At 51.6% G+C, this 71,684-nt stretch overlaps 1 protein-coding gene across 1 annotated transcript; it reads left to right on the top strand.

Moving 5' to 3' along the window:
* Positions 1-33,626: 33,626 nt before the first annotated feature.
* LOC138368324 (uncharacterized) lies at positions 33,627-52,108 on the top strand. Its single transcript, XM_069330849.1, has 3 exons — positions 33,627-33,637; positions 33,981-34,850; positions 50,845-52,108. The coding sequence occupies exons 1-3, from the start codon at positions 33,627-33,629 to the stop codon at positions 52,106-52,108; spliced, it is 2,145 nt and encodes a 714-aa protein (XP_069186950.1).
* The last annotated feature ends 19,576 nt before the right edge of the window (positions 52,109-71,684 follow it).

Below are 71,684 nucleotides of genomic sequence, written 5' to 3'. Positions count from 1 at the left end.
TTGGGTTTTTTTAGTCAGGAAATTGTAGATCCATCCCTTATTTTCCTGGTAACTTTTGAACGCATTTTGTGTGGAATAACATCATGGTCACATTTGTCGAAGGCTTTTGCAAAATCTGTGTAAATTACATCAGCGTTTTGCTTGTCTTCCATGGCATCTAAGGTCATGTAATAGTGGTCCAGCAACTGTGACAGGCAAGAGCTCCCTGTTCTGAAACCATGTTGTCCAGGGTTATGTAGATGCCGTGATTCCATGTGTTTTGTGAATTTTCTAATTATCACTCAAAGATATGTATGATGTGTCATGTTAGTGCTATTAGCCTATAGATTTTTGCCTCTGCCTTATTCCCTCTTTCTTTGGAGCGGTGCTACCTGTGCAGTTTTTAATGTCAGGGATAACACCAGAACTTAAGCTCCACCTCGAACATTTTTTTTAGGGCCTGCGATAGTTTTTTTTTTTTTAACAATTCTTGATGAATATGGAGTTCCATGAATAATAGTTCCAGGATGGTAGAACAGCTTTAAATAATGTAAATATGTAAATATTTACTGTAAATATGTAGCTCTTGTAATAGCACTTTCTCTGTAACTAGCTGATATTGTATCTATAAGGTGTGAAGGATTGAAGAAATTGTTTATGTAATAATCTAAGATGAGGTCTGATAAAGACCTTTTGTGCCCTCTGTAATGCTTTTGCGCTACCGCTCACAGGATGAGTATGGGGTGCACAATAAACTAGCCGCCTTCGGCGGCAACAATCAAATCAAATCTTTAAATAATTATCAAAGATTGAAAATCGTAACAAAATCAGAGATATAAATATAGTCATAATGTACAGCAGTTAAACTCGGAAAGTGAATAATCACTCTATTCAGCAGCAAACAATGAACATAATGTACAGCATGAGGTTGACACTCATTGGGTCGTAACGAGGCAGTGTAGGCTGCTCACAATACGCCTTCACCACGATTCAGCACGCAGCCCGTCCTCCAAACAAAGACCCAAAAGTGATAACATGTACCCGCCAAACCCCCTGTTTATGAATGATAAACAGTTTACACACGACTCACAACTGATGACGTTCGAACACTTTCGGAACAAGTGCTTCACTGACGAATTTTGTTTGAACCACAACGCTGTAAATGCTTCACCCACGTACTACAAATATAAATAATCGCCAACAGAACCTAAACACCTAACCTAACCTATGCCTATATATGCACAATATGCTAATATATTATTATATTAATTTATATTTGAAAAAATTCCAGTTTTGAATGAACAGCATGTTAAAATTAATGAATGCGTCTGTGGGGTCGACCGATGGTCGGAATGGACTTGAGTCGAGGACGGGTTGCTCGATTATAGCGGCTTAGTACGTACTTAATACCCATTTGGGCGAGCTTGGAAACTTGCACCAACCAAACGTCTTGTTAAAGAGGTGAAGCGTTTGACACTTGTACAGTAAATGCAGACTAACCGCCATAATTGAAAGATGAACAGGTTCTTTGAATTCCTTGTAAATTCTATGAACCATCTGGTTCAAAACTCTCCAGTCGGACTGGCTGCTTTATTGCTGACTGAAGAGTTACTAAGTGTCCTTCTTTATTATGTAATTTGACAGGAACTGTTTCATGCAGCCTGAAGTTGCTGCCATGAGTGAAGAGTGGTTGTGTGGCGTGGACAAGCCACCCACAAGATGTACTGCATTGTTGATACCAGTGTGACGGTGGACGTGTAGGAGTCTTGGGGTACCAGAGACAGTCACAGTCAGCACATATATGGCACAGATCAAACAATACACTATACACATGAAATATTCCCACCTCTGTCAACTGTCATACAACACTATAAATTGTGTATTGTGCTTTAAATGGCAAAAATCACTATACAATATGACTAGATAAAAAGTCAACAAAATCCCCAACCGTAGCCAGGAAGACTGAGAGTGGGTGACCTCCTCCCCCCATTGCACTGTTCACCACTAACATCAGTTGCTCACTACTGAAGGCATTTTCCCTCCATATATTTCCATGCAGCATATTAGTATTGTATCGTCTTCAGGTTATCCTTAGATGATTTCGGGGCTTTTAGTGTCCCCGCGGCCCGATCCTCGACCAGGCCTCCACCCCCAGGAAGCAGCCCGTGACAGCTGACTAACACCCAGGTACCTATTTTACTGCTAGGTAACAGGGGCATAGGGTGAAAGAAACTCTGCCCATTGTTTTTCGTCGGCGCCCGGGATCGAACCCGGGACCACAGGATCACAAGTCCAGTGTGCTGTCCGCTCGGCCGACCGGCTCCCCAACCGGCTTGTAGAGCCCCACGGCCGCACGGCACAAAGGTCATATTGGCCTATGGGTAGTTAGTGCTGGAAACTGGTCCCACTCTCGCCCACTACACGATAAACACATTTAGTAATGAGCAAATATTCATATATTATTTATCATTTTGTTTAAATTTAATATTTTTCTATTTAAATATTTTTTTTTCTAAAGCCAGTGTTTACGGTGCGATGGTACACCTGTGAACACTTGCTACCATGGTACACCTGTGAACACTTGCTACCATGGTACACCTGTGAACACTTGCTACCATGGTACACCTGTGAACACTTGCTACCATGGTACACCTGTGAACACTTGCTACCATGGTACACCTGTGAACACTTGCTACCATGGTACACCTGTGAACACTTGCTACCATGGTACACCTGTGAACACTTGCTACCATGGTACACCTGTGAACACTTGCTACCATGGTACACCTGTGAACACTTGCTACCATGGTACACCTGTGAACACTTGCTCCCATGGTACACCTGTGAACACTTGCTGCCATGGTACACCTGTGAACACTTGCTACCATGGTACTCCTGTGAACACTTGCTGCCATGGTACACCTGTAAACACTTGCTGCCATGGTACACCTGTGAACACTTGCTACCATGGTACACCTGTGAACACTTGCTACCATGGTACACCTGTGAACACTTGCTACCATGGTACTCCTGTGAACACTTGCTACCATGGTACACCTGTGAACACTTGCTACACCTGTGAACACTTGCTACCATGGTACACCTGTGAACACTTGCTACACCTGTGAACACTTGCTACCATGGTACTCCTGTGAACACTTGCTGCCATGGTACACCTGTGAACACTTGCTACCGTGGTACACCTGTGAACACTTGCTACCATGGTACACCTGTGAACACTTGCTACACCTGTGAACACTTGCTACCATGGTACACCTGTGAACACTTGCTACACATGTGAACACTTGCTACCATGGTACTCCTGTGAACACTTGCTGCCATGGTACACCTGTGAACACTTGCTACCGTGGTACACCTGTGAACACTTGCTACCATGGTACACCTGTGAACACTTGCTACCATGGTACACCTGTGAACACTTGCTACCATGGTACACCTGTGAACACTTGCTACCATGGTACACCTGTGAACACTTGCTACCATGGTACACCTGTGAACACTTGCTACCATGGTACACCTGTGAACACTTGCTACCATGGTACACCTGTGAACACTTGCTACCATGGTACACCTGTGAACACTTGCTACCATGGTACACCTGTGAACACTTGCTACCATGGTACACCTGTGAACACTTGCTACCATGGTACACCTGTGAACACTTGCTACCATGGTACACCTGTGAACACTTGCTACCATGGTTCACCTGTGAACACTTGCTACCATGGTTCACCTGTGAACACTTGCTACCATGGTACACCTGTGAACACTTGCTACCATGGTACACCTGTGAACACTTGCTACCATGGTACACCTGTGAACACTTGCTACCATGGTACACCTGTGAACACTTGCTACCATGGTACACCTGTGAACACTTGCTACCATGGTACACCTGTGAACACTTGCTACCATGGTACACCTGTGAACACTTGCTACCATGGTACACCTGTGAACACTTGCTACCATGATACACCTGTGAACACTTGCTACCATGGTACACCTGTGAACACTTGCTGCCATGGTACACCTGTGAACACTTGCTACCATGGTACACCTGTGAACACTTGCTACCATGATACACCAGTCATGTTGCTGCATAAACATGCAGCAACATGACAGCCATCCTCTCCCACAGCACCACCTACACCACGACACCCAGCCACCCACTCCTCCCCCACCACGACACCCAGCCACCCACTCCCCCACCACGACACCCAGCCACCCACTCCCCCTCCACGACACCCAGCCACCCACTCCCCCCTCCACGACACCCAGCCACCCACTCCCCCCACCACCACCTACACCACGACACCCAGCCACCCACTCCTCCCCCACAACGACACCCAGCCACCCACTCCTCCCCCACCACGACACCCAGCCACCCACTCCCCCCTCCACGACACCCAGCCACCCACTCCCCCCCACCACGACACCCAGCCACCCACTCCTCCCCCACCACGACACCCAGCCACCCACTCCTCCCCCACCACGACACCCAGCCACCCACTCCTCCCCCACCACGACACCCAGCCACCCACTCCTCCCCCACCACGACACCCAGCCACCCACTACCCCCACCACGACACCCAGCCACCCACTACCCCCACCACGACACCCAGCCACCCACTCCCCCCACCACGACACCCAGCCACCCACTCCTCCCCCCACGACACCCAGCCACCCACTCCTCCCCCCACGACACCCAGCCACCCACTCCCCCCACCACGACACCCAGCCACCCACTCCTCCCCCCACGACACCCAGCCACCCACTCCTCCCAGCCACCCACTCCTCCCCCCACGACACCCAGCCACCCACTCCTCCCACCACGACACCCAGCCACCCACTCCTTCCACCACGACACCCAGCCACCCACTCCTTCCCCCACGACACCCAGCCACCCACTCCCCCCACCACGACACCCAGCCACCCACTCCTCCCACCCTCCTGGGTTCTCCTCCCCAATTTCCAGGATCGATCAGTTGGGCCAGGCGCGCCCCCTCCCACCCGCCTGGCTCCAGTCTACGCCTCGCTCTCACAGCGGTGCCCGGCCCGGCTACCTCTCTCTCGCTCTCCTAGGGTATAGTGCCCCTCTCCCAGGGTATAGTTCCACGGACGGTGGGCCCAGTGCCACGGATGGTGGGCCCAGTGCCACGGACGGTGGAACCAGTGCCACGGACGGTGGAACCAGTGCCACGGACTATGGGACCAGTGTCTCAGACATTGTGCCCAGTGCCACGGACGGTGGGCCTAGTGCCACGGACTAAGGGACCAGTGTCTCAGACATTGTGCCCAGTGCCATGGATATGGGCCCAGTGCCATAGTGTGGGACCAGAGCTACGGACAGTCGGCCCAGTGCCCTAGATTATGGGACCAGTGCCACGGTGGACCCTGTGCCATGGACGGTGGACCCAGTGCCATGGACGGTGGACCCAGTGCCACGGACGGTGGACCCAGTGCCACGGACGGTGTACCCAGTGCCACGGACGGTGGACCCAGTGCCACGGACGGTGGACCCAGTGCCACGGACGGTGGACCCAGTGCCACGGACGGTGGACCCAGTGCCACGGACGGTGGATGTAGTGCCACTGGTGGTAGGCTCAGTGCCACGGGTGGTAGGGTCAGTGCCACTGGTGGTAGGATGAGTGCCACTGGTGATAGGCTCAGTGCCACGGGTGGTAGGGTCAGTGCCACGGGTGGTAGGCTCAGTGCCACGGGTGGTAAGCTCAGTGCCACTGGTGGTAGGGTCAGTGCCACGGGTGGTAGGGTCAGTGCCACGGGTGGTAGGCCCAGTGCCACGGGTGGTAGGCCCAGTGCCACGGGTGGTAGGCCCAGTGCCACGGGTGGTAGGCCCAGTGCCACGGGTGGTAGGCTCAGTGCCACGGGTGGTAGGCTCAGTGCCACTGGTGGTAGGGTCAGTGCCACTGGTGGTAGGGTCAGTGCCACTGGTGGTAGGGTCAGTGCCACGGGTGGTAGGGTCAGTGCCACGGGTGGTAGGGTCAGTGCCACGGGTGGTAGGGTCAGTGCCACGGGTGGTAGGGTCAGTGCCACGGGTGGTAGGGTCAGTGCCACTGGGGGTAGGGTCAGTGCCACTGGGGGTAGGGTCAGTGCCACTGGTGGTAGGGTCAGTGCCACGGGTGGCAGGCTCAATGCCACGGGTGGTAGGGTCAGTGCCACGGGTGGTAGGGTCAGTGCCACGGGTGGTAGGGTCAGTGCCACGGGTGGTAGAGTCAGTGCCACGGGTGGTAGAGTCAGTGCCACGGGTGGTAGAGTCAGTGCCACGGGTGGTAGAGTCAGTGCCACGGGTGGTAGAGTCAGTGCCACGGGTGGTAGAATCAGTGCCACGGGTGGTAGAGTCAGTGCCACGGGTGGTAGAGTCAGTGCCACGGGTGGTAGAGTCAGTGCCACGGGTGGTAGAGTCAGTGCCACGGGTGGTAGAGTCAGTGCCACGGGTGGTAGACTCAGTGCCACGGGTGGTAGACTCAGTGCCACGGGTGGTACTCAGTGCCACGGGTGGTACTCAGTGCCACGGGTGGTAGGGTCAGTGCCACGGGTGGTAGGGTCAGTGCCACGGGTGGTAGGGTCAGTGCCACGGGTGGTAGGGTCAGTGCCACGGGTGGTAGGGTCAGTGCCACGGGTGGTAGGGTCAGTGCCACGGGTGGTAGGGTCAGTGCCACGGGTGGTAGGCCCAGTGCCACGGGTGGTAGGCCCAGTGCCACGAGTGGTAGGCCCAGTGCCACGGGTAGTAGGCCCAGTGCCACGGGTGGTAGGGTCAGTGCCACGGGTGGTAGGGTCAGTGCCACGGGTGGTAGGGTCAGTGCCATTGGTGGTAGGGTCAGTGCCACGGGTGGTAGGGTCAGTGGCACTGGTGGTAGGGTCAGTGTCACGGGTGGTAGGGTCAGTGCCACGGGTGGTAGTGTCAGTGCCACTGGTGGTAGGGTCAGTGCCACTGGTTTTTTTTTTTTTTTTTTTTTTTTTTATTATTTTCTACCACAGACGTGGCCACACATTTACAATGCTAACCAGCATATATACATTTTCTTCTGTCCTCCATGGACAGGGTTAGAGAAGTGTTAAACATACAGTTCAAGGGTTTATTGAACACTCAACCACAGAAGGTGATTCGGTGCTTTTAAAATGCTAAGCTAACCTACATACGTAAATACATAGATACACAGATTTACGTACGCCCTACATAAAGTATTAGATGTGTCTTTTACATAGTGTCATTAATGTACATTCACAAAGGTGAAATGTAATTCTGATCAGCTTCCATATTTGCTTTATACCCATACATATACATACACACACACACATACACATACATATATACACACATACATGCATTCACATACATTTGTCTCATTTACCCTGACAGGGTGAGGTAGCTGATAAAGAAACTAGTGTGCAATTAAGCACTTAATCACTGAAGGTGATGAAGGTGCTTTTACAAGCTCAGGTTATATAGTTACATCACATACATACATTGTATGATTGATACATTACATGGTCAATTTTGGATACAAGTCCAATATATCATCAAGTGTTCCAGTACTCATATAGTAACTACAGAGTTCAGCATACCTTAGCCCAGGAGGGCGAAAGTCAGTCAGTATGGGACATTCTACAATATAATGTTCAAGAGAGTGCATGTTTTCTCTTTCACAACTGGTGGTAGGGTCAGTGCCACGGGTCTAGGCTCAGTGCCACGGGTCTAGGGTCAGTGTTAAATAGTTAGGTTGGTGGCGTGGAGTTGATCAACACTGTGAGGGGTCGGCCAGTTATGCCCCTTATGTGTAGTGGAAACGTGTTGAACAGTCTCGGGCCTCTGATGTTGATAGTTCTCTTTCAGCGTACCTATTGCACCTCTGCTCGTCACCGGGGGTATTCTGCACATCCTGCCATGCCTTCTGGTCTCATGTACTCACCTCGTTGCACTCAATAGTTGTGCTTGCGGGGGATGAGCTGCGACTCTTTGGTCCCGCCTCTTAACTGTCATTGTTGAAAGGATGTTGTCAATCAACTGGTGTACAGATTCCTGAGCCTACTGGGCTCTATCATATCTACATTTGAAACTGTGTATGGAGTCAGCCTCCACCACATCACTTCCTAATGCATTCCATTTACTAACTACTCTGACACTGAAAAAATTCTTTCTAATGTCTCAATGTCTCTGTGGCTCATTTGGGTACTCAGCTTCCACATGTGTTCCCTTGTGCGTGTAGCATCCGAGTGAAATAACCCATCTTAATCTACCCCTGTCAATTTCCCTGAGAATTTTGTATGTGGTGATCATGTCTCCCCGAACTCTTCTGACTTAGCGACGTGAGGTGCAGTTCACGCAGTTTTTTCCTCGCAACTCATGCCTCTTAGTTCTGAGACTAGTCTAGTGGCATACCTCTGAACTTTCTCCAGCTTCGTCTTGTGCTTGACAAGGTACGGGCTCCATGCTGGGGCTGCATACTCCAGGATTGGTCTTACGTATGTGGTATGAAAGCTTCTGAATGATTCCTTACACAGGTTTCTGAAGCCTGTTCTGATGATTGCCAGGCTTACATACGCCGCTGATTATATTCTTTGATGTGGGCTTCAGGAGACAGGTTTGGCGTGATTTCAAATCCTAGATCTTCCTTTCTGCCCGTTTCATGAAGGACTTAATCTCCCGTTCGGTATCCTGTGTCTGGCTTCCTGTTTCCACCGCCAAGTTTCATAACCTTACATTTACTTGGGTTGAATTTTAGTAGCCATTTGTTGGATGGCTACCATTCCTTCAGTTTGTCAAGGTCATCTTGTAGTCATCTTATGATGCTGTGTCCGTGTCCAAGTTTGGGACAGGCGCCAAACATTTCCGGTTAGATTAGTATACTTATCTCTCGCCTGCGCTCTAGAGAATGTAGATTTAAACATTTGTGTAGGTCTTTAAGATGGTGTGTGTGTGTTGTTGTAGTGTGGATGGTGTGTGTGTTGTTGTAGTGTGGACGGTGTGTGTGTGTTGTTGTAGTGTGGACGGTGTGTGTGTGTTGTTGTAGTGTGGATGGTGTGTGTGTTGTTGTAGTGTGGATAGTGTGTATGTTGTTGTAGTGTGGATGGTGTGTGTTGTTGTAGTGTGGATAGTGTGTGTGTTGTTGTAGTGTGGATGGTGTGTGTGTTGTTGTAGTGTGGATGGTGTGTGTGTTGTTGTAGTGTGGATGGGGCGTGTGTTGTTGTAGTGTGGATAGTGTGTGTGTTGTTGTAGTGTGGATGGTGTGTGTGTTGTTGTAGTGTGGATAGTGTGTGTGTTGTTGTAGTGTGGATAGTGTGTGTGTTGTTGTAGTGTGGATGGGGCGTGTGTTGTTGTAGTGTGGATAGTGTGTGTGTTGTTGTAGTGTGGATGGTGTGTGTGTTGTTGTAGTGTGGATAGTGTGTGTGTTGTTGTAGTGTGGATAGTGTGTGTGTTGTTGTAGTGTGGATGGTGTGTGTGTTGTTGTAGTGTGGATAGTGGGTGTGTTGTTGTAGTGTGGATGGTGTGTGTGTTGTTGTAGTGTGGATAGTGTGTGTGTTGTTGTAGTGTGGATAGTGTGTGTGTTGTTGTAGTGTGGATGGTGTGTGTGTTGTTGTAGTGTGGATGGTGCGTGTGTTGTTGTAGTGTGGACGGTGTGTTGTTGTAGTGTGGACGGTGTGTGTGTGTTGTTGTAGTGTGGACGGTGTGTGTGTGTTGTTGTAGTGTGGATGGTGTGTGTGTGTTGTTGTAGTGTGGACGGTGTGTGTGTGTTGTTGTAGTGTGGACGGTGTGTGTGTTCTTGTTGTAGTGTGGATGGTGTGTGTTGTTGTAGTGTGGACGGTGTGTGTGTTGTTGTAGTGTGGACGGTGTGTGTGTGTTGTTGTAGTGTGGACGGTGTGTGTGTGTTGTTGTAGTGTGGACGGTGTGTGTGTGTTGTTGTAGTGTGGATGGTGTGTGTGTTGTTGTAGTGTGGACGGTGTGTGTGTGTTGTTGTAGTGTGGACGGTGTGTGTGTGTTGTTGTAGTGTGGACGGTGTGTGTGTTCTTGTTGTAGTGTGGATGGTGTGTGTTGTTGTAGTGTGGACGGTGTGTGTTGTTGTAGTGTGGATGGTGTGTGTGTGATGTTGTAGTGTGGACGGTGTGTGTGTTGTTGTAGTGTGGACGGTGTGTGTGTTGTTGTAGTGTGGATGGTGTGTGTGTGTTGTTGTAGTGTGGACGGTGTGTGTGTGTTGTTGTAGTGTGGACGGTGTGTGTTGTTGTAGTGTGGATGGTGTGTGTTGTTGTTGTAGTGTGGACGGTGTGTGTGTGTTGTTGTAGTGTGGACGGTGTGTGTTGTTGTTGTAGTGTGGACGGTGTGTGTGTGTTGTTGTAGTGTGGACGGTGTGTGTGTGTTGTTGTAGTGTGGACGGTGTGTGTTGTTGTTGTAGTGTGGACGGTGTGTGTTGTTGTTGTAGTGTGGACGGTGTGTGTTGTTGTAGTGTGGACGGTGTGTGTTGTTGTTGTAGTGTGGACGGTGTGTGTGTGTTGTTGTAGTGTGGACGGTGTGTGTTGTTGTTGTAGTGTGGACGGTGTGTGTGTGTTGTTGTAGTGTGGACGGTGTGTGTGTTGTTGTAGTGTGGATGGTGTGTGTGTTGTTGTAGTGTGGACGGTGTGTGTGTGTTGTTGTAGTGTGGACGGTGTGTGTGTTGTTGTTGTAGTGTGGACGGTGTGTGTTGTTGTAGTGTGGACGGTGTGTGTGTTGTTGTAGTGTGGACGGTGTGTGTGTGTGTTGTTGTAGTGTGGACGGTGTGTGTGTTGTTGTTGTGTGGACGGTGTGTGTGTTGTTGTAGTGTGGACGGTGTGTGTGTTGTTGTAGTGTGGACGGTGTGTGTGTGTTGTTGTAGTGTGGACGGTGTGTGTTGTTGTAGTGTGGACGGTGTGTGTGTTGTTGTAGTGTGGACGGTGTGTGTGTTGTTGTAGTGTGGACGGTGTGTGTGTTGTTGTAGTGTGGACGGTGTGTGTTGTTGTTGTAGTGTGGACGGTGTGTGTGTGTTGTTGTAGTGTGGACGGTGTGTGTGTGTTGTTGTAGTGTGGACGGTGTGTGTGTTGTTGTAGTGTGGATGGTGTGTGTGTGTTGTTGTAGTGTGGACGGTGTGTGTGTGTTGTTGTAGTGTGGACGGTGTGTGTGTGTTGTTGTAGTGTGGACGGTGTGTGTGTTGTTGTAGTGTGGACGGTGTGTGTGTGTTGTTGTGTGGACGGTGTGTGTTGTTGTAGTGTGGATGGTGTGTGTGTGTTGTTGTAGTGTGGACGGTGTGTGTTGTTGTAGTGTGGACGGTGTGTGTTGTTGTTGTTGTAGTGTGGATGGTGTGTGTGTTGTTGTAGTGTGGACGGTGTGTGTGTGTTGTTGTAGTGTGGACGGTGTGTGTTGTTGTAGTGTGGACGGTGTGTGTGTTCTTGTTGTAGTGTGGATGGTGTGTGTTGTTGTAGTGTGGACGGTGTGTGTGTTGTTGTAGTGTGGATGGTGTGTGTGTGTTGTTGTAGTGTGGACGGTGTGTGTTGTTGTAGTGTGGACGGTGTGTGTGTTGTTGTTGTAGTGTGGATGGTGTGTGTGTTGTTGTAGTGTGGACGGTGTGTGTGTGTTGTTGTAGTGTGGACGGTGTGTGTTGTTGTAGTGTGGACGGTGTGTGTTGTTGTAGTGTGGACGGTGTGTGTGTTGTAGTGTGGACGGTGTGTGTTGTTGTAGTGTGGACGGTGTGTGTTGTTGTAGTGTGGACGGTGTGTGTGTTCTTGTTGTAGTGTGGACGGTGTGTGTTGTTGTAGTGTGGACGGTGTGTGTTGTTGTAGTGTGGACGGTGTGTGTTGTTGTAGTGTGGACGGTGTGTGTGTTCTTGTTGTAGTGTGGATGGTGTGTGTGTTGTTGTAGTGTGGACGGTGTGTGTGTTCTTGTTGTAGTGTGGATGGTGTGTGTGTTGTTGTAGTGTGGACGGTGTGTGTGTGTTGTTGTAGTGTGGACGGTGTGTGTTGTTGTAGTGTGGATGGTGTGTGTGTTGTTGTAGTGTGGACGGTGTGTGTGTTGTAGTGTGGACGGTGTGTGTTGTTGTAGTGTGGACGGTGTGTGTTGTTGTAGTGTGGACGGTGTGTGTGTTCTTGTTGTAGTGTGGATGGTGTGTGTTGTTGTAGTGTGGACGGTGTGTGTGTTGTTGTAGTGTGGATGGTGTGTGTGTTGTTGTAGTGTGGACGGTGTGTGTGTTCTTGTTGTAGTGTGGACGGTGTGTGTTGTTGTTGTAGTGTGGACGGTGTGTGTTGTTGTAGTGTGGACGGTGTGTGTGTTGTTGTTGTAGTGTGGACGGTGTGTGTGTGTTGTTGTAGTGTGGACGGTGTGTGTGTTGTTGTAGTGTGGATGGTGTGTGTGTTGTTGTAGTGTGGACGGTGTGTGTGTGTTGTTGTAGTGTGGACGGTGTGTGTTGTTGTTGTAGTGTGGACGGTGTGTGTGTGTTGTTGTAGTGTGGACGGTGTGTGTGTTGTTGTTGTAGTGTGGACGGTGTGTGTGTTGTTGTAGTGTGGACGGTGTGTGTGTTGTTGTTGTAGTGTGGACGGTGTGTGTGTGTTGTTGTAGTGTGGACGGTGTGTGTGTTGTTGTAGTGTGGATGGTGTGTGTGTTGTTGTAGTGTGGACGGTGTGTGTGTTGTAGTGTGGACGGTGTGTGTGTTGTAGTGTGGACGGTGTGTGTGTGTGTTGTTGTAGTGTGGATGGTGTGTGTGTTGTTGTAGTGTGGATGGTGTGTGTGTGTTGTTGTAGTGTGGACGGTGTGTGTGTTGTTGTAGTGTGGACGGTGTGTGTGTTGTTGTAGTGTGGACGGTGTGTGTGTTGTTGTAGTGTGGACGGTGTGTGTTTTGGGTGGAATGGGGTGTATTGTATTTTGGCGCGAGTTGTTGTAGTGTATGGGGTGTATAGTTGTGTATAGGAGTGCAGCGTATCGTGGAGGGGTGTACGGGGTATTGTTTGACACCCCAGGGTGTGGAGGGTCAAGAACAGCTTCCTGTGAGTGAAGATGTAACTCTTGGCGGTCAATTCTCGAGATAATTTATCGTCTGCTCAAAAATATATTTGCGTCGATAACAAGTAGTTTAGTATAATTAATTTGACTAGGACCCAGAACGGACCACCAGCCATCCAGTGCTGCGGTGGAGTGTGTACAGTCACCTGTGTGTACAGTCACCTGTGTGTACAGTCACCTGTGTGTACAGTCACCGGTGTGTACAGTCACCGGTGTGTACAGTCACCTGTGTGTACAGTCACCTGTGTGTACAGTCACCTGTGTGTACAGTCACCTGTGTGTACAGTCACCGGTGTGTACAGTCACCGGTGTGTACAGTCACCTGTGTGTACAGTCACCTGTGTGTACAGTCACCTGTGTGTACAGTCACCTGTGTGTACAGTCACCGGTGTGTACAGTCACCGGTGTGTACAGTCACCTGTGTGTACAGTCACCTGTGTGTACAGTCACCTGTGTGTACAGTCACCGGTGTGTACAGTCACCTGTGTGTACAGTCACCTGTGTGTACAGTCACCGGTATGTACAGTCACCTGTGTGTAACAGTCACCGGTGTGTACAGTCACCTGTGTGTACAGTCACCTGTGTGTACAGTCACCTGTGTGTACAGTCACCTGTGTGTACAGTCACCTGTGTGTACAGTCACCTGTGTGTACAGTCACCTGTGTGTACAGTCACCGGTGTGTACAGTCACCGGTGTGTACAGTCACCTGTGTGTACAGTCACCTGTGTGTACAGTCACCGGTGTGTACAGTCACCGGTGTGTACAGTCACCGGTGTGTACAGTCACCTGTGTGTACAGTCACCTGTGTGGACAGTCACCTGTGTGTACAGTCACCTGTGTGTACAGTCACCTGTGTGTACAGTCACCTGTGTGTACAGTCACCTGTGTGTACAGTCACCGGTGTGTACAGTCACCTGTGTGTACAGTCACCGGTGTGTACAGTCACCTGTGTGTACAGTCACCGGTGTGTACAGTCACCTGTGTGTACAGTCACCTGTGTGTACAGTCACCTGTGTGTACAGTCACCTGTGTGTACAGTCACCGGTGTGTACAGTCACCGGTGTGTACAGTCACCGGTGTGTACAGTCACCTGTGTGTACAGTCACCTGTGTGTACAGTCACCTGTGTGTACAGTCACCGGTGTGTACAGTCACCTGTGTGTACTACCTGCATTAGTAGTAGTAATACTGAGGTACAGTTCCCTCAGTGTTAGGTACCCCTCAGGTACAGTATACTGTACCTGAGTATACTGAGGTACAGTTCTCTCAGTGTTAGGTACCCCTCAGGTACAGTATACTGTACCTGAGTATACTGAGGTACAGTTCTCTCAGTGTTAGGTACCCCTCAGGTACAGTATACTGCACCTGAGTATACTGAGGTACAGTTCTCTCAGTGTTAGGTACCCCTCAGGTACAGTATACTGTACCTTAGTATACTGAGGTACAGTTCTCTCAGTGTTAGGTACCCTCAGGTACAGTATACTGTACCTCCAGTATACTGAGGTACAGTTCTCTCAGTGTTAGGTACCCCTCAGGTACAGTATACTGTACCTCCAGTATACTGAGGTACAGTTCCCTCAGTCTTAGGTACCCTCAGGTACAGTATACTGTACCTGAGTATACTGAGGTACAGTTCCCTCAGTGTTAGGTACCCCTCAGGTACAGTATACTGTACCTGAGTATACTGAGGTACAGCTCCCTCAGTGTTAGGTACCCCTCAGGTACAGTATACTGTACCTGAGTATACTGAGGTACAGTTCCCTCAGTGTTAGGTACCCCTCAGGTACAGTATACTGTACCTGAGTATACTGAGGTACAGCTCCCTCAGTGTTAGGTACCCCTCAGGTACAGTATACTGTACCTGAGTATACTGAGGTACAGCTCCCTCAGTGTTAGGTACCCCTCAGGTACAGTATACTGTACCTGAGTATACTGAGGTACAGTTCCCTCAGTGTTAGGTACCCCTCAGGTACAGTATACTGTACCTGAGTATACTGAGGTACAGCTCCCTCAGTGTTAGGTACCCCTCAGGTACAGTATACTGTACCTGAGTATACTGAGGTACAGCTCCCTCAGTGTTAGGTACCCCTCAGGTACAGTATACTGTACCTGAGTATACTGAGGTACAGCTCCCTCAGTGTTAGGTACCCCTCAGGTACAGTATACTGTACCTGAGTATACTGAGGTACAGCTCCCTCAAGTCATCATTCATATCTTAGTGTCATGTGAGGAGTGAGGAGTGTTGCCTATGTTAGGACATAGTATAGTTACACTTGTGTTCCCTCGGGTGAGGGTTCCGTGCCGGTGCTACACACTCCAGTTGTGCACAGTGTCCGCAACTCGAACCCTGTAGAGGGTGTGTGGGCCTGCGGGCCGGTCCAAGCAACAGCCTGGTGGACCAAGTTATCACAAGTCGAGTCTGGCCTCAGGCCGGGTTAGTAGAACTCCTAGAACCCTCCTCAGGTATGCTCCAGGAAACGTTTCTTTGTCCTAGTTCCTGAATCCTGGTTTGGCATATTGTGCGCGTGAGGCATTAGCTTTGTTGCTGTGTATGCCCCCAGGGGCCTGATTCACGAAGCAGTTACGCAAGCACTTACGAACCTGTACATCTTTTCTCGATCTTTGGCGGCTTTGATTACAATTATTAAACAGATAATGAGCTCCGAAGCACCAGGAGGCTGTTTATAACAATAACAACAGTTGGTTGGCAAGTTTTCATGCTTGTAAACTGTTTAATAAATGTAACCAAAGCCGTCAAAGATCGAGGAAAGATGTACACGTTCGTAAGTGCTTGCGTAACTGCTTCGTGAATGTGGCCCCAGGTCTTTCTGTCTGGGGTTACCATCGGGTGGAACATTTTGAGTCCACAAGTGTATTACGTCAGGGTTCATCTTGGCGCGTGTCCGTCTCCCCGAGCTTGGCCTCCGTCCTGTGAGGCGCCTCCACTACTGATACACCTGTCCACTTCTCTGGCTGGAGTAGACGTTTCTGACGTAGGACAGTGTCGAGGGCTCTCTGACATCTAGGAAGGTGCAGCTTATCCAGTCAATCGTTTCTCTGGTTAAATGTTCAGCTCTAAGTGTAAGTTATAGTGAAACTTGGAATGGTGGTGTGACGGAGATCTGTGAGCAACACGCCTCTTCCTTCCATTCCCTTCCTCAGTGTCGCCCTTACATCTCTCTCCCTTTCCCTGCTCTCCCTCCTCGCCACCCCCCCCGCCCCTCCCCGCTCCTCCCCGCCCCTCCCCGCCCCTCCTACTAAACACTGACGGCGCGAATAATTGCTTAATATTTGATTTTTTGTCAAGGCCACTAAGTGTGGGGCTTCTGCCAGCTGTGCTCTCCTCCCTCCTCCTGTATATTGTGGCTGGCTGAGGGGTTTCCAGGCGTCGGCTCTCAGCTCCTGGACCCCGAATTTCTTCTCTATCATTTGATGATAATTCTAGACTTTGTTTAGCGTAATGTTTTGTGTGTTTGTAGGGCTTGTCTGGGCTTGCTTCCTCGTAGAGTAGCCGGTTGTGACCCAGCCGGGTGTGTGGTGGCCGGGTGTGACCCAGCCGGGTGTGTGGTGGCCGGGTGTGACCCAGCCGGGTGTGTGGTGGCCGGGTGTGACCCAGCCGGGTGTGTGGTGGCCGGGTGTGACCCAGCCGGGTGTGACCCAGCCGGGTGTGTGTTGGCCGGGTGTGACCCAGCCGGGTGTGTGTTGGCCGGGTGTGACCCAGCTGGGAGTGTAGTGGCCGGGTGTGACCCAGCCGGGAGTGTAGTGGCCGGCTGTGACCCAGCCGGGAGTGTAGTGGCCGGCTGTGACCCAGCCGGGTGTGTGGTGGCCGGCTGTGACCCAGCCGGGAGTGTGGTGGCCGGCTGTGACCTGTTGTATAGCCTTTTTTCCACAATATACCTCTTGGCAAACGTTGTTGTCATCCTATATTATGCAGCCATTCTTTAATTTTAATGTAACTTTTTTCATTAGTTTCATATTCACGACAAACTTATAAAATTGGGTTTATATCCTGCGTGAGGTCATGTTCCCCTACTGTGAATATTTAGGCTACTTCACCCGAATCCAGCGTGGGACCCTTTCGTTTAAACCTGTTTGTTGTGGGTGTTGTGTGTGGGTTGTGGGTGTTGTGTGTGGGTTGTGGGTGTTGTGTGTGGGTTGTGGGTGTTGTGTGTGGGTTGTAGGTGTTGTGTGTGGGTTGTAGGTGTTGTGTGTGGGTTGTGGGTGTTGTGTGTGGGTTGTGGGTGTTGTGTGGGTGTTGTGTGTGGGTTGTGGGTGTTGTGTGGGGGTTGTGGGTGTTGTGTGTGGGTGTTGTGGGTGTTGTGTGGGTGTTGTGGGTGTTGTGTGTGGGTTGTGGGTGTTGTGTGGGTGTTGTGGGTGGGTGTTGTGGGTGTTGTGTGTGGGTTGTGGGTGTTGTGTGGGTGTTGTGTGGGTGTTGTGTGTGGGTGTTGTGGGTGTTGTGTGGGTGTTGTGTGGGTGTTGTGGGTGGGTGCTCAGAGCAGTGTCCTCCCTGTCTGCTTCTCCTGTTATGCACTTGTCTTTTCTTGGGAGTAGCATTGAGGACATTTTCAACCGAGACGATTACTTCACGACTCTTGATTCCTCTTAATTTTAAGGAGGTCTTCCTGCCATATATCAATGAGACAATCATCTTGGGGGGCAATAAGGTGACTTGAACCAGCGTCCTGGCGATTCCCACACACCTGCCTTAACCCACTCAGCCACGAGAGCACAAAAGGCTGCCAACCTGCAACTCTACTGAATTCACCGAGAGGTTCTGGTGGTCAGTGTATGACAATATTTTAAGGTGTCGAAACTCCTGGAAATCTAATCATTGTTCCAGAACACGTGTGCCCAACCACTTGGCTTGGACGGTAGAGCGACGGTCTCGCTTCATGCAGGTCGGCGTTCAATCCCCGACCGTCCACTAATGGTTGGGTACCATTCCTTCCCTCCCCCGTCCCATCCCCAAATCCTTATCCTAACCCCTTCCCAGTGCTATATAGTCGTCATGGCTTAGCACTTTCCCCCTGATAGTTCCCTTCTCCGGAACTCGTTGTGTGAGAGAGGGTATCGGATAACATTTGATTAATCCGCGTGTCGCTGTGTGTTCACTGTATCCGACGACACTGTAGAGGGCTCGTGGTGCTCACGCCACACATTTTAGGCAACAGTTTTTTATTAAGAAACAGTGTTGATAAAGATTATTATTTAGCATTGTTAACGGAATCGACCAATACGTTAAAATTTTGATGTATTAGCACAATATTTAAGCATTGTAATGTTGTTTTCTCCGCATCGGCCTCGCTTAGGTTAGGTGGGTTGCTTGGGTTGGTACGTTTGAGGTTAGATAAAACAGTTGCAATTTTAACGCAGAGGCAGCCCTTGAGAACGTGTAGTTGTTGTTGTTGTCTGGGTTGTGTAGTTGTTGTTGTTGTGTCTGGGTTGTGTAGTTGTTGTTGTGTCTGGGTTGTGTAGTTGTTGTTGTGTCTGGGTTGTGTAGTTGTTGTTGTTGTGTCTGGGTTGTGTAGTTGTTGTTGTTGTGTCTGGGTTGTGTAGTTGTTGTTGTTGTGTCTGGGTTGTGTAGTTGTTGTTGTTGTGTCTGGGTTGTGTAGTTGTTGTTGTTGTGTCTGGGTTGTGTAGTTGTTGTTGTTGTGTCTGGGTTGTGTAGTTGTTGTTGTTGTGTCTGGGTTGTGTAGTTGTTGTTGTGTCTGGGTTGTGTTGTTGTTGTTGTGTCTGGGTTGTGTTGTTGTTGTTGTGTCTGGGTTGTGTTGTTGTTGTTGTTGTGTCTGGGTTGTGTAGTTGTTGTTGTTGTGTCTGGGTTGTGTAGTTGTTGTTGTTGTGTCTGGGTTGTGTTGTTGTTGTTGTTGTGTCCGGGTTGTGTAGTTGTTGTTGTTGTGTCCGGGTTGTGGCCGCCTTGTGACGTCAGGAAGACAGAGTCTGGGACGTGAACTTTACACAAAACTTATGCGTAAGAGATTCTGAGAGGTGCGTCACGGGCTGTGTGGCGACCTATGCGTCACAGACTGTGGTAACCTATGCGTCACGGGCTGTGGCGACCTATGCGTCACGGGCTGTGTGGCGACCTATGCGTCACGGGCTGTGTGGAGACCTATGCGTCACGGGCTGTGTGGCGACCTATGCGTCACAGACTGTGGTAACCTATGCGTCACGGGCTGTGTGGCGACCTATGCGTCACAGACTGTGGTAACCTATGCGTCACGGGCTGTGTGGCGACCTATGCGTCACGGGCTGTGTGGCGACCTATGCGTCACAGATTGTGGTAACCTATGCGTCACGGGCTGTGTGGAGACCTATGCGTCACGGGCTGTGTGGCGACCTATGCGTCACAGACTGTGGTAACCTATGCGTCACGGGCTGTGTGGCGACCTATGCGTCACAGCACGACTGTGACTGACCTCCCAGCCGTGCTCACCCACACCATAAGTAAAGCTGTATACAAATCAAATCCCCGTTTAAGACCTTTTAATTATCTTCACGCAAGAAGATGTAATCAGGTGTCCCGGGGCGGCTGACGGCGCGGCCCCCCGCCACTTACCGCGGTTGGCACGCCTGGGTTAAACGTTGTGTCCGGCCTGACAAACTGCCGCTCAGGCCGGTGAAAACTCTCATTATCAGGCGAGACTGATTGTTTGAGTGTGCACTATAGCAGGTGTTTATTACAGGTGTGTTAAAGAATGGTGTCACTGTATCACGTGAGAGCTTCGTTTCTTGTTTAAGCTCCTAATTGCTGGTCTAACGTGTGTCGGGTGTGTGATTACCTAAGTGTAGTTACAGGATGAGAGCTACGCTCGTGTTGTCCCGTCTTCCCAGCACTCTTTGTCATATAATGCTTTGAAACTACTTACAGTGTGTGGGGGGCGTGTTGTGAGTAAACACAACACACACGACGGAAATATTGCGTGTTTGTAAATAAGCCCCCACACACCGCGTGTTTGTAAACAAACCCTACACACCGTGTGTTTGTAAACAACCCCCACACACCGCGTGTTTGTAAATAAGCCCCCACACACCGCGTGTTTGTAAGCAAACCCTACACACCGTGTGTTCGTAAACATCCCCCACACACCGCGTGTTTGTAAACAACCCCCCACGCACCGCGTGTTTGTAAACAACCCCCACACACCGCGTGTTTGTAAACAACCCCCCACGCACCGCGTGTTTGTAAACAACCCCCACACACCGCGTGTTTGTAAACAACCCCCCACGCACCGCGTGTTTGTAAACAACCCCCACACACCGCGTGTTTGTAAACAACCCCCCACGCACCGCGTGTTTGTAAACAACCCCCACACACCGCGTGTTTGTAAACAACCCCCCACGCACCGCGTGTTTGTAAACAACCCCCACACACCGCGTGTTTGTAAACAAACCCCCACACACCGCGTGTTTGTAAACAACCCCACACACCGCGTGTTTGTAAACAACCCCCACACACCGCGTGTTTGTAAACAACCCCACACACCGCGTGTTTGTAAACAACCCCCACACACACCGCCTACAGGTGGACGCTTGTTTGGGGCACCAGCGGACCATTCTACCCTTCCATTACTTACACTGAATTGAAATTGGCTGAAAATAGTGTTGATTGACAAGGTCCGGAGGAAGTTACTTGGTTTTACAAGTTGGGATTTTAGAGTATGGGAAGCAGCGAGTGCTGGCGATGTGCGGGTGTTGTTGTGGACCTAATTGCTGCCTTAAGGGTGATAATGACGTGATAATTACTGTGTAGCGCTCGTGTCCGCTGCCTCACCCACGCTAAACTTATATCAGCACGAGCCTCGACCACCATTGTACTAGTAATGTATACATCACAAGCTGCTTGGAGCGGCCCGCTAGCCGGCTCATCATGGGTGAGCGGGCCTGCGGGCCGCTCCAAGCAACAGCCTGTTGGACCAAACTCTCACAAGTCAAGCCTGGCCTCAGGTCGGGTTTGGGGAGTAGAACTACTACCAGAACGCCATTCAGCAGGACCAAAGAGCTAAAGCTCAACCTCCCCGCAAACACAACTAGGTTAGTAGTGACTTCAACACGCACACAGCAGAATGACAACTTGTATCCTCAGGGATTAGAAACCTGTCATATGAAGATATATTCAGGAAGCTTAAGTTACAGGCCCCGGAGAGGCGCAGAACACAGTCCGACACGATACAAGTGTCCAAGTGGATGACACAGGGATAACAAAGGTGGTTTTATCTTGAGGTTATCTTGAGATGATTTCGGGGCTTTAGTGTCCCCGCGGCCCGGTCCTCGACCTGGCCTCCACCCCCAGGAAGCAGCCCGTGACAGCTGACCAACACCCAGGTACCTATTTTACTGCTAGGTAACAAGGGCATAGGGTGAATGAAAGTGTGCCCATTGTTTCTCGCCGGCGCCCGGGATCGAACCCGGGACCACAGGATCACAAGTCCAGCGTGCTGTCCGCTCGGCCGACCGGCTCCCTTATTAATGAGGTGTTAAATATATCAACAAAATAGAGCATAAAACAATGGATATAAGGTTAGATTCATGAAAGACCTGGGTGAATACTGGTTTGCAAATACGGTTGGGGATTTATGGAACAAGTTACCGGGTAACATAACATACGTGGGATTGATGGATTGTTTCAAGCGTAGGTTGGACATAGAAATGAATGAGACAGGGTGGATAGATATCATGATATCCTCATAATGCTCCCAGAGTCTGCCAGTGCAGACTACTGATCACACGCCTCTGTATAACTAACCATCCTGTGTGATGGGGATTGTTTTAGCACCACGGAGCTAGCTTTTTGACACACTGAACTCCACTTCATATAGTCCAGGGCAGCTGCACAAATGTAGATGTACCTAATATATTAATAAAACAAAACAAAAATGGATAGAAACAAGAGCTGTACAGGCCAGTAGGCCTATACAGGCCTACATTTCAGCAGCTTTCATGTTATGAAGCTGGAGGCCTAGACGAGTCACAACAATGTTCCAAGTTTACTTTGCATAGGAGTACTGAACAGATGGAATGAACTTGAGAGGGAGAGATGGTAGAATCCAATTGAATTGTTATTAAGTTAATTACAGTTACAGTTAATTACGAGAGTTAATACATTGACAACTGACGATCAGAGCGGCGGGGACCAAGAGCTAACACCTCGATCCTTCACGCATAAAATTTTAAATACACACATTATCTCTCACTTTTTTTTCTGAGACTGGGGTTTATAAGGCCTGTCAAGTGACGTTCCTAGTGAAATTGCAAGCAAGAGTTGTTATCCTGCCTCACCTCGTCTGAAGACCGCTCCTGGAGACTCGGTTATTTCATGAGAATATACTTTGAAAATAAATATCACTTAAGCGAACTATCATATAAGGATCCTTGTGAAACTGCTCAGTTGAAGCCTACTCCTGAAGACCCATTTATTTCATGAGCCTGTTGTATGAACCATTAGGAATAAACTTTGTTCATTAACAACATTAGGTAACAATCATATAAGGAACAGGCTGAGATGAGCCTTCTTGCCCGTATGATGAATGATGGGGGGGGGGGGGCAGGCGGTCCAGGAAAGGGCTACATACTCTAGACGAGAGCGAACTTCTGCGTCATACAGTATAAAGTTTTGCAGCCGCTGCTGTTAAGGTGAGAGATGCGCTGTAGAGCTGTAAGTTTCCTGGCTGCCGTTCGAGCCAGGTTAAGCACGTGGTTCTTCCTTGTCAGTGAAGAGTCTAACTACATTCACAAATGTCAATTTCATCCGTGAACTCCAGGGTTTTGTCGCCCATTTGCAAGCTTGTCTGATCTGTCATGTGTAGTCTAGTTACCATCACCGCTCGTGTCTTCTCAGCCGCACAGGTGACCCCCAGCCGGGAGCCGGTCGGCCGAGCGGACAGCACACTGGACTTGTGATCCTGTGGTCCCGGGTTCGATCCCAGGCGCCGGCGAGAAACAATGGGCAAAGTTTCTTTCACCCTATGCCCCTGATAACTTGCAGTGAAATAGGTACCTGGGTGTTAGTCAGCTGTCACGGGCTGCTTCCTGGGGGTGGAGGCCTGGTTGAGGACCGGGCCGCGGGGACACTAAAGCCCCGAAATCATCTCAAGATAACCTCAAGATAACCCATCTCCTGCCCGAGGTAGAAATCGCTCAAAACTGGTGATTGGCGAATCTTGCTGCGATTGACATTTCTTCCATTATGAAGAGAAAGAAAGATTTAAGATTGTTGAAAGATGTATAAATGTACATCTATTGTCTTCGCCAAGACTAAGGGTTATCTTGAGATGATTTCGGGGCTTTTTAGTGTCCCCGCGGCCCGGTCCTCGACCAGGCCTCCACCCCCAGGAAGCAGCCCGTGACAGCTGACTAACTCCCAGGTACCTATTTTACTGCTAGGTAACAGGGGCATTGGGTGAAAGAAACTCTGCCCATCGTTTCTCGCCGGCGCCCGGGATTGAACCCGGGACCACAGGATTACAAATCCAGTGTGCTGTCCGCTCGGCCGACCGGCTCCCAAGGGTCGCTTAATATTTCCAGTAATGGTACATATTTATATGGATTTAAGAATATTTTAAAGTGTTTGAAGATATTATAGCTACTTGAGTGTGTACCGGAGGGCCAAGTGTATTATTTGTCTTGGAGAAGATTAATAGTATATGCAGGCGATGAGTCACAATAACGTGGCTGAAGTATGTTGACCAGACCACACACTAGAAGGTGAAGGGACGACGACGTTTCGGTCCGTCCTGGACCATTCTCAATCGACTTGAGAATGGTCCAGGATGGACCGAAACGTCGTCGTCCCTTCACCTTCTAATAGTATATCATGATATCACTGGGGTTGTGTGAGTGGCAGCAGGCAAGATACCCGTTGTCAAGTTATCCGGTGTGTGTCAAGATTGGCTGGGTTATGTTAGGATACTGTTGGCTGGGTTATGTTAGAATACTGTTGGCTGGGTCATGCTAGGATACTGTTGGCTGGGTTATGTTAGGATACTGTTGGCTGGGTTATGCTAGGATACTGTTGGCTGGGTCATGCTAGGATACTGTTGGCTGGGTTATGCTAGGATACTGTTGGCTGGGTTATGTTAGGATACTGTTGGCTGGGTTATGTTAGGATACTGTTGGCTGGGTCATGCTAGGATACTGTTGGCTGGGTTATACTAGGATACTGTTGGCTGGGTCATGCTAGGATACTGTTGGCTGGGTTATGCTAGGATACTGTTGGCTGGGTTATGCTAGGATACTGTTGGCTGGGTTATACTAGGATACTGTTGGCTGGGTCATGCTAGGATACTGTTGGCTGGGTTATGCTAGGATACTGTTGGCTGGGTTATGCTAGGATACTGTTGGCTGGGTTATGCTAGGATACTGTTGGCTGGGTCATGCTAGGATACTGTTGGCTGGGTCATGCTAGGATACTGTTGGCTGGGTCATGCTAGGATACTGTTGGCTGGGTCATGCTAGGATACTGTTGGCTGGGTTATGCTAGGATACTGTTGGCTGGGTTATGCTAGGATACTGTTGGCTGGGTCATGCTAGGATACTGTTGGCTGGGTCATGCTAGGATACTGTTGGCTGGGTTATGCTAGGATACTGTTGGCTGGGTCATGCTAGGATACTGTTGGTTGGGTTATGCTAGGATACTGTTGGCTGGGTTATACTAGGATACTGTTGGCTGGGTCATGCTAGGATACTGTTGGCTGGGTTATGCTAGGATACGGCTGACTTTGCTACGCAGCTTCCAACTATGTTTGAAAGCTGTTGGTTCTTAACAATATACTCTCCTTAACTTGAGAGAATACCTTAAGATGCCCAGCATCTTAGACTGGATGCTGGGCCCATCTCTCCGTGCCAGCATCTCGGCCTCTCAACTAACACGTTGCGTTATAATACATTTTGGTAACCAACGTTATGAATCGAGCCTACTATGAACAGCGATAGCTTACAAATACCTACTTTTTATATGCATGGGGACGCGATAGGTTAGGTGGGTTGCTTGGGTATGTACGTTTTGGGTTAGTCTAAGAGCTTGGGTTATCGACCACGCTCTCACAAGTCAAGTCGAAGAACTCCCAGAACCCCATCAAGTAAGTAACCAGGTATCATGGAGCAGCTGATCAATACGTTAGCTGATCAATATCAGGTATTATTTGGATTAGTTTCTCAAGGTGCATCGATAGACAATCCGTCCTCCTCATAGAACGTCGTAGTTTGACGTATACTCGACCTAAGGCCACAAATTGGCGTACGTGTAAATGGAAGCGACTCGCGGAATTGACGTATTGTCCCGTTTTCTGTTTTGGGTCCTCTGGTAGGTTAGAATAACGGTACTTTAGTGCGTAAGTTTCTTGACTTTCTCTAACTTTCTCTCTTTGACTCCCCCCCTTCCCCCCCCCCTCCCCCTCCCTCTCCCCCTCTCTCTCTCTCTCTCTCTCTCTCTCTCTCTCTCTCTCTCTCTCTCTCTCTCTCTCTCTCTCTCTCTCTCTCTCTCTCTCTCTCTCTCTCTCTCTCTCTCTCTCTCTCTCTCTCTCTCTCTCTCTCTCTCTCTCTCTCTCTCTCTCTCTCTCTCTCTCTCTCTCTCTCTCTCTCTCTCTCTCTCTCTCTCTCTCTCTCTCTCTCTCTCTCTCTCTCTCTCTCTCTCTCTCTCTCTCTCTCTCTCTCTCTCTCTCTCTCTCTCTCTCTCTCTCTCTCTCTCTCTCTCTCTCTCTCTCTCTCTCTCTCTCTCTCTCTCTCTCTCTCTCTCTCTCTCTCTCTCTCTCTCTCTCTCTCTCTCTCTCTCTCTCTCTCTCTCTCTCTCTCTCTCTCTCTCTCTCTCTCTCTCTCTCTCTCTCTCTCTCTCTCTCTCTCTCTCTCTCTCTCTCTCTCTCTCTCTCTCTCTCTCTCTCTCTCTCTCTCTCTCTCTCTCTCTCTCTCTCTCTCTCTCTCTCTCTCTCTCTCTCTCTCTCTCTCTCTTCTCTCTTCTCTCTTCTCTCTTCTCTCTGGCCCGGCCTAAAACCTTAGTCCCGTGTCTTTTTCGTTACAATGTTCTACTTCGCCAGAGACGGTTCACGAGGCGTTTTAGGCTGCCTACTGATCTTTCACACAGTCCTCGACAGCTGTCAAACTCTCCCCCGCAACTGTTTACCGCTAGATAGAGAAAATGTTGCTCAAACGCTTTGGTCCTACCTGGGAATAGACTCCATGAGATATTACATAGGATTATAAGCGATATCACAGGATTACCGGACGCGTGCAGAACCTCTCAGCGAGTCCAAAAGCTATATTTTTGGTTCTCAGAATATATCTCGTGACAGATGTGTGAGACATGCTTCGTGACACATATATGACACATGTGACTTAGGTTCCCCAGGGTTTACCAGAGCACGTGTGTGTTGACCTACTAACGGATCATACACACCCACAAAGACCTCTCGAGCAGGTGTGTGCGTATATATGGCAGGTTCTCTTACACACACGTGTGCGTATATATGGCAGATTCTCTTGCAGGTGTGTGCGTATATATGGCAGGTTCTCTTGCAGGTGTGTGCGTATATATGTCAGGTTCTCTTGCAGGTGTGTGCGTATATGTGGCAGATTCTCTTGCAGGTGTGTGCGTATATATGGCAGGTTCTCTTGCAGATGTGTGCGTATATATGGCAAGTTCTCTTGCAGGTGTGTGCGTATATATGGCAGGTTCTCTTGCACACACGTGAGCGTATATCAGAAAACTGTGTATGGGATGTTTTCAGTATAGATATACGGTAAACACAAAATATTTCACCAAATAAACATGAAATAGTCAATAGGCAGGAGTGTTGGGCTGACGCGTCAACATGTCGGGATGAGGGCGACCTTCAGCCTGTATAAACGGCTCAGTCTTCACAACCACCAGAAGTAAACATGAAAACGGAATAGATGTTTACTGGTGTGTGTGTTGGCTCTTATATTGCTGCTGCTGCTGTTGCTGTTGCTGCTGCTGTGGCTGCTGTGACTGCTGCTGCGGCTGCTGCTGCTGCTGCTGCTGTTGCTGCTGCTGTTGCTGCTGTGGCTGCTGTGGCTGCTGTGACTGCGGCTGCTGCTGCTGCTGTGGCTGCTGCTGCTGCTGCTGTGGCTGCTGCTGCTGCTGTGGCTGCTGTGGCTGCTGTGACTGCGGCTGCTGCGGCTGCTGCTGCTGCTGCTGTGGCTGCTGCTGCTGCTGTGGCTGCTGTGGCTGCGGCTGCTGCTGCTGCTGTGGCTGCGGCTGCTGCTGCTCCTGCTGCTGCTGTTGCTGCTGTGACTGCGGCTGCTGCTGTGGCTGCTGCTGCGGCTGCTGCTGCTGTTGCTGCTGTGGCTGCGGCTGCTGCTGCTGTTGCTGCTGCTGCTGTTGCTGCGGCTGCTGTGGCTGCTGCGGCTGCTGAGGCTGCTGTTGCTGCTGTGGCTGCTGTTGCTGCTGTGGCTGCTGTGGCTGCTGCTGCTGCTGTGGCTGCGGCTGCTGCTGTGGCTGCGGCTGCTGCTGTGGCTGCTGCTGCTGCTGTGGCTGCTGTGGCTGCTGCTGTGGCTGCGGCTGCTGTGGCTGCGGCTGCTGCTGCTGTGGCTGCTGTTGCTGCGGCTGCTGCTGTGGCTGCTGTGGCTGCGGCTGCTGCTGCTGCTGCTGTGGCTGCGGCTGCTGCTGCTGCTGATGCTGCTGTTGCTGCGGCTGCTGTGGCTGCGGCTGCTGCTGCTGCTGTGGCTGCGGCTGCTGCTGCTGCTGCTGTTGCTGCTGTGGCTGCTGTGACTGCGGCTGCTGCTGCTGCTGTGGCTGCTGTGGCTGCTGTGACTGCGGCTGCTGCTGCTGCTGCTGCTGCTGTTGCTGCTGTGGCTGCTGCTGCTGCTGTGGCTGCTGTGGCTGCGGCTGCTGCTGCTGCTGCTGTTGCTGCGGCTGCTGTGGCTGCTGTGACTGCGGCTGCTGCTGTGGCTGCTGCTGCTGTTGCTGCGGCTGCTGTGGCTGCTGTGACTGCGGCTGCTGCTGCTGCTGTGGCTGCGGCTGCTGTTGTTGTTCTGCCGCCGCCGGGACCCCTTCCCATCCTGTGAGCGGCAGTGGAACCACTTACCATCCTGTGAGCGGCAGTGGAACCACTTCCCATCCTGTGAGCGGCAGTGGGAACCACTTCCCGTGCTGTGAGCGGCAGTGGAACCACTTACCATTCTGTGAGCGGCAGTGGGAACCACTTCCCGTGCTGTGAGCGGCAGTGGAACCACTTACCATTCTGTGAGCGGCAGTGGGAACCACTTCCCGTGCTGTGAGCGGCAGTGGGAACCACTTCCCGTGCTGTGAGCGGCAGTGGAACCACTTACCATTCTGTGAGCGGCAGTGGGAACCACTTCCCGTGCTGTGAGCGGCAGTGGAACCCCTTCCCATCCTGTGAGCGGCAGTGGGAACCCCTTCCCATCCTGTGAGCGGCAGTGGGAACCCCTTCCCATCCTGTGAGCGGCAGTGGAACCACTTCCCATCCTGTGAGCGGCAGTGGAACCCCTTCCCGTGCTGTGAGCGGCAGTGGGAACCCCTTCCCGTGCTGTGAGCGGCAGTGGGAACCACTTCCCGTGCTGTGAGCGGCAGTGGAACCACTTCCCGTGCTGTGAGCGGCAGTGGAACCCCTTCCCATCCTGTGAGCGGCAGTGGGAACCCCTTCCCATCCTGTGAGCGGCAGTGGAACCACTTCCCATCCTGTGAGCGGCAGTGGGAACCACTTCCCATCCTGTGAGCGGCAGTGGGAACCACTTCCCGTGCTGTGAGCGGCAGTGGAACCACTTACCATCCTGTGAGCGGCAGTGGAACCACTTCCCGTGCTGTGAGCGGCAGTGGGAACCACTTCCCATCCTGTGAGCGGCAGTGGGAACCACTTCCCGTGCTGTGAGCGGCAGTGGAACCACTTCCCATCCTGTGAGCGGCAGTGGGAACCACTTCCCGTGCTGTGAGCGGCAGTGGGAACCACTTCCCATCCTGTGAGCGGCAGTGGGAACCACTTCCCGTGCTGTGAGCGGCAGTGGAACCACTTACCATCCTGTGAGCGGCAGTGGGAACCACTTCCCGTGCTGTGAGCGGCAGTGGGAACCACTTCCCATCCTGTGAGCGGCAGTGGAACCACTTCCCGTGCTGTGAGCGGCAGTGGAACCACTTCCCATCCTGTGAGCGGCAGTGGGAACCCCTTCCCATCCTGTGAGCGGCAGTGGGAACCCCTTCCCATCCTGTGAGCGGCAGTGGGAACCCCTTCCCATCCTGTGAGCGGCAGTGGGAACCCCTTCCCATCCTGTGAGCGGCAGTGGAACCACTTCCCATCCTGTGAGCGGCAGTGGGAACCACTTCCCATCCTGTGAGCGGCAGTGGGAACCACTTCCCGTACTGTGAGCGGCAGTGGAACCACTTACCATCCTGTGAGCGGCAGTGGAACCACTTCCCGTGCTGTGAGCGGCAGTGGAACCCCTTCCCGTGCTGTGAGCGGCAGTGGAACCCCTTCCCGTGCTGTGAGCGGCAGTGGAACCCCTTCCCGTGCTGTGAGCGGCAGTGGGAACCCCTTCCCGGGCTGTGAGCGGCAGTGGAACCCCCTTCCCGTGCTGTGAGCGGCAGTGGAACCCCTTCCCGTGCTGTGAGCGGCAGTGGGAACCCCTTCCCGTGCTGTGAGCGGCAGTGGAACCCCTTCCCGTGCTGTGAGCGGCAGTGGAACCCCTTCCCGTGCTGTGAGCGGCAGTGGAACCCCTTCCCGTGCTGTGAGCGGCAGTGGAACCCCTTCCCGTGCTGTGAGCGGCAGTGGAACCCCTTCCCGTGCTGTGAGCGGCAGTGGAACCACTTCCCGTGCTGTGAGCGGCAGTGGAACCACTTCCCGTGCTGTGAGCGGCAGTGGAACCCCTTCCCGTGCTGTGAGCGGCAGTGGAACCCCTTCCCGTGCTGTGAGCGGCAGTGGAACCCCTTCCCGTGCTGTGAGCGGCAGTGGAACCACTTCCCGTGCTGTGAGCGGCAGTGGAACCACTTCCCGTGCTGTGAGCGGCAGTGGAACCCCTTCCCGTGCTGTGAGCGGCAGTGGAACCACTTCCCGTGCTGTGAGCGGCAGTGGGAACCACTTCCCGTGCTGTGAGCGGCAGTGGAACCACTTCCCGTGCTGTGAGCGGCAGTGGAACCACTTCCCGTGCTGTGAGCGGCAGTGGGAACCCCTTCCCGTGCTGTGAGCGGCAGTGGGAACCCCTTCCCGTGCTGTGAGCGGCAGTGGAACCCCTTCCCGTGCTGTGAGCGGCAGTGGAACCACTTCCCGTGCTGTGAGCGGCAGTGGAACCCCTTCCCGTGCTGTGAGCGGCAGTGGAACCCCTTCCCGTGCTGTGAGCGGCAGTGGAACCACTTCCCGTGCTGTGAGCGGCAGTGGGAACCCCTTCCCGTGCTGTGAGCGGCAGTGGGAACCCCTTCCCGTGCTGTGAGCGGCAGTGGGAACCCCTTCCCGTGCTGTGAGCGGCAGTGGGAACCCCTTCCCGTGCTGTGAGCGGCAGTGGGAACCCCTTCCCGTGCTGTGAGCGGCAGTGGAACCCCTTCCCGTGCTGTGAGCGGCAGTGGGAACCACTTCCCGTGCTGTGAGCGGCAGTGGAACCCCTTCCCGTGCTGTGAGCGGCAGTGGAACCCCTTCCCGTGCTGTGAGCGGCAGTGGGAACCACTTCCCGTGCTGTGAGCGGCAGTGGAACCCCTTCCCGTGCTGTGAGCGGCAGTGGGAACCACTTTCCGTGCTGTGAGCGGCAGTGGAACCCCTTCCCGTGCTGTGAGCGGCAGTGGAACCCCTTCCCGTGCTGTGAGCGGCAGTGGAACCCCTTCCCGTGCTGTGAGCGGCAGTGGAACCCCTTCCCGTGCTGTGAGCGGCAGTGGAACCCCTTCCCGTGCTGTGAGCGGCAGTGGAACCACTTCCCGTGCTGTGAGCGGCAGTGGAACCACTTCCCGTGCTGTGAGCGGCAGTGGAACCCCTTCCCGTGCTGTGAGCGGCAGTGGAACCCCTTCCCGTGCTGTGAGCGGCAGTGGAACCACTTCCCGTGCTGTGAGCGGCAGTGGAACCCCTTCCCGTGCTGTGAGCGGCAGTGGAACCCCTTCCCGTGCTGTGAGCGGCAGTGGGAACCCCTTCTCGTGCTGTGAGCGGCAGTGGGAACCCCTTCCCGTGCTGTGAGCGGCAGTGGGAACCCCTTCCCGTGCTGTGAGCGGCAGTGGGAACCCCTTCCCGTGCTGTGAGCGGCAGTGGAACCCCTTCCCGTGCTGTGAGCGGCAGTGGGAACCACTTCCCGTGCTGTGAGCGGCAGTGGAACCCCTTCCCATCCTGTGAGCGGCAGTGGGAACCCCTTCCCATCCTGTGAGCGGCAGTGGGAACCCCTTCCCATCCTGTGAGCGGCAGTGGAACCACTTACCATCCTGTGAGCGGCAGTGGAACCACTTCCCATCCTGTGAGCGGCAGTGGGAACCCCTTCCCGTACTGTGAGCGGCAGTGGAACCACTTCCCATCCTGTGAGCGGCAGTGGAACCACTTACCATCCTGTGAGCGGCAGTGGAACCACTTCCCGTGCTGTGAGCGGCAGTGGAACCCCTTCCCGTGCTGTGAGCGGCAGTGGAACCACTTCCCGTGCTGTGAGCGGCAGTGGAACCACTTCCCGTGCTGTGAGCGGCAGTGGAACCACTTCCCGTGCTGTGAGCGGCAGTGGAACCCCTTCCCGTGCTGTGAGCGGCAGTGGAACCCCTTCCCGTGCTGTGAGCGGCAGTGGAACCCCTTCCCGTGCTGTGAGCGGCAGTGGAACCACTTCCCGTGCTGTGAGCGGCAGTGGAACCACTTCCCGTGCTGTGAGCGGCAGTGGGAACCACTTCCCGTGCTGTGAGCGGCAGTGGAACCACTTCCCGTGCTGTGAGCGGCAGTGGGAACCCCTTCCCGTGCTGTGAGCGGCAGTGGGAACCCCTTCCCGTGCTGTGAGCGGCAGTGGGAACCCCTTCCCGTGCTGTGAGCGGCAGTGGAACCCCTTCCCGTGCTGTGAGCGGCAGTGGAACCCCTTCCCGTGCTGTGAGCGGCAGTGGAACCCCTTCCCGTGCTGTGAGCGGCATTGGAACCCCTTCCCGTGCTGTGAGCGGCAGTGGAACCCCTTCCCGTGCTGTGAGCGGCAGTGGAACCACTTCCCGTGCTGTGAGCGGCAGTGGAACCCCTTCCCGTGCTGTGAGCGGCAGTGGAACCCCTTCCCGTGCTGTGAGCGGCAGTGGGAACCCCTTCCCGTGCTGTGAGCGGCAGTGGGAACCCCTTCCCGTGCTGTGAGCGGCAGTGGAACCCCTTCCCGTGCTGTGAGCGGCAGTGGAACCCCTTCCCGTGCTGTGAGCGGCAGTGGAACCCCTTCCCGTGCTGTGAGCGGCAGTGGAACCCCTTCCCGTGCTGTGAGCGGCATTGGAACCCCTTCCCGTGCTGTGAGCGGCAGTGGAACCCCTTCCCGTGCTGTGAGCGGCAGTGGAACCACTTCCCGTGCTGTGAGCGGCAGTGGAACCCCTTCCCGTGCTGTGAGCGGCAGTGGAACCCCTTCCCGTGCTGTGAGCGGCAGTGGGAACCCCTTCCCGTGCTGTGAGCGGCAGTGGGAACCCCTTCCCGTGCTGTGAGCGGCAGTGGAACCCCTTCCCGTGCTGTGAGCGGCAGTGGGAACCACTTCCCGTGCTGTGAGCGGCAGTGGGACCCCTTCCCGTGCTGTGAGCGGCAGTGGAACCCCTTCCCGTGCTGTGAGCGGCAGTGGGAACCACTTCCCGTGCTGTGAGCGGCAGTGGAACCACTTCCCGTGCTGTGAGCGGCAGTGGAACCCCTTCCCGTGCTGTGAGCGGCAGTGGGAACCACTTCCCGTGCTGTGAGCGGCAGTGGAACCCCTTCCCGTGCTGTGAGCGGCAGTGGGAACCACTTCCCGTGCTGTGAGCGGCAGTGGAACCCCTTCCCGTGCTGTGAGCGGCAGTGGAACCCCTTCCCGTGCTGTGAGCGGCAGTGGAACCCCTTCCCGTCCTGTGAGCGGCAGTGGGAACCACTTCCCGTGCTGTGAGCGGCAGTGGAACCCCTTCCCGTGCTGTGAGCGGCAGTGGAACCCCTTCCCGTGCTGTGAGCGGCAGTGGAACCCCTTCCCGTGCTGTGAGCGGCAGTGGAACCCCTTCCCGTGCTGTGAGCGGCAGTGGAACCCCTTCCCGTCCTGTGAGCGGCAGTGGGAACCACTTCCCGTGCTGTGAGCGGCAGTGGGAACCCTTCCCGTGCTGTGAGCGGCAGTGGAACCACTTCCCGTCCTGTGAGTGGTTGCCGTTAGACACAACAATACACAATTGTCTGGAAAAATCTCTGGAATTTAACCCCAATAATTCGCATAGCTTAAAAGTTAAGACATTGCTGAGGTGGCTGCTGAGTCAACCTGTTCTCGCACTTTCGTACAGTCAATATTGACTTATTAAATAAGTGCATATGTGACATACTAATTTATTGTGAATATTTTAGTTTACCTTGAAAAGCTTCATAGAAAACACTGACCTTACCTAACCTTCTTAGTATGTTAAGATAAGCATCTTATTGCTTCGTAATTACAATTATTACTTAACCTATTATAGGTATAGGTTAAGTAATAATTGTAATTATGAAGCAATAAGATGCTTATCCTAAATTAAATTAACATGCTTAGAAGGTTAGGTAAGGTCGGTGTTTTCTATGAAGCTTTTCAAGGTAAACTAAAATATTCACAATAAATTAGTATGTCACATATGCACTTATTTAATAAGTCAATATTGACTGTACGAAAGTGCGAGAACGGGTTGGCTGAGTAGACCATGTAGCGACACTCAGGGCGCAGGTTATGTTAGTTTACGTTAATTAGCAGAACGTTACCGAGTGTAATAACGGGTTCAGAAATTAAACCTGTGTTCCATAGGCTTAGTTTTGTGGTGAACCAGTTATGGACAGGTTCTGTTTGCCTCAAATGTGTGAGTCACATGCAACATGATCTAATTATTGTTCCCGTTAATTTGTAGAGTTTCTGTTGCTGACTTTACAGTTTCTGTTGCTGACTTTACAGTTTCTGTTGCTGACTTTACAGTTTCTGTTGCTAACTTGACAGTTACTGTTGCTAACTTGACAGTTACTGTTGCTGACTTTACAGTTACTGTTGCTAACTTTACAGTTACTGTTGCTAACTTTACAGTTACTGTTGCTAACTTTACAGTTACTGTTGCTAACTTTACAGTTACTGTTGCTAACTTTACAGTTACTGTTGCTAACTTTACAGTTACTGTTGCTAACTTTACAGTTACTGTTGCTAACTTTACAGTTTCTGTTGCTGACTTTACAGTTACTGTTGCTAACTTTACAGTTACTGTTGCTAACTTTACAGTTACTGTTGCTAACTTTACAGTTTCTGTTGCTAACTTTACAGTTTCTGTTGCTAACTTTACAGTTTCTGTTGCTGACTTTACAGTTTCTGTTGCTAACTTTACAGTTACCGTTGCTAACTTTACAGTTACTGTTGCTAACTTTACAGTTACCGTTGCTAACTTTACAGTTACTGTTGCTAACTTTACAGTTTCTGTTGCTAACTTGACAGTTACTGTTGCTAACTTGACAGTTCCTGTTGCTAACTTGACAGTTCCTGTTGCTAACTTGACAGTTACTGTTGCTAACTTTACAGTTTCTATTGCTAACTTGACAGTTACTGTTGCTAACTTGACAGTTCCTGTTGCTAACTTGACAGTTACTGTTGCTAACTTGACAGTTCCTGTTGCTAACTTGACAGTTCCTGTTGCTAACTTGACAGTTACTGTTGCTAACTTGACAGTTCTCCCCGAGAGACTGTGTTGTCATGTAGGGGCCAACATGGCGGTGTGGAGAGCATGTTGGGCTGTGTTGTAATAAATTATCTACAACTATCTATATCTATCACAGAGTGTCGTCCTAACACCTTCACAAAAACAATGTGAATTTCAAATGTAATCAACAACCACCAATTTTTTTTAAAATGAAGATTTGACTAAGTGTTGGAGGTGAGAATAGTGATTATATAGCCTTGTATACTTGGGTTATCTTGAGGTTATCTTGCGGGGCTTTAGTGTCCCCGCGGCCCGGTCCTCGACCAGGCCTCCACCCCCAGGAAGCAGCCCGTGACAGCTGACTAACACCCAGGTACCTATTTTACTGCTAGGTAACAGGGACGCATAGGGTGAAAGAAACTCTGCCCATTGTTTCTCGCCGGCGCCCGGAATCGAACCCGGGACCACAGGATCACAAGTCCAGTGTGCTGGGGGGGTTGGGTGTGTGGGGGGTTGTTGTGTGACGGGGTTGTTGTAGTGTGTGACGGGGTTGTTGTAGTGTGTGACGGGGTTGTTGTAGTGTGTGACGGGGTTGTTGTAGTGTGTGACGGGGTTGTTGTAGTGTGTGACGGGGTTGTTGTAGTGTGTGACGGGGTTGTTGTAGTGTGTGACGGGGTTGTTGTAGTGTGTGACGGGGTTGTTGTAGTGTGTGACGGGGTTGTTGTAGTGTGTGACGGGGTTGTTGTAGTGTGTGACGGGGTTGTTGTAGTGTGTGACGGGGTTGTGGTGGTGTGTGACGCAGGCCAGGCCCCAACAGCACAGCCAGGGCGGGGCTCCGACACCACAGGCTCACTATCTTCTCATCAATTACCAATTTGTACAAATATTGTCCCCACTACCGATGGTGGGTCACTGACAGACCTGGAGGGTCACTGACAGACCTGGAGGGTCACTGACAGACCTGGAGGGTCACTGACAGACCTGGAGGGTCACTGACAGACCTGGAAGGTCAGTGACAGACCTGGAGGGTCACTGACAGACCTGGAGGGTCACTGACAGACCTGGAGGGTCACTGACAGACCTGGAGGCTCAGTGACAGACCTGGAGGGTCAGTGACAGACCTGGAGGGTCAGTGACAGACCTGGAGGGTCAGTGACAGACCTGGAGGGTCAGTGACAGACCTGGAGGGTCAGTGACAGACCTGGAGGGTCACTGACAGACCTGGAGGGTCAGTGACAGACCTGGAGGGTCACTGACAGACCTGGAGGGTCACTGACAGACCTGGAGGGTCACTGACAGACCTGGAGGGTCACTGACAGACCTGGAGGGTCACTGACAGACCTGGAGGGTCACTGACAGACCTGGAGGGTCACTGACAGACCTGGAGGGTCACTGACAGACCTGGAGGGTCACTGACAGACCTGGAGGGTCACTGACAGACCTGGAGGGTCACTGACAGACCTGGAGGGTCACTGACAGACCTGGAGGGTCACTGACAGACCTGGAGGGTCAGTGACAGACCTGGAGGGTCAGTGACAGGCCTGGAGGGTCAGTGACAGACCTGGAGGGTCAGTGACAGACCTGGAGGGTCAGTGACAGACCTGGAGGGTCAGTGACAGACCTGGAGGGTCAGTGACAGACCTGGAGGGTCAGTGACAGACCTGGAGGGTCACTGGCAGACCTGGAGGGTCACTGGCAGACCTGGAGGGTCACTGGCAGACCTGGAGGGTCACTGACAAACCTGGAGGGTCTTCCAGAGTGTTTATCTAGGTAGAGTCGGGGTGGAGAGCAGTAATAGCGGTTGTGCACGCAATGTATTCACTCTCCTCTCTCTCTCTCTCACCTGTTACTCTCACCTCAGGTTTGGGGTGAGAGGGGGGAGGGGAGGGGGGGTTTAGTGAGGTGGGGGGAGGGTTTAGGGGGGGGGGACGTCACATACAAAGTGTGTGTTATCTCTCCACCTGGCCATGGTGTTATCTCTCCACCTGGCCATGGTGTTATCTCTCCACCTGGCCATGGTGTTATCTCCACCTGGCCATGGTGTTATCTCTCCACTTGGCCATGGTGTTATCTCCACCTGGTCATGGTGTTATCTCTCCACCTGGCCATGGTGTTATCTCTCCACCTGGCCATGGTGTTATCTCTCCACCTGGCCATGGTGTTATCCACCTGGCCATGGTGTTATCTCCACCTGGTCATGGTGTTATCTCCACCTGGCCATGGTGTTATCTCCACCTGGCCATGGTGTTATCTCCACCTGGCCATGGTGTTATCTCCACCTGGTCATGGTGTTATCTCCACCTGGCCATGGTGTTATCTCCACCTGGCCATGGTGTTATCTCCACCTGGCCATGGTGTTATCTCCACCTGGCCATGGTGTTATCTCCACCTGGCCATGGTGTTATCTCCACCTGGCCATGGTGTTATCTCTCCACCTGGCCATGGTGTTATCTCTCCACCTGGCCATGGTGTTATCTCTCCACCTGGCCATGGTGTTATCTCCACCTGGCCATGGTGTTATCTCTCCACCTGGCCATGGTGTTATCTCTCCACCTGGCCATGGTGTTATCCACCTGGCCATGGTGTTATCCACCTGGCCATGGTGTTATCTCCACCTGGCCATGGTGTTATCCACCTGGTCATGGTGTTATCTCCACCTGGCCATGGTGTTATCTCCACCTGGCCATGGTGTTATCTCCACCTGGCCATGGTGTTATCCACCTGGTCATGGTGTTATCTCCACCTGGTCATGGTGTTATCTCCACCTGGCCATGGTGTTATCTCCACCTGGCCATGGTGTTATCTCCACCTGGCCATGGTGTTATCTCCACCTGGCCATGGCAGGCCTCAGTGTGACGTGTTAATGTGAGATAAGGATGACGTTACTTCATGAATTATTCTGATTGTTAACCTTCAGTGTGTACACTGAGGTACACTGACCACTGGTGTACCCTGGCCTCTTGTGTGTGGTGGTACACTGACCTCGTGTACCCTGGCCTCGTGTGTGTGGTGGTACACTGACCTCGTGTACCCTGGCCTCGTGTGTGTGGTGGTACACTGACCTCGTGTACCCTGGCCTCGTGTGTGTGTGGTGGTACACTGACCTCGTGTACCCTGGCCTCGTGTGTGTGGTGGTACACTGACCTCGTGTACCCTGGCCTCGTGTGTGTGGTGGTACACTGACCTCGTGTACCCTGGCCTCGTGTGTGTGGTGGTACACTGACCTCGTGTACCCTGGCCTCGTGTGTATGGTGGTACACTGACCTCGTGTACCCTGGCCTCGTGTGTGTGGTGGTACACTGACCTCGTGTACCCTGACCTCGTGTGTGTGGTGGTACACTGACCACTGGTGTACCCTGGCCTCGTGTGTGTGGTGGTACACTGACCACGTGTACCCTGGCCTCGTGTGTGTGGTGGTACACTGACCACGTGTACCCTGGCCTCGTGTGTGTGGTGGTACACTGACCTCTCATCATCAGCGAGCGTGTTCGCCTCAGTGTAAACACTGACCCAATACAAGAGGTGGACAGGACGTCAAATGATCACAGTGTTACAGTTTAATTAACGGACTGTGGCTCCATTTATTCCTCTTGGGGTTCATATAATGTACATTTTCGCTAAATACGTTTTGTCCTTAACCAGACTTGTCGTCCTCGGGAGAATGTGGATTATTGGGGTACCTGTGTGAGGTGGTGCCTGTGGTGGTTGGTGCAGAGGTGTTGTCTGTGGTTGTTGGTGCAAAGGTGTTGTCTGTGGTTGTTGGTGCAAAGGTGTTGTCTGTGGTTGTTGGTGCAAAGGTGTTGTCTGTGGTTGTTGGTGCAAAGGTGTTGTGTGTGGTTGTTGGTGCAAAGGTATTGTCTGTGGTTGTTGTCTGTGGTTGTTGGTGCAAAGGTGTTGTCTGTGGTTGTTGGTGCAAAGGTGTTGTCTGTGGTTGTTGGTGCAAAGGTGTTGTGTGTGGTTGTTGGTGCAAAGGTGTTGTCTGTGGTTGTTGTGTGTGGTTGTTGGTGCAAAGGTGTTGTGTGGTGTGGTTGTAGAGGCAGACTGACCATCAAGCCGTCCAGGTCATCGCCACATCTAAAAGTGTAATCTGTTGTTCATGTTTAATTTTCCGTTACAGTTGGTAATCCGCGTCCCTTTGATGGCTGCCCGCGTTGTGTTTACTTCACTGATGAGGGCGGCTGTAACTTGGGGGTTGTTATGTGTATTGTGAAGTGTTGATGCACGCACGCACCCCCCCCCCCACACACACACACAGAGGTCGGGGGCCGGCCGGCCGAGCGGACAGCACGCTGGACGTGTGATCCTGTGGTCCCGGGTTCGATCCCGGACGCCGGCGAGATACAATGGGCAGAATTTTTGTTCACCCTATGCCCCTGTTACCTAGCAGTAAATAGGTACCTACCTGGGAGTTAGTCAGCTGTCACGGGCTGCTTCCTGGTGTGTGTGGGGGGGGGGACGGGAAATAGTAGTTAGTAACAGTTGATTGACGGTTGAGAGGCGGGCCGAAAGAGCAGAGCTCAACCCCCGCAAGGACAACTAGCTGAATACAACTAGGTGAATACAGGTGATAAAACGTAGAACGGGTACACGGAGAACGACAAAGAGGTGTGTGTGAAGAACTCAACAAGTAGCTCCAGGAGGTCTTCACAATAGAACAAGGAGAGGTCACTGCGCTAGGAGAGGTAGCAGTAAACCAGGCGGCCTTGGAAGGATTCGAAATTACAAGGGATGGATCAAGAGGCATCTGTTGGATCTTGACGTGAGAAAGGCTGTTGGTCCAGACGGGATCTCACCATGGGTATTGAAAGAGTGTGCAGGAGCGCTTTGCTTGCCACTCTCCATAGTGTATAATAGATCACTGGAGACGGGAGACCTACCAGAAATATGGAAGACGGCTAATGTGGTCCCAATATACAAAAAGGGTGACAGACAAGAGGCACTGAACTTCAGGCCAGTGTCCTTAACTTGTATACCATGCAAGGTGATGGAGAAGATTGTGAGAAAAAACCTAGTAACACATCTGGAGAGAAGAGACTTCGTGACAACCCATCAACATGGGTTCAGGGAGGGTAAATCTTGCCTCACAGGCTTAATAGAATTCTACGATCAGGTGACAAAGATTAAGCAAGAAAGAGAAGGATGGGTGTACTGCATTTTTTTGGACTGTTGGAAAGTACACAGTACCCCATAAAAGGTTGATGCATAAGCTGGAGAAACAGGCAGGAGATGAGTCACAATAACGTGGCTGAAGTATGTTGACCAGACCACACACTAGAAATTGAAGGGACGACGACGTTTCGGTCCGTCCTGGACCATTCTCAAGTCGATTCTCAAGATCGAGATTCTCATTCTCAAGATCGACTTGAGAATGGTCCAGGACGGACCGAAACGTCGTCGTCCCTTCAATTTCTAGTGTGTGGTCTGGTCATCATCAAACAGGCAGGAGTAACTGGTAGGGCGCTCCAGTGGATAAGGGAGTACCTAAGCAATAGGAAGCAGAGTTATAGTGAGGGGTGAGACCTCAGATTGGAGTGAAGTCACCAGTGGAGTCCCACAGGGCTCTGTACTTGGACCTATCCTGTTTCTGATATACGTAAATGATCTCCCAGAGGGTATAGACATTCGTCTCAATGTTTGCTGACGACGCCAAAATTATGAGAAGGATTAAGACAGAGGAGGACAGCTTGAGGCTTCAAGAAAACCTAGACAAACTGAAGGAATGGTCGAACAAATGGTTGTTAGAGTTTAACCCAAGCAAATGTAATGTAATGAAGATAGGTGTAGGGAGCAGGACACCAGATACAGGGTATCGTTTGGAAGATGAAATACTTCAAGAGTCGGAGAGAGAGAAAGACCTGAGGGTTGATATCACGCCAGACCTGTCCCCTGAGGCTAATATCAGGAGGATAACATCAGCGGCATATGCCAGGTTGGCTAACACAAGAACGGCCTTTAGAAACTTGTGTAAGGAATCTTTCAGAACTTTGTATACAACATATGTCAGACCAGTTCTGGAGTATGCGGCTCCAACATGGAGTCCATATCTAGTCAAGCATAAGACTAAACTGAAAAAGGTTCAAAGGTTTGCCACCAGACTAGTACTCGAACTGAGGGGTATGAGCAACGAGGAGAGACTACAGGAATTAAACCTCGCGTCACTGGGAGACAAAAGACTTGAGGGGACATGATCACCACATACAAGATTCTCAGAGGAATTGATAGGGTAGACAGACTATTTAACACAAGGGGCACACGCACTAGGGGACACAGGTGAAATTGAGTGCCCAAATGAGCCATAGAGACGTTAGAAAGAATTTTTTTAGTGTCAGAGTGGCTGACAAATGGAATGCATTAGGAAGTTATGTGGTGGAGGCTGACTCCATACACAGTTTCAAGTGTAGATATAATAGAGCCCAATAGGCTCAGGAACCTGTACACCTGTTGATTGACAGTTGAGAAGCGGACCAAAGAGCCAGAGCTCAACCCCCGCAAGCACAACTAGATTATCTTGAGGTTATCTTTCGGGGCTTAGCGTCTCCGCGGCCCGGTCCTCGACCAGGCCTCCTTTTTGTTACACACCCCCAGGAAGCAGCCCGTAGCAGCTGTCTAACTCCCAGGTACCTGTTTACTGCTAGGTAACAGGGGGCATCAGTGTGAAAGACACATTTTGCCCATTTGTCTCCGCCTCCACCGGGGATCGAACCCGGAACCTCAGGACTACGAATACGAAGCGCTGTCTACCCAGCTGTCAGGCGACCCTGAGTGGAGGTTATCTTGAGGTTATCTTGAGATGATTTCGGGGCTTTTTTGTGTCCCCGCGGCCCGGTCCTCGACCAGGCCTCCACCCCCAGGAAGCAGCCCGTGACAGCTGACTAACACCCAGGTACCTATTTTACTGCTAGGTAACAGGGGCATAGGGTGAAAGAAACTCTGCCCATTGTTTCTCGCCGGCGCCCGGGATCGAACCCGGGACCACAGGATCACAAGTCCAGTGTGCTGTCCGCTCGGCCGACCGGCTCCCATACATAGGTGAATACAACTAGGGGAATAAAACTAGGGGAATAAAACTAAGTGAATACAGAGACAAATAGTGTTGTAAACAAGGCGGGGGGGGGGGGAGATTTTGAACGTCGTGTCGGTCTGTCTTAACAGTGGACGAGGGTGGGGGGGGGGTGATGGGGGGCTGGGGGGAGGGGGTGTATTGAATATCTTGGCCTACAACACCTGTATTGATCGCCATACAACTACTGTATTGATCGCTGCTAAGTTTTCCTCGCCATACTTTGACCAAGTGTAAAGTACAGCAGAGCTTAGGCGTGATTGATGGCAGGTGTGTGCTTGGAGTAGTCAGGTGTGTTAGTAGCCAGGTGTGTGTGTGAGGCAGGTGTGTTAGTAGCCAGGTGTGTGTGAGGCAGGTGTGTTAGTAGCCAGGTGTGTGTGAGGCAGGTGTATTAGTAGTCAGGTGTGTGTGAGGCAGGTGTGTTAGTAGCCAGGTGTGTTACTAAACAGGTGTGTGTGAGGCAGGTGTATTAGTAGTCAGGTGTGTGTGAGGCAGGTGTGTTAGTAGCCAGGTGTGTTACTAAACAGGTGTTTGTGAGGCAGGGGTGTTAGTAGTCAGGTGTGTGTGAGGCAGGGGTGTTAGTTGCCAGGTGTGTTAGTAGCCAGGTGTGTGTGAGGCAGGTGTGTTAGTAGCCAGGTGTGTTAGTAGCCAGGTGTGTGTGAGGCAGGTGTATTAGTAGCCAGGTGTGTGTGAGGCAGGTGTGTTAGTAGTCAGGTGTGTGTGAGGCAGGTGTGTTAGTAGCCAGGTGTGTGTGTGAGGCAGGTGTGTTAGTAGCCAGGTGTGTGTGAGGCAGGTGTGTTAGTAGCCAGGTGTGTGTGAGGCAGGTGTATTAGTAGTCAGGTGTGTGTGAGGCAGGTGTGTTAGTAGCCAGGTGTGTGTGTGAGGCAGGTGTGTTAGTAGCCAGGTGTGTGTGAGGCAGGTGTATTAGTAGTCAGGTGTGTGTGAGGCAGGTGTGTTAGTAGCCAGGTGTGTGTGAGGCAGGTGTATTAGTAGTCAGGTGTGTGTGAGGCAGGTGTGTTAGTAGGCAGGTGTATTAGTAGTCAGGTGTGTGTTAGTAGCCAGGTGTGTTACTAAACAGGTGTGTGTGAGGCAGGTGTATTAGTAGTCAGGTGTGTGTGAGGCAGGTGTGTTAGTAGCCAGGTGTGTTACTAAACAGGTGTTTGTGAGGCAGGGGTGTTAGTAGTCAGGTGTGTGTGAGGCAGGGGTGTTAGTTGCCAGGTGTGTTAGTAGCCAGGTGTGTGTGAGGCAGGGGTGTTAGTAGCCAGGTGTGTGTGAGGCAGGTGTGTTAGTAAACAGGTGTGTGTGAGGCAGGGGTGTTAGTAGCCAGGTGTGTTACTAAAAAGGTGTGTGTGAGGCAGGGGTGTTAGTAGCCAGGTGTGTGTGAGGCAGGTGTGTTAGTAAACAGGTGTGTGTGAGGCAGGGGTGTTAGTAGCCAGGTGTGTTACTAAACAGGTGTGTGTGAGGCAGGGGTGTTAGTAGCCAGGTGTGTTACTAAACAGGTGTGCCTGAGGCAGGGGTGTTAGTAGCCAGGTGTGTGAGGCAGGGGTGTTAGTAAACAGGTGTGTGTGAGGCAAGTGTGTTAGTAGCCAGGTGTGCCTGAGGCAGGGGTGTTATTAGCCAGGTGTGTGAGGCAGGGGTGTTAGTAAACAGGTGTGCGTGAGGCAGGTGTGTTACTGAACAGGTGTGTGTGAGGCAGGGGTGTTAGTAGCCAGGTGTGTGTGAGGCAGGTGTGTTAGTAGTCAGGTATGTGTGAGGCAGGTGTGTTAGTAGCCAGGTGTGTGTGAGGCAGGTGTGTTAGTAGCCAGGTGTGTGTGAGGCAGGTGTGTAGTAGTTGTGGGGATGAGTAGTGGGCAGTACACATGTGAGGTGGTAGTGTTGGTGGCAGCAAGAGGCACGGTGCCCGGCTCCATGACTAAGCCCATAATAAGAGGCATTATTCAGTATACACAAGTGGCGGGTATTTACATAATACGGTATACGTAAGTGGCCTGTTTGTATGTAATAGTGTGCTATATGTACATGCAAGGACTATTGCTCTGACTAGTGTGTGTGTGTGTGTGTGTGTGTGTGTGTGTGTGTGTGTGTGTGTGTGTGTGTGTGTGTGTGTGTGTGTGTGTGTGTGTGTGTGTTTACTAGTTGTGTTTTTGCGGGGGTTGAGCTTTGCTCTTTCGGCCCGCCTCTCAACTGTCAATCAACTGTTTACTAACTACTTTTTTTTTCTTTTTTTTTCCCCACACCACACACACACACCCCAGGAAGCAGCCCGTGACAGCTGACTAACTCCCAGGTACCTATTTACTGCTAGGTAACAGGGGCACTTAGGGTGAAAGAAACTTTGCCTATTTGTTTCTGCCTCGTGCGGGAATCGAACCCGCGCCACAGAATTACGAGTCCTGCGCGCTATCCACCAGGCTACGAGGCTCCTTGTGCTTGACAAGGTACGGGCTCCATGCTAGGGCCGCATACTCCAGGATTGGCCTTATATATGTGGTATACAAGGTTCTGAAGGATACTTTACACAGGTTTCTGAAAGCAGTTCTGATAGCCAGCCTCGCATAGGCCACTGATGTTATTCTTTTAATGTGGGCTTCAGGAGACAGGTTTGGCGTGATATCAACTCCCAGATTTTTCTTTTTGTCCGTTTCGTGAAAGACTTCATCACCAATTCGGTATCCAGTGACTGGCCTCCTAGTTCCTCCTCATAATTCCATTACATTACATTTACTTGGGTTGAACTTTAGTAGACATTTGTCGGACCATTCCTTCAGTTTGTCAAGGACATCTTGTAGCCTCATACTATCCTCATGTGTCCTGATCCTCCTCATTATTTTTGCATCATCAGCAAACATCGAGAGGAACGAGTCAATTCCTTCTGGGAGATGATTTACGTATATCAGAAACAGTATAGGTCCAAGGACTGATTCCTGTGGGACTCCACTGGTGACTCCCCGCCACTCAGAGACCTCACCACTCATGGTGACTCGCTGTGTCCTGTTGCTAAGGTACTCTCTTATCCAGTGGAATACCTTCCCTTTCACTCCTGCCTGCATCTCCAGTTTGTGCACTAGTCTCTTATGTGGTACTGTGCCAAAAGCTTTCTGGCAGTCCAGAAATATGCAGTCTGTCCAGCCCTCTCTCTCTTGCCTGATTTTTGTTGCCTGGTCATAGAACTCAATTAATCCTGTTAGGCATGATTTGCCATCTATGAACCCATGTTGGTGTTGTGTTACAAAGTTCCTTTGCTCCAGATGTTCCACTAGCTTTTTTCGCACAATCTTTTCCATCATCTTGCATGGAATACAAGTTAGGGACACTGGCCTGTAGTTCAGTGCCTCCTGTCTATCACCCTTCTTGTATATTGGGACTACATTGGCCGTCTTCCAAATTTTTGGCAGTTCACCTGTTACCAGTGACTTACACCATGGAGAGTGGTAGGCACAGAGCTTCTGTTCCTTCCTTTAGAATCCATTGTGAGATTCCATCCAGGCCTATAGCCTTTGTCACGTCCAAATCTAGCAGATGCTTCATCACCTCCCCACTGGTAATCTCAAACTCCTCTAGTGGTGTCTGGGTTGATGTTCCCTCCCTTATCTCTGGGACTTCTCCTTGCTCTGGTGTGAAGACTTCCTTGAATTTCTTATTGAGTTCCTCGCACACTTCCTTGTCGTTTGTAGTGAATCTTTCTGCACCTATCCTCATTTTCATTACCTGTTCCTTCACTGTTGTTTTCCTCCTGATGTGGCTATGCAACAGTTTGGGCCGAGTCTTTGCCTTGCTAGTTATGTCATTTTCATATTGCCTTTCTACCTCTCTTCTCACCCTGACGTATTCATGCCTGGCACTCTGGTATCTTTCTCTGCTCAATAGTGTTCTGCTGTCTCTATAGTTTCTCCACGCCCTTTTACTTTCTGCTTTGCTAGCTTGCAATTCTGATTAAACTATGGGTTTCTCATCTCCATTTCAATTTTTTCCTTTTGGACTGGGACGATCCTGTCTGCTGCCTCCTTACACTTCTGTGTGATGTAGTCCATCATGTCTTGAATCGTCTTTCCTCTGAGCTCTGTTACCCAAGCTATTTCAGTTAGGAATTTTCTCATCTCCTCATAGTTTCCCTTCCGGAATGCCGCCCTCTTGTTTTCTGGTCCTTGAGTACATTAACCCTTCTTCGACCAGATACTCAAACAACAGTACACTGTGATCACTCATACCCACGGGGGCTTCAAGACCGACTTCCCTTATGTCTGAATCGTTCAGAGTGAATACTAGGTCGAGTCTTGCTGGTTCATCATTGCCTCTCATTCTCGTGGGACCCTTGACATGCTGACTTAAAAAGTTTCTAGTCACCTCTAGCAGTTTTGCTGTGTGTGTGTGTGTGTGTGTGTACTCACCTAGTTGTACTCACCTAGTTGTGTTTGCGGGGGTTGAGCTCTGGCTCTTTGGTCCCGCCTCTCAACCGTCAATCAACAGGTGTACAGATTCCTGAGCCTATTGGGCTCTATCATATCACTTCGTATCATGTGTGTGTGTGTGTGTGTGTGTGTGTGTGTGTGTGTGTGTGTGTGTGTGTGTGTGTGTGTGTGTGTGTGTGTTCACCTAGTTGTGCTTGCGGGGGTTGAGCTCTGCTCATTCAGCCCGCCTCTCAATTGTTTCTAACTACTACTAACTATTTATTTATCCCCCCCCCCTCCACCACACACACACTTGTTATCTTTAAAATGTTTGTGATAATCATCACTAATTATTGGGTAAAAGTAATGTATGAGAGTAGCCTGCGGGATGTCTTCTTATAAATACTGAAGATGTGAGGCACCCAGTGTGGAACTTCTATTAGTATAGCGAAGTTTTCGTACAGTGGTCATTGTAGTGTTTTAAAGTGAGCGGCAGAAGCAGCAGCAGCAGCAGCAATAGCAGCAGCAGCAGCATCAGCAGCAATGCACTCAGCTGTGCACTCAAACATGTCTGTATAATAATATTTCTGGAGAGGAGGAGTGGTGGTGGTGAGAGCGCCCCGGGGTGTAGGGGTGTCACCATGTACAGGACTATGTAGACGATGAGGCACAATAACGTGACTTAATCGGCTTGTCTCGGTCCGTCCTGGACCATTAATGTCGTCGTCTCCTCCTTTCGTGATGTGTGAGGTGTGATCTTCATACTGGGTTGTGTGCGTGACGGTCGGAGTGAACCTTAAGACGAGCTGCTTCACCCTCAAAATGATTCACAACTTCAAAAGCAGATATTATATTTATTTAACTTGAACTAGTTCCATCCATCCATCCACGACGTCCACGACGCATACATTGAAGTACATTGTCACATCCGTTCTCGTGGCAGCGTCCACCTGCGGCCTCTGGTTCCCTGCATGTTGTAGGGAAGTGTTGTCGTCGACCTGGTCTATCCCTCGTAGTCGTGTTCCCCTGAATCATATATTCTCTGGTTCTTCTCTCCTCAGATGGTTGAAGATATTGTGCTGTATTATGTATTGTCGCAGCTCTGGCTTCTATTTTCTCGACTTCATTCTTGTAGCGTGTTTTAGGGTGTCTATTTTGTTTGTTTAGTATGAGTTGTGGTGGCGTTGCATATTCTACCACTGGTCTGGCATAGGTTGTTTATAATGTTTCGAAGTAATAGTTATTTGTCTTATTATTATGTCTTATGTCTGGTAATTTTAAGACTGTTTTCAATATTATGTGTGTCTTTTTGGCGAAAAGTTCTATTTAATAATTGTCCCAAGTTCTCTAGTTGACTTCCGGTCAGCCAGTATTGGTCTTCTGGTCACTTCTTCTACATTCTCACACCTTTGCATGTACTAGCGTTAAACTCCAATAGCCATTTATGTGAGCAGGTTTTAAGACTGGTACTCGAGCATCACCTTGCTGTCATGTCTTCTCCACACCTCCCTCACCACCTTAACATCTTATACATAGGTTGACACGAGTGAATCTACTCTCTCTCAGGCACGTCAGTCACATATAACAAAGGGGATCCAGTATAGCGGCATATAGCTGTCCAACCACTTGGCCTGGACGGTAGAGCAACGGTCTCGCTTCATGCAGGTCGGTGTTCAATCCCCGACCGTCCAAGTGGTTGGGCACCATTCCTTCCCCCCGTCCCATCCCAAATCCCCTTCCAAGTGGTATATAGTCGTAATGGCTCGGCGCTTTCTCCTGATAGTTTCCTTCCTCTTGGCGTAGTTGTGAAGCGGCCTTTTGTTGATAACTATCCTTCATAGCATGTATTACAGCACTCCTATCTTGAGGTGATTCCGGGGCTCAGCGACCCCGCAGCCCGGTTGTCGACCAGGACTCCTCGCTGCTGGACTGGTCAACCAGGCTGTTGGATGACCAGCCTGGACCACTCAGTCTAGTATCTTCCCTTTTATTGTAGTTTGTTTTAATATTTTATAGAAGTCTCTCGTGGAAAATTGTATCAAGTGTCTTCTGGGAGTTTAGTAAGATGCAGACCACCCATCTTGCTCTCTTGTCCGAAGTTGGTCATTCAGACAATTTTATTAGACTTGTCAAACAATATTTTCATTTCGTGAACCCCAGAGGCTGTAATTTTCTTTAAAGTCCGAAGCTAGTCAAGTACCTTGGATGCAGTTGGCATTTCCCTTATAGATCGCCACACTGAGGTGCTGGAAAAGAAAGTTCACTGCTCAAGGGTTGGATTATGTAGATGTTGTGATTCCATCCACCCGCCAAACCCCAGCTGTTTATGAATGATAAACGGTTTACACACGACTCACAACTGCTGACGTTCGAACACTTCCGGAACAAGTGTTTCACCGACTAATTTTGTTCGAACCACAACGCTGTAAATGCTTCACCCACGTACTACAAATAATCGCCAACAGAACCTAAACCCCTAACGTAACCTAACCTATGCATGCACAATATGCTAACATATTATAATATTAATATATATCTGACAAAATTCCTGTTTTGAATAAACAGCATGTTAAAACTGATGACTGCGTCTTTGGGGTCGACCGCTGGATGGAATGGACTTGAGTCGAGGACGGGTTGATCTAAGAATGTTTCATCATCCTTGTGCAAGGGGCCCAATGCTGAGCGCAGTTTTTGTTGTTGTTTTTGTATAGGAGAAAACTATTTAGAAATCCTCTCTATTTATGGGCTTTTGCTCTCTTTCCCTCTCTTGGATACCTGGTTGATGGGGTTCTGGGAGTTCTTCTACTCCCCAAGCCCGGCCCGAGGCCAGGCTTGACTTGTGAGAGTTTGGTCCACCAGGCTGTTGCTTGGAGCGGCCCGCAGGCCCACATACCCACCACATCCCAGTTGGTCCGGCACTCCTTGAAGGAAACAATCTAGTTTCCTCTTGAAGATGTCCACGGTTGTTCCGGCAATATTTCTTATGCTCGCTGGGAGGACGTTGAACAACCGCGGATTTTAAAGATTCTTGCAGGTTGAGGTTGACCATTTCTATTTCCCGTCATAGTTGTTCCCTGGTCGTTGTTGGGGTCGAGTGGAGCGTTGGATGTGTTCTGCGATTTGTTTTCTTCGCCTATAGAGGGAACGTTGTTCCAGTTTGCATCTTTTTCTCTCCTTTCCTCACTGGTCTATACCTTCCGCATATTGCTAGTGCCGCTACCTCTATGTTCTCCAAGCACTGGTTGATGTTTGCATTTTCTAGCTGTTCTTCCCAGCATATTTCTGCGAGGTCTTGGTTTATTTCTTTCCAGTTAATCAGTTTGTTATTAAAATTGCTGAATTCTCTTCCTCTTGGATTTGAGGCTGGCTGAGCAGGTCTTGTTATCCATGCTTGTCTCAACCTGGAGTAGGTTGTTATCTGAGCAACAAGTAGTTGTGATCTTTATGTTCCTAATCAGCTCATCGTTGTTTGTAGAAATAAGGTCTAGGGTGTTTCCTAGTTGGCTCTACTGTTTGCTGGTTTAAAGTAAATTTGTTACACATCTGCAAAAGGTCATTAGGGTGTGACTCTTCATTTAGACTGCTTCTTGGGAGTCTATCTGCTACAACAGTGTTTTCCACATCACTTGTTATCCACACTTCCGTGGGATTAACATTCCATTCACCTAGGCTCTAGGTGAATGGAACTACTGAGGTCTACTGAACTCAATAGTATACTACTGAGCCTTGATTGAGTAGTACTACTCAGTAACAATACTACTGAGCCATTGAAGCTAACTACTGAACTTCAGTAGCAGTCAGGCAAAGTCGAAAATTCCAGCTTGGCAGCAGGCTGCTGCTTCAGGAAACTCTCCTTATTAAGACCACACAATAGCTCGGTCGATAGAGCTTCGGTCTCACACGCGTGGGGTCCACGGTTCGAATCTCCTATAGCCCAGGTGAATGAAGTATTTTCTATATTTTTCTATTTTAGATGCTTTAAGTTGAAATTCACCAACAGGTTTATATTGTAAGTGGCTGCAAGGTGGAACCACAAATATAGTTCCAGGCCAGTTGTGTGCCCATCTCTCCCTGGGCATAGTGTAACTCCAACCAGGCGACTAGCAAAGGCAGTAGAACTATGGTACATAAGACTGAGGCTCTTTCTCTGCTGGACACTGGGTAGAGGCAAGGCTCCTCTGCGCAGGGTGAGCAGAGAGGATGTACTCACCTTGTTGTGCTTGCGGAGGTTGAGCTCTGGGTCTTTGGTCCCGTCTCTCAACTGTCAATCAACTGGTGTACAGGTTCCTGAGCCTACTGGGCTCTATCATACCTACATTTGAAACTGTGTATGGAGTCAGCCTCCACCACATCACTTCCTAATGCATTTCATTTGTCTATTACTCTAACACTGAAAAAATTCTTTCTAACATCTCTGTGGCTCATTTGAGCACTCAATTTCCACCTGTGTCCCATAGTGCATGTGCCCCTTGTGGTAAATAGCCTGTCTTTATTCTATCAATTCCTCTGAGAATCTTGTATGTGGTGATCATGTATGTGTGTGTATTCACCTAGTTGTGCTTGCGGGGGTTGAGCTCTGCTCTTTCGGCCCGCCTCGACAGTCAATCAACTGTTTCTACTATTAACTATTTATTTAACCTCCCAGCCCTCTACCTCCTAGCCCTCCACCTCCTTGCCCTCCTCCTCCTTGCCCTCCTCCTCCTAGCCCTCCTCCTCCTAGCCCTCCACCTCCTAGCCCTCCTCCTACTAGCCCTCCACCTCCTAGCCCTCCACCTCCCAGCCTTCCACCTCCCAGCCCTCCACCTCCTAGCCCTCCTCCTCCTAGCCCTCCACCTACTAGCCCTCCACCTCCTAGCCCTCCACCTACTAGCCCTCCACCTCCCAGCCCTCCACCTCCCAGCCCTCCACCTCCCAGCCCTCCACCTCCCAGCCCTCCACCTACTAGCCCTCCACCTCCCAGCCCTCCACCTCCCAGCCCTCCACCTCCCAGCCCTCCACCTCCCAGCCCTCCACCTCCTAGCCCTCCTCCTACTAGCCCTCCACCTACTAGCCCTCCACCTCCCAGCCCTCCACCTACTAGCCCTCCACCTCACAGCCCTCCACCTCCCAGCCCTCCACCTCCTAGCCCTCCTCCTCCTAGCCCTCCTCCTACTAGCCCTCCACCTACTAGCCCTCCACCTCCCAGCCCTCCACCTACTAGCCCTCCACCTCCCAGCCCTCCACCTCCAAGCCCTCCTCCTACTAGCCCTCCACCTACTAGCCCTCCACCTCCCAGCCCTCCACCTACTAGCCCTCCACCTCCCAGCCCTCCACCTACTAGCCCTCCACCTCCCAGCCCTCCACCTACTAGCCCTCCACCTCCCAGCCCTCCACCTACTAGCCCTCCACCTCCCAGCCCTCCACCTACTAGCCCTCCACCTACTAGCCCTCCACCTCCCAGCCCTCCACCTCCTAGCCCTCCACCTCCCAGCCCTCCACCTCCCAGCCCTCCACCTCCTAGCCCTCCACCTCCCAGCCCTCCACCTACTAGCCCTCCACCTCCCAGCCCTCCACCTCCTAACCCTCCACCTCCCAGCCCTCCACCTCCTAACCCTCCACCTCCCAGCCCTCCACCTACTAGCCCTCCACCTCCCAGCCCTCCACCTACTAGCCCTCCACCTCCCAGCCCTCCACCTACTAGCCCTCCACCTCCCAGCCCTCCACCTCCCAGCCCTCCAACTACTAGCCCTCCACCTCCCAGCCCTCCACCTCCTAGCCCTCCACCTCCCAGCCCTCCACCTACTAGCCCTCCACCTCCCAGCCCTCCACCTCCTAGCCCTCCACCTCCTAGCCCTCCACCTCCCAGCCCTCCACCTCCTAGCCCTCCAAATCATATTGGCTCAGCGATGATTCAGCAGACCCTATCCTAACCCCTCCGCTGTTTTCTTCTAAGCTTTGCCATCTGTATTTTGTCAGCACTAATTTCCATTTTGTTTATCAGCTAATCTACACTGGTCGGTGTCTTAACAGAACTTTGCCTCCCGCTTGACTAGCCGGCCTGGAGGCCCCATTCATGGCGGAATCTTTTTAAGGGTATCAATTATGTTAAGTATGTCACCTATGCACATATTTAATAAGTCAATATTGACTTATTAAATTTGCGAGAACGGGTTGCATGGCGCGCTCGTGGGTGACACAGCTTCATCCAGGGGTGTGTTGGGTAACTGGCCGCCATGTCTAAATGCGATCATATTTTTGTCAGGAATGTGTTATTTGGGGCGACTAATAATTGTCGTTCACGTCGACGGCAACTGACGGCTTCCAAACCTTTAAGCGGCTTTTTCACGGATGGCTCAGTTTGTGTGGGTTGTAGCCCCTCATATTTGTGTTATTTCACGTAACTGGAGTGTAGGACATGTGTGTAGCCTGGGGTGGAGGTTTTGTTGAGAGTATAACAAGGTTGGGTCTGAGTAGATAAAAAGTGGTGGAGTGACAGGAGGGATCAGAGACGCCTGGTGATAAGTGTTTAACCCCCTCGCTGCTCAGAGTGTAATATACGCGCCTCACGCCATCTGTGCGTCAATCTCTCAATCACCAACAACGGAGGCTATTTATATGTCGCTACACAAACCTCCAGGTTGACGACGGCGTAAACACTAAACAAATTCTTTGGGGAAACACTCACTCCTACACTCTTGTGCTCGCTCGCGCGTGCTCTCGCTCTCGCGTGCTCTCACTCGCGCTCACTGACTGTCACGTACAGCGGTCAGCACCAGACGGAAATATCCTGTCACGGTTGGGTTGAATATCTCATTGTTATTATTGAGAGTGTTGTCAAGAGAGAGTTATGTACAGTTGAGTGAAGTAACCTTTAATTCCTTTGCTATTAAATAATCATTAATCCTTATGTGTGTGTAGTCCTGTGTATTATATGCACAAAATAGGTTTTGATACGTGAATGTACTCAGTGTACTGTGCTGGTGGTATTGTGCGCACCTGAACTACGGTGGCCACCAGATGACCGCCTGATTAGTGTGTGTACTGTGTGTACTGTGGGCGGGCGACCCTGAGGGCGTCAGTGTTGCCGAGGAGACGAGGGTGACACTTGTGTCCTGCTCGCATACCTGTGTCCCAGCTGGTGACACACCCGCCACGGCCCTCCTCTGTGTTGTGGACTTGGAGGAAGCCAATATGTGCAAGACTTGTGTGGGCGGCGCGCGGGTTATCGTAGTGATGGCGGGCGGCCGGCGCCACTCTTGCCTGCTGGTGTAGTGCCTGTGGGCGCGAGTCCTCGCCCACATCACCTATCTCCTCACCTCCCACACCCCCCCGTCGCCTCACCGCCCACACCACCCGTCTCCTCACCGCCCACTCTACCCGCTACCATGGCGCCCGCACCGACCATAATTGAGGACTTCGAACTGGAGGTGCTGGAGTTGGTGGAGGAGCGGAGTCGCCGCGTTCGAAAACGTAGCAATGGCGGCGGAGCGTCGAGCACCACCAAGGGCGATGTGGTGCAGGGCGACCCCAAGGCCGCCGCCCACGGTGGGCTTAGGGACATGGTGATGGAGGGGTGGGCGGCCAAAGTGGGCGTTCCGACGGGTCCCGCCCCCTCCAAGGCTGCCTTCATGAAACCTATCGATAGCACTCTGAAGCCTCAGAGACCCGCATCCATCTATGCCAAGTTGTTTGGCATCTTCAATGTGTCGACCGCCCCGAGTGGTAAGTGTTTACCGTCCGTATCTCTGCCTGTCTCCTGGCTTGGTCCACCACCACCACCACCACCTGTCTGCACCTCTGTCTGCCTGTCTCCTGGCTTGGTCCACCACCACCACCACCTGTCTGCACCTCTGCCTGTCTCCTGGCTTGGTCCACCACCACCACCACCTGTCTGCACCTCTGTCTGCCTGTCTCCTGGCTTGGTCCACCACCACCACCTGTCTGCACCTTTGTCTGTCTCCTGGCTTGGTCCACCACCACCACCTGTCTGCACCTCTGTCTGCCTGTCTCCTGACTTGGTCCACCACCACCACCACCACCTGTCTGCACCTCTGTCTGCCTGTCTCCTGGCTTGGTCCACCACCACCACCACCACCTGTCTGCACCTCTGTCTGCCTGTCTCCTGGCTTGGTCCACCACCACCACCACCACCACCTGTCTGCACCTCTGTCTGCCTGTCTCCTGGCTTGGTCCACCACCACCACCACCTGTCTGCACCTCTGTCCGCCTGTCTCCTGGCTTGGTCCACCACCACCACCACCACCTGTCTGCACCTCTGTCTGCCTGTCTCCTGGCTTGGTCCACCACCACCACCTGTCTGCACCTTTGCCTGTCTCCTGGCTTGGTCCACCACCACCACCACCTGTCTGCACCTCTGTCTGCCTGTCTCCTGGCTTGGTCCACCACCACCACCACCACCTGTCTGCACCTCTGTCTGCCTGTCTCCTGGCTTGGTCCACCACCACCACCACCTGTCTGCACCTCTGTCTGCCTGTCTCCTGGCTTGGTCCACCACCACCACCACCTGTCTGCACCTCTGTCTGCCTGTCTCCTGGCTTGGTCCACCACCACCACCTGTCTGCACCTCTGTCTGCCTGTCTCCTGGCTTGGTCCACCACCACCACCACCTGTCTGCACCTCTGTCTGCCTGTCTCCTGGCTTGGTCCACCACCACCACCACCACCTGTCTGCACCTCTGTCTGCCTGTCTCCTGGCTTGGTCCACCACCACCACCACCTGTCTGCACCTCTGTCTGCCTGTCTCCTGGCTTGGTCCACCACCACCACCACCTGTCTGCACCTCTGTCTGCACCTCTGTCTGCCTGTCTCCTGGCTTGGTCCACCACCACCACCTGTCTGCACCTTTGCCTGTCTCCTGGCTTGGTCCACCACCACCTGTCTGCACCTCTGTCTCCTGGCTTGGTCTACCACCACCATCTGTCTGCACCTCTGCCTGTCTCCTGGCTTGGTCCACCACCACCACCTGTCTGCACCTCTGTCTCCTGGCTTGGTCTACCACCACCATCTGTCTGCACCTCTGCCTGTCTCCTGGCGTAGTCCACCACCACCACCTGTCTGCACCTCTGCCTGTCTCCTGGCGTGGTCCACCACCACCTGTCTGCACCTCTGCCTGTCTCCTGGCGTGGTCCACCACCATGTAGCTGCAGTGTGTTCAGCACCACAATAAATAAGGTTAATGTTGAAGGAACTGACAACATTTTCATGATCAATACCCACAACGCGGACAATATAACACACATAAACACATTCAGCTTTAACACAAATAATTCATAACATATGGTCAAGCTCTAGACTCCGGGTTCCGACTCCTGGAAGTCCTTGTAGAGTCTCAGAATGACTGGTTAGGTGAGACATCTCCAGTTTCTCCAGAAATTTTAAAGACGTTTCTCCAGAAATCTTCACAACTACACACTCCAGGTTACTATGGACTTCAGAGATGAAATAAGAAGTATTAGGAAATACACAGCCATTGTCATCAAGTATCAGAAGATAGGCAAATGGTAGATGTTGTATAAAGCTAATTTGGAAAGGCATTTAATAAATGGGTCTGGCGTGGGTTGTTCATGACGTGAGTGTCAGAGGATAAGAAGGGAAGTGGTTTGTGAATGTTCAGCTTCTGACAAATAGTTTACTGGTAAACTAAGCCAGGTGCCAGTATTGTGAGGAGCTCCCCCCCCCTCACCACTCCTCCCTCCCTCACCTCACCACACCTCCCCCTCACCTCACCACTCCTCCTCCCCCCTCACCTCACTACTCCTCCCCTCCTGCCCTCACCTCACCACCACTCCTCCCCCCTCACCTCACCACTCCTCCTCCCCCCTCACCTCACTACTCCTCCCCTCCTCCCCTCACCTCACCACCACTCCTCCCCCCTCACCTCACCACTCCTCCTCCCCCCTCACCTCACCACTCCTCCTCCCCCCTCACCTCACCACTCCTCCTCCTCCCTCACCTCACCACTCCTCCTCCCTCACCTCACCACTCCTCCTCCTCCCTCACCTCACCACTCCTCCTCCTCCTCCCTCACCTCACCACTCCTCCCCCCTCACCTCACCACTCCTCCTCCCCCTCACCTCACCACTCCTCCTCCCTCCCCTCACCACTCCTCCTCCCTCACCTCACCACTCCTCCTCCCTCACCTCACCACTCCTCCTCCCTCACCTCACCACTCCTCCCCCCTCACCTCACCAATCCTCCTCCCTCACCTCACCACTCCTCCTCCCTCACCTCACCACACCTTCCCCTCACCTCACAACACCTCACCACTCCTCCTCCCTCACCTCACAACTCCTCCCCCTCACCTCACCAATCCTCCCCCCTCACCTCACCAATCCTCCTCCCTCACCTCACCACTCCTCCTCCCTCACCTCACCACACCTCCCCCTCACCTCACAACACCTCACCACTCCTCCTCCCTCACCTCACCACTCCTCCTCCCTCCCCTCACCACTCCTCCTCCTCCCCTCACCTCACCACTCCTCCTCCCTCACCTCACCACTCCTCCTCCCTCACCTCACCACTCCTCCCCCCTCACCTCACCAATCCTCCTCCCTCACCTCACCACTCCTCCTCCCTCACCTCACCTCCCCCCTCACCTCACAACACCTCACCACTCCTCCTCCCTCACCTCACAACTCCTCCCCCTCACCTCACCAATCCTCCTCCCTCACCTCACCACTCCTCCTCCCTCACCTCACCACTCCTCCTCCCTCACCTCCCCACACCTCCCCCCTCACCTCACAACACCTCACCACTCCTCCTCCCTCACCTCACCACTCCTCCTCCCTCACCTCACCACTCCTCCCCCCCTCACCTCACCACTCCTCCTCCCCTCACCTCACCACTCCTCCTCCCCTCACCTCACCACTCCTCCTCCCTCACCTCACCACTCCTCCTCCCTCACCTCACCACTCCCCCACCTCACCTCACCTCACCTCACTCCTCCTCCCTCACCTCACCACTCCTCCTCCCTCACCTCACCACTCCTCCTCCCTCACCTCACCACTCCTCCTCCCTCACCTCACCACTCCTCCCCCCCTCACCTCACCTCACTCCTCCTCCCTCACCTCACCACACCTCCCCCCTCACCTCACAACACCTCACCACTCCTCCTCCCTCACCTCACAACTCCTCCCCCTCACCTCACCACTCCTCCTCCCTCACCTCACCACTCCTCCTCCCTCACCTCACCACTCCTCCTCCCTCACCTCACCACTCCTCCCCCCCTCACCTCACCTCACTCCTCCTCCCTCACCTCACCACACCTCCCCCCTCACCTCACAACACCTCACCACTCCTCCTCCCTCACCTCACAACTCCTCCCCCTCACCTCACCACTCCTCCTCCCTCACCTCACCACTCCTCCTCCCTCACCTCACCACTCCTCCCTCACCTCACCACTCCTCCCTCACCTCACCACTCCCCCCCCTCACCTCACCACTCCTCCCTCACCTCACCACTCCCCCACCTCACCTCACCACTCCCCCACCTCACCTCACCACTCCCCCACCTCACCTCACCACTCCTCCTCCCTCACCTCACCACCCCGCCTAACAATGTCAGGAGTCACCACCACCGGAGCACAATACTGTGGAGCCTCGGACCAGTAGTCCGACATTTTGCCAGAAACGCCACAAATTATTCATAGGGTAATTCCAGTGAATGTGTTCCTTGATAATTTGATGGAATTATATTGTATTTAAAATTTGAGATAATAGCTTGTCTGGGAATTATTTTACACAGCTTCGTTGATGTTGGAATTAACACTAAATTGGCGTTACAAGTTTCTCTACTGGAGAGGTAATTATACTTCAGGTCTTGAAGCAGCTCTGACGGGGTCGGGTATTATAATTATAGACAATGTGCGCCCCTCGGCGTCCCTTGTACCATGGTGGACGCCCCTCAGCGTCCCTTGTACCAAGGTGGACGCCCCTCAGCGTCCCTTGTACCAAGGTGGACGCCCCTCAGCGTCCCTTGTACCAAGGTGGACGCCCCTCAGCGTCCCTTGTACCAAGGTGGACGCCCCTCAGCGTCCCTTGTACCAAGGTGGACGCCCCTCAGCGTCCCTTGTACCAAGGTGGACGCCCCTCAGCGCCCCTTGTACCAAGGTGGACGCCCCTCAGCGCCCCTTGTACCAAGGTGGACGCCCCTCAGCGCCCCTTGTACCAAGGTGGACGCCCCTCAGCGTCCCTTGTACCAAGGTGGACGCCCCTCAGCGTCCCTTGTACCAAGGTGGACGCCCCTCAGCGTCCCTTGTACCAAGGTGGACGCCCCTCAGCGTCCCTTGTACCATGGTGGACGCCCCTCAGCGTCCCTTGTACCAAGGTGGACGCCCCTCAGCGTCCCTTGTACCAAGGTGGACGCCCCTCAGCGTCCCTTGTACCAAGGAGGACGCCCCTCAGCGTCCCTTGTACCAAGGTGGACGCCCCTCAGTGTCCCTTGTACCAAGGTGTGGCGTGTTGTGTCTTGGTGGTGGTACTGTGGTACACAGTCATCACACCACCACCACGGTGGTACTGTGGTACACGGTCATCACACCACCACCACGGTGGTACTGTGGTACACGGTCATCACACCACCACCACGGTGGTACTGTGGTACACGGTCATCACACCACCACCAACATTCGCAATGTCTTCCATTATTATTATTATTTAAGGATGCGACTAATTACTCCGCGCCTGCCAGCATGACGTCAGTAATGAAGAACTATGATATATTAACTCACTATAATGTTGGTGCTTAATGGTGGACACGAAAAAACATATTTTTACTATGAACTAATATAACGAAATTGGGTCCATCTAATTACCCAAAGCCACAACATTGTCGCTTGGATCATCGACTTCCTGTGGCGTCACCTGCCCCTTAATTTTGTCTAATTTCGCCAAAAAATTATATTATTTCAGAGTCAAAATGTATGTTGTTCATGTTCTACATTTAGAACCAACATTATAGTGAGTAGATATATTATATTTCTTCATGACTTAGGTAATGCTGGGAAGCTTTGGGGCGACTTTGAGGAGATTTGGGTAATTAGTCGGACCACCGGAGTGCCTTGTTAAGGTGTGAGTGTGTGGTGAGGTTGAGCCCTATGCCTCCACCACTAATGCTGCTCTTATCCCTTGTTGCTGTTGTGGTTGTTGTTATTGTTGTTGTTGTTTTAGAGTCAGCTACTGGGAACAAAAAGTCGCAAGTAGCACGGCCTATGGTGAGCCCGTAGTGGACTCATACAGGAGTCATATAGTGACACAGGAGCGGTGCTGTCTGCCAATGTACCTACGATCATGTCTTCTACGGAATTATCACCAGGTGTCCATGTTGCAACCCGTTCTCGCACTTGCTTATAGCTTGCTTTTCAAGATAAACTAAAATATTCACAATCAATAGTATGTCACATATGCACTTATTAAATAAGCCAATATTGGCTATAAGCAAGTGCGAGAACGGGTTGCATTCTGTAATGTTAATATTGTGAGCCGTGGAGGAGTCATTACTAGAGGTGTTGACCTGGACGGTGGCCCTCGTACCTCCCTCCGTGCCCAGAGGAAAGCGGCTAATGGCACTACTTACATTCATCCATTTATTGGGATCTAATTTTAATTAAATTTAATTCTTCTGATTAAATGGATAGAACCAGAGGGAGAGGGAAGGGAGGGAATTGTCAGGAGAAAGCTCCAAGCCAAAACGACTATGTAGCACTTGGAAGGGGTTAGGATAGGGATTTGGGATGGGACGGGGGAATAGGAATGGTGCCCAACCACTTGGACGGTCGGGGATTGAACGCCGACCTGCATTAAGCGAGACTATTGCTCAACCGTCCAGTCCGAGAGAGAGAGAGAGAGAGAGAGAGAGAGAGAGAGAGAGAGAGAGAGAGAGAGAGAGAGAGAGAGAGAGAGAGAGAGAGAGAGAGAGAGAGAGAGAGAGGCAGGCAGGCAGGCAGGCAGGCAGGCAGGCAGGCAGGCAAGCAAGCAAGCAAGCAAGCAAGCAAGCAGGCAGGCAGGCAGGCAGGCAGGCATGTATGTTAGCAGCTACTACAGGTTAACCAAACCTTCACCACAGCCACCACCCTCACTTACGACATAGTTGTTAGACTCCACACACCACGGGTCGACACCGGGTGAGAGGCGGTGAAAAGTGTTGTTATATCACTGCTGGGAAGGTATAGCCACGAGTACTGGAAGATATCCCGGGCCTTAGCTCCACCGATCCCAGAACCCCCCCCCCCTTACTATGCCCTGTACAGGGGAAGAACTGGAGTAATATTCTCTGAACACTTGACAGTGACAGCCAGTGACAGCCAGTGACAGCCAAACAGTGACAGCGATTGACTTGGGACAGAATACTTGACAGTTCGGGATATTAGGTCAGTAGGTCAAGGGACAGTCAGCTCACAAACACACATCGCACTTAAACAATTAACACACACAATGGGGTCGACAGTTCATACTCTATTTAATTCTTTAGACGGTTGGTCTTAACTATGGGTCCCTAGTTGAGGCAAACTGAATTGATGATTTAAGTGATGGACACGAGAGCCACTTAAGTTTCACACCACATGTCGCTTGATGAGAGCGAGTTGATGAGTGGTACACCACACTCATCAACTAAGTGGTTTTACTCACCTATTTACTCACCTATTCACTAGCCACACTAGTGGCTTTAGGTATTGTATGTACTACCTCTATCTTTAAATCCAACAGAATGTTTATACTGTAACTCAGCAACTATGTATGTACTTTTACTAAATAAATTATTATTACTATTAGGTGAGTACCTGTACACACGCTTCCACCAGGTGTGAGTACCTGTACACACGCTTCCACCAGGTGTGAGCACCTGTACACACGCTTCCACCAGGTGTGAGCACCTGTACACACGCTTCCACCAGGTGTGAGTACCTGTACACACGCTTCCACCAGGTGTGAGTACCTGTACACACGCTTCCACCAGGTGTGAGTACCTGTACACACGCTTCCACCAGGTGTGAGTACCTGTACACACGCTTCCACCAGGTGTGTGTACCTGTACACACGCTTCCACCAGGTGTGAGTACCTGTACACACGCTTCCACCAGGTGTGAGTACCTGTACACACGCTTCCACCAGGTGTGAGTACCTGTACACACGCTTCCACCAGGTGTGAGTACCTGTACACACGCTTCCACCAGGTGTGAGTACCTGTACACACGCTTCCACCAGGTGTGAGTACCTGTACACACGCTTCCACCAGGTGTGAGTACCTGTACACACGCTTCCACCAGGTGTGAGTACCTGTACACACGCTTCCACCAGGTGTGAGTACCTGTACACACGCTTCCACCAGGTGTGAGTACCTGTACACACGTTTCCACCTGGTGTGAGTACCTGTACACACGCTTCCACCAGGTGTGAGTACCTGTACACACTTTTCCACCAGGTGTGAGTACCTGTACACACGCTTCCACCAAGTGTGAGTACCTGTACACACGCTTCCACCAGGTGTGAGTACCTGTACACACGCTTCCACCAAGTGTGAGTACCTGTACACACGCTTCCACCAGGTGTGAGTACCTGTACACACGCGAGGTAAAGTACACACAACCCTCACTCTATATGTACTCTGACTATGTGTACTCTTACATATACAACTATTGGCTTGTGTGACGCCCTCCAGCATCATTTGTTGTTGATTAGTTACAATCGCTTTTTTTTAATCTGCTTTTGTCACAAGCGGATTAGCAAGGCGGCTGACAGTAGTGTTACTGTCTAATACTGTAAACTGACAGTATTGTTGCTGTCTAATACTGTAAACTGACAGTAATGTTGCTGTCTAATACTGTAAACTGACAGTATTGTTACTGTCTAATACTGTAAACTGACAGTATTGTTGCTGTCTAATACTGTAAACTGACAGTATTGTTGCTGTCTAATACTGTAAACTGACAGTAGTGTTACTGTCTAATACTGTAAACTGACAGTATTGTTGCTGTCTAATACTGTAAACTGACAGTAGTGTTACTGTCTAATACTGTAAACTGACAGTATTGTTGCTGTCTAATACTGTAAACTGACAGTATTGTTGCTGTCTAATACTGTAAACTGACAGTATTGTTACTGTCTAATACTGTAAACTGACAGTATTGTTACTGTCTAATACTGTAAACTGACAGTATTGTTACTGTCTAATACTGTAAACTGACAGTATTGTTGCTGTCTAATACTGTAAACTGACAGTATTGTTACTGTCTGATACTGTAAACTGACAGTATTGTTGCTGTCTAATACTGTAAAGTGATAGTAGTGTTACTGTCTAATACTGTAAACTGACAGTATTGTTGCTGTCTAATACTGTAAAGTGATAGTAGTGTTACTGTCTAATACTGTAAACTGACAGTATTGTTGCTGTCTAATACTGTAAACTGACAGTATTGTTACTGTCTAATACTGTAAACTGACAGTATTGTTGCTGTCTAATACTGTAAACTGACAGTATTGTTGCTGTCTAATACTGTAAACTGACAGTAGTGTTACTGTCTAATACTGTAAACTGACAGTAATGTTACTGTCTAATACTGTAGTAAACTGACAGTATTGTTGCTGTCTAATACTGTAAACTGACAGTATTGTTACTGTCTAATACTGTATTAAACTGACAGTAATGTTACTGTCTAATACTGTATTAAACTGACAGTATTGTTACTGTCTAATACTGTAGTAAACTGACAGTATTGTTATGTAGGGGAGCCGGTCGGCCGAGCGGACAGCACGCTGGACTTGTGATCCTGTGGACTCGGGTTCGATCCCGGGCGCCGGCGAGAAACAATGGGCAGAGTTTCTTTCACCCTATGTCCCTGTTACCTAGCAGTAAAATAGGTACCTGGGTGTTAATCAGCTGTCACGGGCTGCTTCCTGGGGGGTGGAGGCCTGGTCGAGGACCGGGCCGCGGGGACACTAAAGCCCCGAAATCATCTCAAGATAACCTCAAGATTGCCTACGCACTTCACCTGACTGGGATAGGAGGGTAGAAATAGCCTAAGCTACTCTATCCCTTTGAGATGTATTTGATAACCTCAATAAACGTACTTGAACCTGACTTGGCGGCTGTTCGTTCATGTGTGTGGGGGGTGTTGAATTGTCCTTGTCCTCGGCTAGCCTGGCAGTCACCTCGCTCAGACATGTTATACTGTTATACTGTTCTACTGTGAACTGTTCTTTTCTTACATTATTATTATTACACAAATCACATTATCATGATATCAGGGAGGAAATCCACTGAAGCCTAACGAAAGTTTCATTCAATTCCCCCCCCCCCCCCCCCCCGGCCAACAACTTGGATCGGACGGTAGAGCGACGGTCTCGCTTCTTGTAGGTTGGCGTTCAATCCCCGACCGTCCAAATGGTTGGGTACGATTCCTTCACTTCGTCCCATCCCAAATCCTTATCCTTGCCCCCTTCCCAGTGCTATATAGTTGTAATAGCTTGGCGCTTTCCGCTGATAATTCCCTCCCTCCCCCCCCCTGCATTCTGCCTCTGTCGTCCAGTAGTACTTTAGGTTTCAATTCTTTTGACCATGTCGTGGCGGGGTCGTCTAGAGGGCATCTGGGAACACCCAGCACATAGGTTCGAATCCTCATAACGGCTCCAGGGGATTTTCTCATTGGTTTATTATTTTATTATTATTATTTATTTATTTTATTTATTTATTTATTTTTAATACGACGATAAGGTTGTAGCTGAAAGTGTGTGCACTCTCTGATACATTGATAAAACAGTTGTATTTAATACAACAGCAAATCAAATAATTAACAAAATCGTTACTTATTAGAGTTTTCAGTTACCAAGTATTGTGGAGCCTCGGTTATATCTTGATAACAAAAACAGTTGGTGAATTTATTTTACAACACTTGTGAATTGTTAACAGTTAGCCGTGAGAGGTGAATGATAAATGGAAATGTTGAGTTTGTACAAATGCAGGGGGGGGGGGGCTCGCTGCTCGTTATATAGTTTACTAATCTGAACAATTGAGAACAAATCAGTTTGTTCATTCTATTGAACTACATATATCTCTAGATGGATGTGAGAATATGAAAACCCAATAATTTGAGGATAATAAATATACTGTGATGAGTATAGTATGAGGACACTGGGAGAGCTGGAGGATCTTTGGACAGTACAAAGTGTTAATAGAACGTCAACCATAAACTACTATTATTGGTGGGAACATGTCAGGACATGTCTACTACATCCATCACCGGGCTGTGGTGGGTATGTGGGCCTGCGGGCCGCTCCAAGCAACAGCTTGGTGGACCAAACTCTCACAAGTCAAGCCTGGCCTCGGGCCGGGCTTGGGGAGTAGAACAACTCCCAGAACCCCATCAACCAGGTACATGGTCTCCAGAAGTGAGATGGAGTTAATGTCTGAATGCTCTCTCTTTTGCGTGTCTGGTCATAGAGATTCACTTACACTTCCTCTTTTTCTTTAGTGTTGATGTCCAAAGGGTTTGGTAAGGATGGGAGAGGGAGAGGGATGGGGAGGTGACACTGTGGGAGAGGATGTGGGTGTAGAGAGGAGGTGTGGAAGTTGGGTGGCGTGTCCACCATGGGCTCAGTACTTCCTGGTGAACCCCTTCATCGCTCCTCGGTGGTAGCCGCTGCTACTGACCTAGCAGGACGTACCTGTCACTGACTACGGGAAAGTGTGGTTTAGCTCACTGCTAAGCTCTAAGCCGCTTTATCTTCTCCCAGATGATCGACCGACCTCTATGTGGTGGTGGTTGTTAGTGCGTGTGGTTGTTGGGGGGGGGGGGGGTTGTAAGAGCGTGTGGTTGTTGGGGGGGGGGGGTTGTAAGAGCGTGTGGTTGTTGGGGGGGGGGTTGTAAGAGCGTGTGGTTGTTGGGGGGGGGGGTGTTGTTGCACTCGTCCAGTGGCCACAATATCCACCAGTAACGTTAAATCAGTGTTGATTAAACACCGTTCGTGCATAGCGTGATATCACGCATCGTTCGTTCTTTATGCGTATTCCAACACCTGTAAATATAATTGATATCAACACGAGCGTGGCAGATTTTGAAAGAAAAATTTAAAACATGCCCATGAACTTAGCTCCAGATCCAGATTCATGGAATTCAATATTTATAAAGAAATGCAAGGTGCCAGTAGCACAGGCACTCAGTATAGTGTGGACTTGGACACGGGGGAGATACCAGATGCACTTAAAGTAGCAGACATAGCTCCTCTACACAAGGGAGGGAGCAAAGCATTGGCAAAGAATTATAGACCAGTTGCACTAACATCGCACATCATAAAAGTATTTGAGAGAGTGATTAGGAGTCAGGTCACTAGTTTCATGGAGACCAATGACCTCCACAACCCAGGCCAACATGGATTTAGAGCAGGAAGATCATACCTCTCACAGCTACTTGACCACTACGACAAAATCACTGAAGCATTAGAAAAACAAACAGAATGCAGATGTGGTATACACAGACTTCGCAAAGGCATTCCATAAATGTGACCATGGAGTGATTGCACACAAAATGAGGTCAATGGGAATAACTGATAAAGTAGGACGCTGGATACTCAGTTTTCTGTCAAACAGAACACAAAGAGTAACGGTCAACCAAATAAAATCTAGTCCATGCGCAGTTAAAAGCTCAGTACCTCAAGGTACAGTCCTTGCACCGCTGCTTTTCCTTATTCTCATATCAGATATAGACTCAAATACAAGTCACAGCTTCGTATCATCTTTGCAGATGACACAAAAATCAGCATGAAAATTACCTCTGCTAAAGACATTGAAAAACTTCAAGCAGATATTAATAAAGTTTTCGAATGGGCAACAGACAATAACATGATGTTTAACAGAGATAAATTCCAGGTACTCAGGTACGGTAAAAATGAGGACCTTAAACATAATACAGAGTACAAAACACAATCAAATCTGCCCATAGTAGGAAAGCAACATGTCAAGGATTTGGGAATAATGATGTCCGACGATCTAACGTTTAAGGAGCATAACCAAGCAAATATTGCGTCAGCCAGAAAAATGATAGGATGGATTACGAGATCTTACAAATCCAGGGATCCCATCACAATGGTTGTACTCTTCAAGTCACTTGTAGTATCCCGTCTTGAGTACTGCTGAGTACTCACCTTCCCCTTCAGAACAGGAAAGATTGCTGAAATAGAGGGAATACAGAGAACATATACGGCACGCAATAAAGCACCAAAATTATTTGGATCGTCTCAAAGCTCTCCAAATGTACTCACTAGAAAGAAGACGAGAGAAAGATATTAAATCATTTTCTCCAAGGAGTGCCCGACCAACCGGGCTGTGGTGGGTCAAGCCTGGCCTCGGGGCGGGCTTGGGGAGTAAAACAACTCCCAGAACCCCATCAACCAGGTATCAACCAGGCCGCACTTGTCCCCCCCCCCCCTTCCCAAGGTCGCACTTGCCCCCCGCCCCCCCTAGGCCACAAGTACAGTGAAGTCACAGCACCGTCAGTCTTCAAGCTATTGACGTCACAGGAGTACCTTCATCACTCCCCCCCCCTCCAGTATAGTAGTTAATTCACTCCCTCCCTCCCCCTCCCTCCCCCCCTCCCCCTGTTATAGCTTTTGCTGTTATAGATCCGCTACACACTCTCGTATCCCAGTGCCTGACCTGTCCTCGTATCCCAGCGCCTGACCTGTCACGGTATCCCAGTGTCTGACCTGTCCTCGTATCCCAGCCCCTGACCTGTCCTCGTATCCCAGCCCCTGACCTATCCTCGTATCCCAGCCCCTAACCTGTCCTCGTATCCCAGCCCCTGACCTGTCCTCGTATCCCAGCCCCTGACCTGTCCTCGTATCCCAGCCCCTGACCTGTCCTCGTATCCCAGCCCCTGACCTGTCCTCGTATCCCAGCCCCTGACCTGTCCTCGTATCCCAGCCCCTGACCTGTCCTCGTATCCCAGCCCCTGACCTGTCCTCGTATCCCAGCCCCTGACCTGTCCTCGTATCCCAGCCCCTAACCTGTCCTCGTATCCCAGCCCCTGACCTGTCACGGTATCCCAGTGCCTGACCTGTCCTCGTATCCCAGCGCCTGACCTGTCCTCGTATCCCAGCCCCTGACCTGTCACGGTATCCCAGTGCCTGACCTGTCACGGTATCCCAGTGCCTGACCTGTCACGGTATCCCAGTGCCTGACCTGTCCCCGTATCCCAGTGCTTGACCTGTCCCCGTATCCCAGTGCTTGACCTGTCCTCGTATCCCAGCCCTTGACCTGTCCTCGTATCCCAGCCCCTGACCTGTCACGGTATCCCAGTGCCTGACCTGTCCTCGTATCCCAGTGCCTGACCTGTCCTCGTATCCCAGTGCCTGACCTGTCCTCGTATCCCAGTGCCTGACCTGTCCTCGTATCCCAGCGCCTGACCTGTCACGGTATCCCAGTGCCTGACCTGTCCTCGTATCCCAGCCCCTGACCTGTCCTCGTATCCCAGCCCCTGACCTGTCCTCGTATCCCAGCCCTTGACCTGTCCTCGTATCCCAGCCCCTGACCTGTCCTCGTATCCCAGCCCCTGACCTGTCCTCGTATCCCAGCCCCTGACCTGTCCTCGTATCCCAGTGCCTGACCTGACCTCGTATCCCAGCCCCTGACCTGTCCTCGTATCGCAGTGCCTGACCTGTCCCAATATCCCAGTGCCTGATCTGTCCTCGTATCTCAGCGCCTGACCTGTCCTAGTATCCTAGCGACTGACCTGTCCTAGTATCCCAGCGCCTAACCTGTCCTCGTATCCCAGTGCCTGACCTGTCCTCGTATCCCAGTGCCTGACCTGTCCTCGTATCCCAGTGCCTGACCTGTCCTCGTATCCCAGGGCCTGATCTGTCCTCGTATCCCAGCGCCTGACCTCTCCCAGTATCCCAGCGCCTGACCTGTCCTCGTATCCCAGTGCCTGACCTGTCCTCGTATCCCAGTGCCTGATCTGCCCTCGTATCCCAGCGCCTGACCTGTCCCAGTATCCCAGCGCCTGACCTGTCCTCGTATCCCAGCGCCTGACCTGTCCTCGTATCCCAGCGCCTGACCTGTCCTCGTATCCCAGTGCCTGATCTGTCCTCGTATCCCAGTGCCTGATCTGTCCTCGTATCCCAGCGCCTGACCTGTCCCAGTATCCCAGCGCCTGACCTGTCCTCGTATCCCAGCGCCTGACCTGTCCTCGTATCCCAGTGCCTGACCTGTCCTCGTATCCCAGTGCCTGACCTGTCTTCGTATCCCAGCGCCTGATCTGTCCTCGTATCCCAGCGCCTGACCTGTCCCAGTATCCCAGCGCCTGACCTGTCCCAGTATCCCAGCGCCTGACCTGTCCTCGTATCCCAGTGCCTGATCTGTCCTCGTATCCCAGCGCCTGATCTGTCCTCGTATCCCAGCGCCTGATCTGTCCTCGTATCCCAGGGCCTGATCTGTCCCAGTATCCCAGCGCCTGACCTGTCCTCGTATCCCAGTGCTTGACCTGTCCCCGTATCCCAGTGCTTGACCTGTCCTCGTATCCCAGCCCTTGACCTGTCCTCGTATCCCAGCCCCTGACCTGTCACGGTATCCCAGTGCCTGACCTGTCCTCGTATCCCAGCCCCTGACCTGTCCTCGTATCCCAGCCCCTGACCTGTCCTCGTATCCCAGCCCTTGACCTGTCCTCGTATCCCAGCCCCTGACCTGTCCTCGTATCCCAGCCCCTGACCTGTCCTCGTATCCCAGCCCCTGACCTGTCCTCGTATCCCAGTGCCTGACCTGACCTCGTATCCCAGCCCCTGACCTGTCCTCGTATCGTAGTGCCTGACCTGTCCCAATATCCCAGTGCCTGATCTGTCCTCGTATCTCAGCGCCTGACCTGTCCTAGTATCCTAGCGACTGACCTGTCCTAGTATCCCAGCGCCTAACCTGTCCTCGTATCCCAGTGCCTGACCTGTCCTCGTATCCCAGTGCCTGACCTGTCCTCGTATCCCAGTGCCTGACCTGTCCTCGTATCCCAGTGCCTGATCTGTCCTCGTATCCCAGCGCCTGACCTCTCCCAGTATCCCAGCGCCTGACCTGTCCTCGTATCCCAGTGCCTGACCTGTCCTCGTATCCCAGTGCCTGATCTGCCCTCGTATCCCAGCGCCTGACCTGTCCCAGTATCCCAGCGCCTGACCTGTCCTCGTATCCCAGCGCCTGACCTGTCCTCGTATCCCAGCGCCTGACCTGTCCTCGTATCCCAGTGCCTGATCTGTCCTCGTATCCCAGTGCCTGATCTGTCCTCGTATCCCAGCGCCTGACCTGTCCCAGTATCCCAGCGCCTGACCTGTCCTCGTATCCCAGCGCCTGACCTGTCCTCGTATCCCAGTGCCTGACCTGTCCTCGTATCCCAGTGCCTGACCTGTCTTCGTATCCCAGCGCCTGATCTGTCCTCGTATCCCAGCGCCTGACCTGTCCCAGTATCCCAGCGCCTGACCTGTCCCAGTATCCCAGCGCCTGACCTGTCCTCGTATCCCAGTGCCTGATCTGTCCTCGTATCCCAGCGCCTGATCTGTCCTCGTATCCCAGCGCCTGATCTGTCCTCGTATCCCAGGGCCTGATCTGTCCTCGTATCCCAGCGCCTGACCTGTCCTCGTATCCCAGCGCCTGACCTGTCCTCGTATCCCAGCGCCTGACCTGTCCTCGTATCCCAGCGCCTGACCTGTCCTCGTATCCCAGTGCCTGACCTGTCCTCGTATCCCAGTGCCTGACCTGTCCTCGTATCCCAGCCCCTGACCTGTCCTCGTATCGCAGCCCCTGACCTGTCCTCGTATCCCAGCCCCTGACCTGTCCTCGTATCCCAGCCCCTGACCTGTCCTCGTATCCCAGCCCCTGACCTGTCCTCGTATCCCAGTGCCTGACCTGTCCTCGTATCCCAGTGCCTGACCTGTCCTCGTATCCCAGTGCCTGTCCTGTCCTCGTATCCCAGTGCTTGACCTGTCCTCGTATCCCAGTGCTTGACCTGTCCTCGTAGCCCAGTGCCTGACCTGTCCCAGTATCCCAGTGCCTGACCTCTCTACCATATGTTACACAGTCATTCTGGCTTAGCACTTACTCCTGATAATTATTCTGCTGTAATAATTACTCTACAGTCGTTACCGAGCCTAATGGCCTGGCTTATCCGCTGATTGTGTCGGATTAACCAATTTGTTGCAGCTGCAGCCCACAACAGCCTGGTTGATCAGCCGTCCACGTGGCCTCAGGCGTTCAATAAACCAGATTTAAATTGGGTCTAACTGGTTGGGGTTCAGTTCACATGTAAAGGTTAATTTGTTAGTTTCTGGGAAACGTTTCTATGGACTCCTGGTGCACAGTAGTGGGTGGTGCACAGTAGTGGGTGGTGCACAGTAGTGGGTGGTGAGGCTTGGTGCACAGTGGTGGGTGGTGAGGCTTGGTGCACAGTAGTGGGTGGTGTACAGTAGTAGGTGGTGAGGCGTGGTGCACAGTAGTGGGTGGTGCACAGTATTGGGTGGTGAGGTTTGGTGCACAGTAGTGGGTGGTGAGGCTTGGTGCACAGTAGTGGGTGGTGAGGCTTGGTGCACAGTAGTGGGTGGTGAGGCTTGGTGCACAGTAGTAGGTGGTGAGGCTTGGTGCACAGTAGTGGGTAGTGCACAGTAGTGGGTGGTGAGGCTTGGTGCACAGTAGTAGGTGGTGCACAGTAGTGGGTGGTGCACAGTAGTGGGTGGTTAGGCTTGGTGCACAGTAGTAGGTGGTGAGGCTTGGTGCACAGTAGTGGGTAGTGCACAGTAGTGGGTGGTGAGGCTTGGTGCACAGTAGTGGGTAGTGCACAGTAGTGGGTGGTGAGGCTTGGTGCACAGTAGTGGGTAGTGCACAGTAGTGGGTGGTGAGGCTTGTTGCACAGTAGTGGGTGGTGCACAGTAGTGGGTGGTGAGGCTTGGTGCACAGTAGTGGGTAGTGCACAGTAGTGGGTGGTGAGGCTTGGTGCACAGTAGTGGGTAGTGCACAGTAGTGGGTGGTGAGGCTTGGTGCACAGTAGTGGGTAGTGCACAGTAGTGGGTGGTGAGGCTTGGTGCACAGTAGTGGGTAGTGCACAGTAGTGGGTGGTGAGGCTTGGTGCACAGTAGTGGGTGGTGAGGCATGGTGCACAGTAGTTCGTAGTGCACAGTAGTGGGTGGTGAGGCTTGGCGCACAGTAGTAAGTAGTGCACAGTAGTGGGTGGTGAGGCTTGGTGCACAGTAGTGGGTAGTGCACAGTAGTGGGTGGTACGATGTGACACAGTAGTGGGTGGTACGGTATGACACAGTAGTGGGTGGTACAGTGTGACACAGTAGTGGGTGGTACGGTGTGACACAGTAGTGGGTGGTACGGTGTGACACAGTAGTGGGTGGTACGGTGTGAGACACAGTAGTGGGTGGTACGGTGTGAGACACAGTAGTGGGTGGTAACGGAGTGACACAGTAGTGGGTGGTACGGTGTGAGACACAGTAGTGAGTGGTACGGTGTGACACGGTAGTGGGTG

This window comes from Procambarus clarkii, chromosome 25, assembly GCF_040958095.1.
Source record: "Procambarus clarkii isolate CNS0578487 chromosome 25, FALCON_Pclarkii_2.0, whole genome shotgun sequence".
In the NCBI taxonomy this organism is placed as follows: Eukaryota; Metazoa; Arthropoda; class Malacostraca; order Decapoda; family Cambaridae; genus Procambarus; species Procambarus clarkii.
Note: the sequence above shows the minus strand (reverse complement) of the source record. Positions and strands in the feature narration are given on the sequence as shown.

Coding starts and splice junctions, on each gene's coding strand:
- LOC138368324 (XM_069330849.1), top strand. Junction 34,851..50,844: donor AGAGCATGTTGGGCTGTGTT/GTAATAAATTAT, acceptor TTAACCTCCCAG/CCCTCTACCTCCTAGCCCTC.